This window comes from Zingiber officinale, chromosome 8A (assembly GCF_018446385.1).
Source record: "Zingiber officinale cultivar Zhangliang chromosome 8A, Zo_v1.1, whole genome shotgun sequence".
Taxonomy (NCBI): Eukaryota; Viridiplantae; Streptophyta; class Magnoliopsida; order Zingiberales; family Zingiberaceae; genus Zingiber; species Zingiber officinale.
This window is the reverse complement of record NC_056000.1, coordinates 111,789,582-111,861,670: the sequence shown is the minus strand read 5'-3', so window position 1 is coordinate 111,861,670 and position 72,089 is coordinate 111,789,582. Positions and strand designations below refer to the sequence as shown.

At 39.3% G+C, this 72,089-nt stretch overlaps 2 protein-coding genes across 2 annotated transcripts; one reads left to right on the top strand and one right to left on the bottom strand.

Annotated features, from left to right (window-relative positions):
- Nucleotides 1–40,319: 40,319 nt before the first annotated feature.
- On the bottom strand, nt 40,320–43,186 carry LOC122012474 (aquaporin SIP1-2-like). The gene is made up of 3 exons (XM_042569019.1): nt 42,777–43,186; nt 42,432–42,704; nt 40,320–40,843 (listed from the first exon to the last, which is right to left on the bottom strand). Exons 1-3 carry the CDS (start codon nt 43,068–43,070, stop codon nt 40,691–40,693), a joined length of 720 nt encoding a protein of 239 aa, XP_042424953.1. The 5' UTR covers nt 43,071–43,186; the 3' UTR covers nt 40,320–40,690.
- Nucleotides 43,187–47,623: 4,437 nt separating this feature from the next.
- Nucleotides 47,624–54,227, top strand: LOC122009965 (DEAD-box ATP-dependent RNA helicase 3, chloroplastic-like). The gene is made up of 10 exons (XM_042566287.1): nt 47,624–48,174; nt 48,317–48,453; nt 48,548–48,962; nt 49,061–49,159; nt 49,738–49,962; nt 50,112–50,489; nt 50,815–50,958; nt 52,158–52,253; nt 52,762–53,129; nt 53,666–54,227. The coding sequence occupies exons 1-10, from the start codon at nt 47,722–47,724 to the stop codon at nt 53,733–53,735; spliced, it is 2,385 nt and encodes a 794-aa protein (XP_042422221.1). The 5' UTR covers nt 47,624–47,721; the 3' UTR covers nt 53,736–54,227.
- Nucleotides 54,228–72,089: the final 17,862 nt, after the last annotated feature.

Genomic DNA, 72,089 nt, shown 5'->3' with positions numbered 1-72,089 from the left:
TTGGATTCTACAGTAATAGACACTGACTCTGAGCTTTCTGTTGCACCAGTTCTCTCGTGGGACCATATGGTATTATTAGGAAATACTTATTGTTTTCCTAATTTATGTATTTTCCTATTTTCACTTGTAATGGTATTTATATATACCATATGTTATCATTAATAATATGTGTGAATTCTATCATCAATAGTGATATCTTGTTAATATATCGTTAGACAATTTAGATTTGTTTTCTTGAAACCTGAGTGTTCATGATAGAAGGTGATCACCTCATTTTTGCAGTATCTCATTCTCGCCGGGGTGTGTGTTCGATCGGACGAACCACCTTCCCGGTTGGCATGAACACTAGCTGATCCGACACTTCGACAGCTCGGCCAAATACCGAGCTTCCGACTCATAAAAGCTCAAGCATGGAAGGACGAAGGTCGAGCGGCGGCCCCACTCAGATGAACAATGAACACAACCCCGACCAAGCAAGCACGACTCCCTCGCTCGGCAGGGCGAAGCCGGGCGGCAGATCAGGGGTCGAGCAGACGCTCGGCCCAATAGCAGACAAAAGGAGTAGCTGGCGATATCCTTCTGGGAACTCATGCTACTGGCAAATGGCATGGTCGGTGGCATGGTCAGATAAAAAATCATACGGTGGAAACTTCCATTGTCACGTCGGGGATATGCTCGGGCTGTTAAGGTATGGTGTCAAGTGCGCTTTTCTGACACATCCTTTCCAGGTATGCTCTGAGAAGCGTGTGTGCCTTGGGAAGAGTACATGCTCCTCTCGGGAGCCCTATATAAGGGCCCCTAGACTTCGACAGAGGTATGTTCACTACTGTAGCTACAGTTACGCTGCTGCTCCTTGTTGGTTGCTACTCGGAAAACCTAGAGGTTCCACTGTACAAAAATTTTGTACAAAGGTCTGAACCTTTTCCTAGCTACCATGTGTTCTTTTAAATTAAATTTTGGATCACCTGCGGAACTTAACACGTTTGATCCAAAACTTAATCTATTTGTTCTTTTAGGTTTTGACTTGGATCTCCTGCGGAACTTAACACGTTTGATCCAAATCACCTAAGTTATTAATTCCATTAAATATTAATTTCCAAAATTGGTTCCCAGTACTGACGTGGCGAGGCACATGGCCTTCTTGGATATGGGAGCAACCACCACCGACTAGACAAAACGTTTTAAGGAAAGCTAATATTTAATTTCCTAAAATAACTTTAGGTCAACCGAAAAGAACAATCAAATCACAAGGAAAAGAAAAACAAAAGAACACTATATCGAAAACAAATTCGAAACACTAGAATCGTATGCCTCTTGTATTTAGTATTATTTCCAAAAATAACTAGTATGATGCGGAAAGAAAAATTACTAGTTATATCTTTTAGAAAGACCTCTTGATCTTCTACCGTATTCCTCTTCTAACCTCGGACGTTGTGTGGGCAACGATCTTCCAAGATGAGAACCACCTAGGCACATTCTTTCTTCTTCCTTCAAGTTTCAGCCAAGCACAAGAACTTCCAAAGGATGAAGAATTTTCCACCAACCAAGCTCCAAGGGATGCATGCTTTCTCTCCTTCTCCTTCCTTGATTCGGCCACATCCTCCAAGCTCCAAGAGATGATAGATTTCGGCCACAACAAGAGGAGAGAAGAGAAAGGGAAGGGCCGGCCACCACACCAAGGAAAAGAGGGAGAAAATAGAATAGAGTCCTTAGCCTTGAAGCCTCATCTACCCCCTCTTTTATAATCCTTGGTCTTGGCAAATAAGGAAAATTTAATAAAAATTTCCTTAATTCTTTTGCCATTGAAAAGGAAAATTTATTTAATTAAAACAATTTTCTCTTTTCAAATTACAATGGCCGACCATAACAAATAAAATCTCCAAGTAAATAAAATTTTAAACATCAATTAAAACTTCCTTATTTGCTTCCGGAAATTTATAAAAAATTCTCCAATAATTTTTATCCCTTCATGATTGGTTTATAAAAAAGAAATTTAATAAATTAAAATCTTTCTTTTAAACATGTGGATAAAAAGAAAGTTATCTCTATAAATTAAAAACTCTTTTAATCTACAAATAAGGAAAAATATCAAATCTTTTTTTAATCTTTTGTAGAAACTTATAAAAGAGAATATTTAATTTTAAACTCTCTTTTAAATCATGAACATGCTTAAAAAGGAAAGTTTTCTTAAAATTTAAAATCCTCCTTTAATCAACAAATAAGGAAAGATTTCAAATTTTAAACTCTCTTTTAAACATGTAGATGATTTACAAATTAGAAAAGTTTTTACCAAAAATTAAAACCATCCTTTTAAACTACAAATAAGGAAAGAGATTAATCTCTTCTCTTAATCTTTTGTAGAAAGCTATAAAAGGAAATTTTTAATTTTTAAACTCTCTTTTAAAATCATGATATCCACATAAGAAATAATTTTAATAAAAATCCTTTTTAATATTCTAGTGACCGGCCACCTAAGCTTGGGACCCAAGCTTTGGCCGGCCACCTACATGGCTCATCCACTTGGTCTTGGCCGGCCCTAGCTTGGGTTCCAAGCTAGCTTGGCCGACCCCATTGGATGGGTAAGAAGGTGGGTATGCGGTGGGCATAAATCTCTATATACTAGAGGCTACGATAGGGACCGAGAGGAGGAATTGGTTTTGGTCTCCCGATGAAATTAAGCATCCCGTGTTCGCTCCGAACACACAACTTAATTTCAACAATAATAATTCATTCCACTAAAGAACTATTATTGAACTACCGCACCAATCCCAAATTACATTTTGGGCTGTTTCTTATTATGAGTGTGTCAGTCTCCTTGTGTTTAAGATAATAAATGTCCACTAATTAAGTAAGTTACTGACAACTCACTTAATTAATATCTAGCTCCAAGAGTAGTACCACTCAACTTCATCGTTATGTCAGACTAAGTCCACCTGCAGGGTTTAACATGACAATCCTTATGAGCTCCTCTTGGGGACATTCTCAACCTAGATTACTAGGACACAGTTTCCTTCTATAATCAACAACACACACTATAAATGATATCATTTCCCAACTTATCGGGCTTATTGATTTATCGAACTAAATCTCACTCATTGATAAATTAAAGAAATAAATATCAAATATATGTGCTTGTTATTATATTAGGATTAAGAGCACACGCTTCCATAATAACTGAGGTCTTTGTTTCTTTATAAAATCAGTATAAAAGAAACGACCTCTAATGGTTCTACTCAATACACTCTTAGTGTACTAGTGTAATTATATAGTTAAGATAAACTAACACCTAATTACACTACGACCTTCCAATGGTTTGTTCCTTTCCATCATGGTCGTGAGCTACTGTTTATAATTTATAAGGTATTGATAACATGATCTTCTGTGTGTGACACCACACACCATGTTATCTACAATATAAATTAATTGAACAACTACATTTATCACAAATGTAGACATTTGACCAATGTGATTCTTATTTGTAGATAAATGTTTTATACCAAAAGCTAGACTTTTAGTATACATCCTAACACTCCTTTCTCTACTTCACTCGCTTGCCGTCGGTAACTGACTTGAGCTTCGGAGGGCCATCGCTGGGGAACCCCTCCCTGGCTCGACACTAACGACTTGTGGTTGCAGGCTCAGCTCGTTAGAGGTTCACGTCATCTTCAGTCGACATCCCGTCAACGTGAGCACCATCTCCCCAGCGTTCGTCGACTCACTCTCGAACAGGATCAAATTTGGCGTCGTCTGTGGGAACACACTTGAATCCGAGCCGAGAAGATGGAAGAAGTTGGACATCTCCACACCATGACGCTCACTCCAGAGGAGCTTGACGCGCTCATTCAAGTACGAGCGGCAAAGATAGTTGAGCAATAGCAGCAAAAGGCGCTAGCCGATCGGCTAGCACAACAAGCGACATCGGCCTCGGGAGGCCAAGCAGCTCACGAAGACCGATCGAAATAGCTGTCCATCTGGGGACAGAATAAAGGGCCAACCGGCACTTATGGAGATGCTCCACCCGCGCCCATTCCATTTCACTAGGCATTATTTCAGACGCCCTCAAAGATCGCTCAGGCTAACTAGGAAAGGGGCTCTTCCTCAGATAAAGCCCCCGTCCGAGACTTAAGAAAGGGCAAAGCGCCCCGGGCTGATCTGTCTCCCGAGTGGATCAACCGCCAGTTCTCCGAGACTATTCTACAAGATTCATTGCCGAGGCACTACACTCCCTTGGTGGTCGAAGAGTATAACGGGTCGACTAACTCAGACGACTATCTCGGTAAGTTCGATAATGCTGCTACTCTCCATCAATATACTGACGGAGTCAAGTGCCGAGTCTTCCTCACTACACTATCCAACTCGGCACAACGTTGGTTTCGGAGGTTGCCGGACGGATCGATTCGAAGTTTCAAAGACTTCCGAACGGATTTCCTTGATCACTTCACGAGCAGCAGATGCTATCAAAAAACAAGCGTCAGCCTGTTCTCCATGAAGCAGGCCCAGAGGGAGACACTCTGAACTTACATCCAGTGACCAGCGCTTCAATCAAGTGGCAATGGATATTCCCTCAGTCTCATCTGAGACCATGATGAATGCCTTCACGCAGGGGCTCGTTGACGGGGACTTCTTCTGGTCGCTCGTCAGGAAGCCTCCCCACGATTACGACCACATGCTGAAGAAGGCCAACGAGTACATCAATGTAGAGGAAGCTCAGGTGGCAAGAAGGAAGGAGGCACCGTCCGAGCCGCCCTCTGCGACCAAACGAAGGTCGCCGATCAGCCATCAACCTCCAAGGGGAAGGTCACATGTCGTCCATCATGTTGCCGTTGAGCGACCGAGACCCAAGGGGAAGGTACGAACCCCTTTGTTTTGCTCATTCCATCAGTCTGCAACTCACAACACCTACGACTGTCGTGGATTCAACCTGGTCACCCAACCGGCGTCTAAGAGTTATCGTCATTGGTCCCCCTCTCCTGACTGGCGATACGAGCATCATCGTTCCGATCGGCAAGAGGAGACAAGAAGATCCCCGCAGCAACCTCATCGGAGAAGCGCCGATCCGACCAGAGTCGCACGCGACCGAAGTAGGTCGCCCGCTCAGGAGGAAGAAAATAGAAGTAACACCGCACGGGGTGAAATCAACATCATCGCTGGTGGGCTGACCAGCGGAGACTCCAACCGGGCCCGAAAGTCCTATGCTCGACGGTTGGAGATCCATGCTGTAGGCTACAACAGGGAAAAGGCGAGCGTACCAGAGATCAGCTTCGGCCCCAGGGATCTTAAAGGAGTTGAAGTGCCGCACGACAACACCCTCATTATCCGAGCGATAATCGCCAACTATACCATTCATCGTGTATTCATTAGCACTAGCAGCTCGGTCAACATCATCTTCAAAAAGGCGTTTGACCAACTCCAAATCGATCGCGGCGAGCTACTGCCGATGACAACCCCACTGTACGAGTTCACCGACAATGAGGTCCAACTGATCAACCAAATCAAGTTGACCATATCACTTGGGGAGGAGCCACTCAGAAGGATGAGGACCACGAACTTCATCGTGGTAAACACCCCCTCCGCCTACAATGTTATTCTGGGTTGACCGACCCTCAATGAATTTCGAGAGGTCGTCTCGACCTTCTTCCAGAAAATCAAGTTCCCGGTGGAGGATCGGGTCGGAGAAGTAAGAGGAGATCAGTTGGTCGCTCGGCGCTGCTACGTCGAAATGGTCAAAATGGAAGCAAAGTCCGCTCGGAAGACGCCCTGACTGGAGGTAAGTGCCATAACCGAGAAGCCTCCTACTTTAGTTTATGAAGAAAAAGAAGAAGTACAGATATATCCGAGCTGAGCAGAGGCGACGACCTTCGTAGTGTTTGACATGGAGGCCGAGCAGAAGGCTGACTTGATCAGATGCCTTCGGCAGAATCATGATGTCTTTGCATGGTCAACGTATGAGCTGCCCGGTATTTCCCCGAGCATCGCGCAGCATGAGCTCCACGTCCGACCGGACACTCGACCGATGAAGCAGAGGAAGAGAGACTTTATCGCTGAGCAGAATCTGATTATCCGGGCGAAGATTGAGAAGCTACTGGAGGCCGGCCTCATACGCGAGGTTCAGTTCCCGAGCTGACTCACCAATGTGGTGTTGGTCTCCAAACAGGGCAATAAATGGAGGGTCTGTATTGACTTCCGGGATCTTAACAAGGTGTGCCCAAAGGACTTATATCCTTTGCTTAGGATAGATCAAATAGTGGACTCCACGGTCGGGCATGTTGGAAGCATATTAGGGGTATCATCAAGTGTCGCTCGCCCGAGAAGACCAAGAGAAAGTCAGCTTCATCACTGTCGATGGTACGTATTGCTACAACGTAATGTCGTTCGGCCTGAAGAATGCAGGAGCCACCTACCAGAGGCTGATGGACAAAGTGTTCCAATGGCAGATCAACCGCAATATGGAGGTATATGTCGGCAACATATTAATTAAATCCCTCCGAGCCGCCGATCTCTGTGCAGATATCAAGGAGACCTGCCAGGCCCTCCGGGCATACGGAATCAAGTTAAATCCTCAGAAGTGTCTGTTTGGCGTGAAAAGTGGGTGCTTCCTAGTGTTGGTTGCTACTCGGAAAGCCTATAGGTTCCACTGTACAAAAATTTTGTACAAAGGTCTGAACCTTTTCCTAGCTACCATGTGTTCTTTTAAATTAAATTTTGGATCTCCTGCGGAACTTAACACGTTTGATCCAAAACTTAATCTATTTGTTCTTTTAGGTTTTGACTTGGATCTCCTGCGGAACTTAACATGTTCGACCCAAGTCTCCTTAAGTTATTAATTCCATTAAATATTAATTTCCATAAAAGGTTCCCAGTACTGACGTGGCGAGGCACATGGCCTTCTTGGATATGGGAGCAACCACCACCGACTAGACAAAACCTTTAATAGAAAGCTAATATTTAATTTCCTAAAATAACTTTAGGTTAACCAAAGAGAACAATCAAATCACAAGGAAAAGAAAGAAACAAAAGAACACAACTTCGAAAAACATATTCGAAATACTAGAACGTAAGCCTCTTGTATTTGGTATTATTTCCATAAATAACTAGCATGATGCGAAATAGAAATTACTAGTTATACCTTGTAGAAAAACCTCTTAATCTTCTACCGTATTCTCTTCTAACCTCGGACGTTGTGTGGGCAACGATCTTCCAAGATGAGAAACCACCAACCACCTTCTTCTCCTCCAAGCAAGGTTCGCCACAAAAGAAAAGCTTCACCAAGGAGAAAACCAAAATACTAACCAAGCTCCAAGAGATGCTAGCTTTCTCTCCTTCTTCTTCTTCTTCTCCGAGTAGTATCCGCTACCACAAGAGCTCCAATAGAAGGGTAGGGTTCGCCACCACAAGAGGAAGAGATGGAGAGGTTGGCCACACAAGGAACAAAAGAGGGAGAGGAATAATAGATGTTGTGTCTTGTGAAGGCACCCTCACCCCTTCTTTTATATTCCTTGGCCTAGGTAAATTAGGAAATTTAATTACAATAAATTTTCCTTAATTTCCTTGACATGATTTAATTGAGAGAAATAAAATAAAATTTCCCCAATTAATTTGTGATGGTCGGCCACATCATTGAAATACAAAAGAGGACAAGTTTTAATCAACAATTAAAACTTCCTAATTTGTTTCCGGAAATTTAAAAAAAAAATAAAATTTCTCTTTAAAATCTCTTCATGGTTAATAAAAGGAAATATCTATAATTTTAATTTTATTAACATGTGAATAATTTTAAAGAGAAAATAAAACATCTCTTCCAATCTACAAATAAGGAAAGAGATCAAATCTCTTTCTTTAATCTTTTGTAGATCTTTTACAAGATATTTTAATTTTAATTCTCTTTAAAATATATCTTCCACATAATAATAAAAATTAAAATTAAATTTCTTTTTAATTTTATTTGGCCGGCCCTACTAGCTTGGGTTCAAGCTAGGGCCGACCACCCAAAATCATACCTAGCTTGGCCGACCCCCAATTGGTGGGTATAGAAGGTGGGTATAGGTGGGTATAGTACTCTATAAATAAGAGGCTACGATAGGGACCGAGAGGAGGAATTGGTTTGGTCTCCCGATAAAATTAAGCATCCCGTGTTCCCGAACACACAACTTAATTTTATCAACGATAATTCATTCCACTAGAGAACTATCATTGAACTACCGCACCAATCCCAAATTACATTTTGGGCTCCTTCTTATTATGAGTGTGTTAGTCTCCTGTGTTTAAGATATCGAATGTCCACTAATTAAGTGAGTTATCGACAACTCATTTAATTAATATCTAAGTCCAAGAGTAGTACCACTCAACCTTATTGTCATGCTGGACTAAGTCCACCTGCAGGGTTTAACATGACAATCTTTATGAGCTCCTCTTGAGGACATTATCAACCTAGTATCTCTAGGACACAGTTCTTCTATAATCCACAACACACACTATAAGTGATAGCATTTCCCAACTTATCGGGCTTATTGATTCATCGAACTAAATCTCACCCATTGATAAATTAAAGAAATAAATATCAAATATATGTGCTTGTTATTATATTAGGATTAAGAGCACACACTTCCATAATAACCGAGGTCTTTGTTCCTTTATAAAGTCAGTATAAAAAAAACGACCTCAAATGGTCCTACTCAATACACTCTGAGTGTACTAGTGTAATTATATAGTCAAGATAAACTAATACCTAATTACACTATGACCTTCTAATGGTTTGTTCCTTTCCATTCTGGTCGTGAGCTACTGTTTATAATTTATAAGGTACTGATAACATCATCTTCTGTATGTGACACCACATACTATGTTATCTACAATATAAATTAAATGAACAACTACAAACAAATGTAGATAATTAGACCAAATGTGATTCTTTATTCATAATGAATGTTTACAAAGCTTAGGCTTTCAGTATACACTCCAACAATCTCCCACTTATACTAATGACTAAGCTGCCATATCTTCTACCATACATATGATTCCCATTCCCTCCACATACCGATCGAAAGCTTTCGCCGGAAGGGCCTTAGTGAAAGGATCTGCCAGGTTATCCGCTGATGCAATCTTGGCGATGACAACTTCTCCTCGCTTCACAATATCTCGTATCAGGTGGTACTTGCGCTCTATATGTTTACTCGCCTTATGAGCTCGTGGTTCCTTCGAGTTTGCAACTACACCGCTATTATCACAATAAATTGTGATGATCTTGGGCAAACCAGGAATCACATCTAAGTCCATTAGAAAGTTCCTGAGCCATACTGCTTCTTTAGGCGCCTCGGAGGTCACATACTCGCTTCCATGGTTGAGTCGATCGCATTGCTAACACTCCTCCGTATGAAATGGCTCCACCTCCTAAAGTAAACACATAGCCTGATGTAGACTTCATGTTATCTCTATCTGATTGGAATTGAATCCGTGTAACCCACGGAGAGCAAATCATCCGCTGTATACTAGCATATAATCCTAGTCCTTCTCGTGTACTTTAATATATGCTTTACCTTGATCAATGTCCTTGTCGGTTACTCGATATTCACGACCATGCCTACAAAAACAAATATCGGTCTCGTACATAGCATTGCATACATTAGGCTTCCTACACCAGAAGGAACCGCTTTCATGTCCTCTATCTCTTTGATGTCTTTGGAGACATCTCTTTAGATAAAGCTACTCCATGTCTAAAAGGTAAGAAACCTTTCTTGGAATCCTGCATGCTAAAACGAGCAAGGATTGTATCTATATATGAAGCTTGGGATAGACACAACATTCTTTTCTTACGATCCCTTATAACTTTGATCCCAAGAATGTGTGCACATTCTCCTAAGTCCTTCATATCAAATTGTTTGGACAACCATACCCTTCGTCCGATAATACTTTGACATTGTTGCCAATTAACAAAATATCATCTACGTATAGTACAAGAAATACCACCACGTTCCGTTACACTTCTTATATACACAAGACTCATCCGGACTTTGAATAAATCCATATGATGGATTACTTCATTAAACCGGATGTTCCAAGACTTGAAGCTTGCTTCATCCATAAATGGACCGATTGAGCTTGCACACTAGATGCTCTTTGCCTTTTCAATGAACCCTTCCGGTTGCTTCATATGGATGTTCTCTTCAAGACTTCTATTAAGGAAAGTCGTCTTGACATCCATTTGCCAAATCTCATAATCCATATGAACAATAGATAAGAGTATCCGGATAGACTTAAGCATGGCTACGGTGAAAAGGTCTCCTCATAATCGATTCCCTCTTTACGAGTGTATCCTTTCGCAACAAGCCTAGCTTTGAAGGTTTCTACCTTCCGTCATCCCTCTTTTCCTTTTGTAGATCCACTTGCATCCAACGCTTTTACACCATCGGTGGTTCTACAAGCTCGACTTTATTAGAGTACATAGACTCTATTTCAATTCATTGCCTTTTGCCAAGATCTTTGCATCTATATCTTGGAGTGCTTAGTCATATGTTCGTGGATCAGGTTCATGTTTACAGGACCAAGTCCGAAGACTCTCCCAAAACATGAATCTTTCGTCGCCTTACAACCCTCCCACTACGACGATGTCCGTGGTTGTGTATCATGTGTGACACGTGTTGCAGGTCTCTTGTGGTACTTCATCTTGTCTTGTTGGTACTAGTAGACATGTCCTCTCTAAGTTCTTCTAAAACAACTTTACTATCGGGCTTGTGATCCATTATATAGTCTTCTTCTAAAAGCGGGCATTGGTGCTAACAATGACCTTCCGGTCTTAGGACTATAAAATAAACCACCTTCGTTCCTTTGGGATATCCTACAAACACGCGAACTTCTGACGAGATTCTAACTTATCAAGATCTGGTTTCAGACATGTGCTGGACTACCCCATATCCGAATATGTCTTAGACCGGGTTTCGCCCATTCCACAATTCTATGGGAGTAGAAGAAACTGATTTAGAAGGTACTAAGTTCGGAACGATACACTGCTGTTTCCAGAGCATATCCCCAAAACGAATTTGGTAATTCTGAATAACTCATCATTGATCTAACCATCTCCATAAGAGTCCTATTCCTTCGCTCTACCACACCATTCTGTTGGGGTGTTCCAGTGACAATTGGGATTGAATCCCACCTCGATAAGTAATTCCTAAACTCTCCTAAGAGGTATTTGCCACCACGATCAGATCATAGTGTCTTGATACTTTTACCTAATCGTTTCTCCACATCACCTTGTATTCTTTGAACTTATCAAAGCACTCTGACTGGTGCATTAGGTAAATATATCCGTATCTTGAATAATCGTCATGAAAGAGACAAAATATTCAAAACCTCCTCTTGCACGGACAGACATAGGACACAAATCAGAGTGAACCAACTCTAACACTTCTTTGGCTCTATACCCTTGGCCTTGAACGGCCTCTTGGTCATTTTACCTTCTAAGAAGATTCACAAGTTGGAAAATTTTCCAACTCTAATGAACTCAAAAGTCCATCGGCTATAAGCCTCTGAATCCTACTTAAATTAATATGACCAAGTCTTAGATGCCAAAGATATGCTTGGTTCATTTCTGAAGGTTCTTTTCTCTTATTAGAATTAGAAGATGAGTTATAAATTTCCATGTTTTGCTTTGTGGAAGAAATTGGATTTAAAGTATACAAATTGCCAACTAATGCACCAGAACAGATAATCACTTTATTTCTTTTAATAACTACATCGTTACTGAAAGAAACTAAATATCCATCTAAAAACAGTTTAGAAACTGAAATTAAATTCTTTCTAAAACTGGGTACATAAAGACAATTTCTTAAAACCAAATTTCTATTTCTATTAAAAGACAAGTAGACGTCTCCCACTGCAACAGCTGCCACCTTAGTAGCATTGCCCATGTAGACAGTAATCTCCCCTTCAGATAGTCGTCGGGTTTCCTGGAACCCCTGCAAGGATTTGCAGACATGATCAGTGGCTCCCGTATCTACACACCAGGTGCTGGTAGATAACACCGCTAAACATGTTTCAACAACTAGAGCATGAGATTTACCTTTGTTTTGGTTCCTACGAGGACAGTCCGCCTTCCAATGTCCTGCCTGCTTGCAGATGAAGCATTTGCCCTTCGGCTTCTTCACTCCAGCTTTAAATCCCGTACTCTGAGATTTATTCACTTTCTTTGCTGAACCAGCTTGTTTCTTCTTCTTCTTTCCTTTCGGTTTAGAAGTAGAACCATTTTCAGCATAGTGAATTTGAGCATTGTGACGAAATAATCCTTCTGCTGCTTGAAGTTCTGTCAGTAGTTCCGCTAATGAATAAACCCTCTTATTCATATTATAGTTCAGGCGAAACTGCTCAAAACTTCTAGGTAGCGTTTAGAGGATCATATCGATCTGGGTTTCCCCATCAATTTCTCCTCCAAGGATCTGTATCTCGTTCAGATAAGCCATCATCTTTAGGATATGATCCCTTACAGGAGTACCCTCTTGCATGGTGGCTGTCATTATCTTTCTCATGGCTTCTTGCCTAGAAGCCCTATCCTGATGACCAAAGAGTTCGTTGAGATTGTTCATAATATCATAGGCTGTTGGTAAATCTTGATGTTGATGTTGCAATACATTTGACATTGAAGCCAAAATGTAACACCGCGCCATCTCATCTGCTTTTACCCATTTCCTATGATATTCAATCTCCTCTTGGGTAGATTCACCAGTAGGTGCATCAGGGCACTGCTCAGTCAGTACATATTTATAGCTTTCAGCAGTAAGAACAATGTCCAGGTTTCTTTTCCAATCTATGTAGTTTGGTCCAGTAAGTCTATTCTGTTGAAGTATGATGGACAGTGGGTTGAAAGACATCCTAAGAATCACAAATAACTTTTGGTCAGAACTCTAAATTTAGAATAATATTGATTCCTCAAACAATACTATTTTAAATTAACCAACACCTCATAACACCGTGAATTTTGTATGCCACGTTAGTGTGGACGTATACAAATTCAACATTTGTAAAAGGAGGGTTTTAACCCATTAATTTTATTATCTTGTCAACCTAACTTTTTGACAAATAAAAATAATAGTTGGTATCATTTGGTCACACAAATAATAGCAGTGACTCCGTTGGGGAGGATACTATTAGATGTGTCTAAGTGTATACCATTACTTGACACTAAGTCCATTAATAAGATTATGCCCCTTCCGTTGGGGAAGATCACACGCTCTTAATTAATTTCCTATAGTCATCCAAAAATGGAAGTTTGTTCTAGTGATCCATAAACAAGCTCATCCGTTATGGAGGAAGGCACTCAGAGCCAACGCGCAAGCTTGTTTGCATCACTTACAAACCAGTAATGGAGACCATGGGATTTATTTAAAAATCCCTCTCCCACTTAGTTATTTATAAATGAGGAATTTTAACTATGCTAGCCTACTAAACTTGTAAACTAACATACACACACAGCACAATATAAAAGCAATAAATAGAAAATTTAATTTTCAACTATTATGGCTTTTATCTCTAATTGTCCTCCGTGTGTTGTCATCCCAAGCTGCTGCCATATTTGGCCACCGCCACCGGGTCTAGCTGTCGCATCCATCTTGCTCCTAGTTCCGCCGCGCCTCCCGTCCTTAGAAGGTTCCTCGCTTTGCAAGATTCGATCCATGACATTAATAGAATTTTACATTTTGATCCTATATTCCATAAAAGGAATGTACATGTATCTAGATCAAAAATAAAATCCTAATAAAACTAAATACAGCCCTCTATTTTAATACAATCATGCACACACATTAAATGCCCTTGACATGTCCAAGGGTCCAATCACACACATAATAACTAAAAGCCATAATAGTTGGATCCTGCGTTCCACAAAGTTAGCACATCCTACTATTATCCCGCCTAAATTATGTATGACATGTGCATAATTAAACTAAATACCAAATACACGGAGGCAAAACCCTAGCTCGATACCAATTGTTGGTTGCTACTCGGAAAGCCTATAGGTTCCACTGCATAAAAATTTTGTACAAAGGTCCGAACCTTTACCTAGCTACCATGTGTTCTTTTAAATTAAATTTTGGATCTCTTGCGGAACTTAACACGTTTGATCCAAAACTTAATCGATTTGTTCTTTAGGTTTTGACTTGGATCTCTGCGGAACTTAACACGCTCGACCCAAGTCTCCTTAAGTTATTAATTCCATTAAATATTAATTTCCATAAAAGGTTCCCAGTGACGTGGCGAGGCACATGGCCTTCTTGGATATGGGAGCAACCACCACCGACTAGACAAAACCTTTAATAGAAAGCTAATATTTAATTTCCTAAAATAACTTTAGGTTAACCAAAGAGAACAATCAAATCACAAGGAAAAGAAAGAAACAAAAGAACACAACTTCGAAAAAACATATTCGAAATACTAGAACGTAAGCCTCTTGTATTTGGTATTATTTCCATAAATAACTAGCATGATGCGGAAATAGAAATTACTAGTTATACCTTGTAGAAAAACCTCTTGATCTTCTACCGTATTCCTCTTCTAACCTTGGACGTTGTGTGGGCAACGATCTTCCAAGATGAGAAACCACCAACCACCTTCTTCTTCTCCAAGCAAGGTTCGGCCACAAAAGAAAAGCTTCACCAAGGAGAAAAACCAAAATACTAACCAAGCTCCAAGAGATGCTAGCTTTCTCTCCTTCTTCTTCTTCTTCTCCGAGTAGTATCCGGCTACCACAAGAGCTCCAATGAAGGGTGAGAGGTTCGGCCACCACAAGAGGAAGAGATGGAGAGGTTGGCCGGCCACACCAAGGAACAAAAGAGGGAGAGGAATAATAGATGTTGTGTCTTGTGAAGGCACCCTCACCCCTTCTTTTATATTCCTTGGCCTAGGTAAATTAGGAAATTTAATTACAATAAATTTTCCTTAATTTCCTTGACATGATTTAATTGAGAGAAATAAAATAAAATTTCCCAATTAATTTGTGGCCGGCCACATCATTGGAATACAAAAGAGGACAAGTTTTAATCAACAATTAAAACTTCCTAATTTGTTTCCGGAAATTTTAAAAAATAAAATTTCTCTTTAAAATCTCTTCATGGTTAATAAAAGGAAATATCTATAATTTTAATTTTATTAACATGTGAATAATTTTAAAGAGAAAATAAAACATCTCTTCCAATCTACAAATAAGGAAAGAGATCTAATCTCTTTCTTTAATCTTTTGTAGATCTTTTACAAGAGAGATATTTTAATTTTAATTCTCTTTAAAATATATCTTCCACATAATAATAAAAATTAAAATTAAATTTCTTTTTAATTTTATTTGGCCGGCCCTACTAGCTTGGGTTCAAGATAGGGCCGGCCACCCAATATACCTAGGCCGGCTTGATTCTCAAGCTAGCTTGGCCGGCCCCCTTTGGGTGGGTATAGAAGGTGGGTATAGGTGGGTATAGTACTCTATAAATAAGAGGCTACGATAGGGACCGAGAGGAGGAATTGGTTTTGGTCTCCCGATAAAATTAAGCATCCCGTGTTCGCCCCGAACACACAACTTAATTTTATCAACGATAATTCATTCCACTAGAGAACTATCATTGAACTACCGCACCAATCCCAAATTACATTTTTGGGCTCCTTCTTATTATGAGTGTGTTAGTCTCCCTGTGTTTAAGATATCGAATGTCCACTAATTAAGTGAGTTACTGACAACTCATTTAATTAATATCTAAGTCCAAGAGTAGTACCACTCAACCTTATTGTCATGTCGGACTAAGTCCACCTGCAGGGTTTAACATGACAATCTTTATGAGCTCCTCTTGAGGACATTATCAACCTAGTATCTCTAGGACATAGTTTCCTTCTATAATCAACAACACACACTATAAGTGATAGCATTTCCCAACTTATCGGGTTTATTGATTCATCGAACTAAATCTCACCCATTGATAAATTAAAGAAATAAATATCAAATATATGTGCTTGTTATTATATTAGGATTAAGAGCACACACTTCCATAATAACTGAGGTCTTTGTTCCTTTATAAAGTCAGTATAAAAGGAACGACCTCGAATGGTCCTACTCAATACACTCTGAGTGTACTAGTGTAATTATATAGTCAAGATAAACTAATACCTAATTACACTACGACCTTCTAATGGTTTGTTCCTTTCCATTCTGGTCGTGAGCTACTGTTTATAATTTATAAGGTACTGATAACATCATCTTCTGTATGTGACACCACATACTATGTTATCTACAATATAAATTAAATGAACAACTACAAACAAATGTAGATAATTAGACCAAATGTGATTCTTTATTCATAATGAATGTTTACAAAGCTTAGGCTTTCAGTATACACTCCAACACCTAGGATATATTGTCACCAAGCGGGGCATTGAGGCAAACCCCGGCAAGGTAAAGGCACTCCAACATATGCCACCGGCAAGAAACTTGAAGGAAGCTCAGCGCCTCACCGGTCGGATAACAGCATTATTACGGTTCATCTCCAAGTCGTCCGACCGGAGCCTCCCTTTCTTCAAGATTCTGTGCCGAGCCACCAAGTTTCAGTGGGACGAGGAGTGTGACCAGGCCTTCGAGGAACTCAAGACGTATCTGAACTCACTACCTGTACTAGCTAAGCCTACTGTCGGTGAACCACTTCGGATCTATCTGTCTTTGACCAAGCAAGTCGGCTCGGCGCTGGTTCGGCAGAACGGAGAGGAACAACCAGTGTACTTCTTGAGTCATATATTAAAGGATGTTGAATCTCACTACATCAGTCTTGAGAAGCTCGCATTTGCATTAGTACTCGACGCTCGGAGGCTCCGTCATTATTTCCTCGCTCACACTGTCATTGTGATGACCAACAACCCTCTGGGAAGAGTCCTGCTTAACCCAGAGGCGTCCGACCGTTTGATCAAATGGACAACGGAACCAGTGAGTTCGATATCCAATATCAGCCCCGAATGGTCGTCAAGGCGCAGTCCTTGGCAGATTTTGTCACGGAGGTACAAAACCTTGAACCCGACTCGATCTGGAAAGTATATGTGAATGGGTCGTCCACCCGGTAGGGTAATGGGATTGGGATATTGCTTATCTCCCCACAGGAAGATCGAGTGCAGTTGTCCGTTCGGCTAGAATATCGGGCAACTAACAACGAAGCTAAGTATGAGACGCTTATAACCGGCCTACAAGCCGCTCGGCACATCGACGCCAGCAAGGTTCTTATCCACTCTAATTCTCAATTAGGCGCTCAGTAGCTGATTGGAGCATTCGAGATCAGTAATACGCGGCTCAAGTTATACGCCGAAGCCTTCGAAAAGATGAAGGCAAACTTTCAGGAGGTAATCATCAAGAAGATCCCCCAAGCAGAGAACCAAGCGACAAACGAGCTAGCCAAATTAGCAAGCTCACTCTCGTCGATTGTCATTACGCAATCGATTAAGTAAGTATCTTAGGTGGCACACGTCGATCGGATGGAGAGGCTCGCTTTCCCTAGCGATTGGAGAACGACCATAGCAGAGTTTCTACGATTGAGAGCTACGTCATCCGATCGGAAGGAAGCTCGCTTATTGAGAAGAAGAGTTGGTCGTTTCACCCTAGTCGAGGACCAGCTCTACAAGAAGGCATTCTCCAAGCCATTGCTTAAATGTGTCGGATCGGGGGACGCCGGCTATATACTGCGAGAAGTACATCAAGCCTCCTGTGGAGGGCATTCGGGCGGCTGGTCGCTAGCAAGGAAGATTCTGTTGGCCAGGTACTTCTGGCCGACTTTACAGGAGGATGCCGCTCGAACAGTAGATACCTGTCTGTCCTACCAGAAGTACCACCACCTCTCCCACTGGCCGATCGAAGAGATGAAGGCTTCCACTGTGTCATGCCTATTCGACCAATGGGACATGAATATTATGGGACCTTTCCCCATGGCGACCGGGCAGCGAAAGTTTTTGCTCTTCGCAGTAGACTACTTCTCCAAGTGGGTTGAAGCCGAGCCGCTGGCGAGAATAACCGAGCAGATGGTCCAAAAATTCATCTGGCAGAATATCATCTATCGGTTCGGCATCCCTCGCCGGCTTGTCTCAGATAATGGTAGATAGTTCGCCAGTCAAAAGCTCAAGGAGTGGTGTGAGGGGTACGACATCCAGCAGGCCTTCACCTCAGTGGTATACCCCCAAAGGAACGGGCAAGCTGAGGTCGCCAATCGGGAGATCCTGTATATATTGCGAGCTCGGCTCGACCATGTTGGAGAAAGCTGGGTCGATGAGCTCCCCAATGTACTATGGGTGATCTGCACAACCCTTAAAGAGGGAACTGGAGCAACCCCGTTCCACCTAGTGTACGGTGGTGAAGCGGTTGTCCCAGTCAAGGTCGAAGTTGAATCCGATCGAATACAACACTACAACGAAGACATCGCCGAGCGGAGGCTTCTAGAGCTACACTTTGTGGATGAGACGCACGACAAAGCAGCCATTCAGCTGATGGCTTATAGGCAGAGGATGAGACAGAACTACAATCGACGAGTGATCCCGAGGTCATTCCAGGTCGACGACCTCGTGTGGAAGAAGGTGAAGTCGGTCGGTGACATCACTAAGCTAGAAGCTCCGTGGGTCGGGCCATTCAGAGTCGTGGAGAAGCTCCGCTCGGGCGCTTATTATCTAGAGGGCGACGGGCGACGATTAGAGCGCCCATGGAACGCGAACCATCTCCAGCCATACCGAGCCAGATGAGATGTGCGCTGATGTAATTCATGTCAAGTATATTCTATATCTCTGCGCCCTTTAAAGTGCAGGATCGAAATCAAAAGACGGATTGCTATGTTTCCTGCCGAATGGCAAGTCAAATCCAAGCCTTCGTCAAATCGTCGAGCGGCGACATTAAACTCAGGTCTCCACTGACGGTCGAGCGGCGACCTTAAACCCCGGTCTACACCAAATCGTCGAGCAGCGATATTAAACCCAAGTCTCCACCGACGGTCGAGCGACGACCTTAAACCCCGGTCTGCACCAAATTGTTGAGCGGCGACGTTAAATCCAGGTCTCCACCGACGGTCAAGCGGCGACCTTAAACCCGGGTTTACACCAAATCATCGAGCGGCAACGTTAAACCTAGGTCTCCACCGATGGTTGAGCGGTGACCTTAAAACCCGGTCTGCACCAAATCGTCGAGCGGCAACGTTAAACCTAGGTCCCCACCGACGGTTGAGCGACGACCTTAAACCCCGGTCTGCACCAAATCATCAAGCAGCGACGTTAAACATAGGTCTCCACTGACGGTCAAGAGGCGACCTTAAACCTTGCCTAGAAGACCGTCAAGCGGCAACGTTAAACTCTAGAGTCGAGCGGCGACTATAAAACCTAGAGTCGAGCGACGACTATAATCCCCCAAGGTCGAGCGGAGACCTTAAACCCTACCTAGAAGACCATCGAGCGGCAATGTTAAACCCTAGAGTCGAGCGGCGACTATAAAACCTAGAGTCAAGCGACAACTATAATCCCCCAAGGTCGAGCAGAGACCTTAAACCCAAGAGGTATGCCCCTAGCGAATTTGCTAATGAGAATGTGGTCGTAGCACCCTTTCGGGACTATACAGTCAGATACTTGTGAAAAGACAAGCAAACATATGAAGAAAAACCATAAAGGGACTTCATTGATAACAAGTCAAACACTGCCGAATGACAGGGATACATTCCAGAATTCAAAAATTCTCTACAAACTCCTCGCTCACTCAATATAGTTAAAAGCTTCATCATGTATGGAGTCGAGGAGCCGGACGCGATCGACGGCGTTAGCAAGCAAGGCTTCAGGGAGATGGTCGTTCGCCTTCAGATGGGTGATCGTCGTGTAGATGGCCAATTCAAACGACTGGATGATCTGTACGGTTGCCTTCGTGAGGAACTGGTCCAAGCGGAGGTATCCCTGCTTCATGGTCGCAAAATGACTCGGCTCGGCATCCTGGTAAGTCTTTAGGGTCGCGCGGGAGGCCTCCAAAGCCTCTTCAAGGCGCTTCACCTGACCTTGAAGCTCAGCCTCCCTAGCCGAACGACTATCCCGCTCGACGCTCAACAAGCCCTCAGTCTCTTTAAGCTTCTAGTCAAGGGCCCGAGCCTCCAGGTTCTTCAACTCGAGGTCTGAAATGGCTCGGTTCTTCCTGTTGGTGGCCAGCTCTATCTTCTGGTCATAGGACTTGACCTACGTCTCGAGCCGGCCCAGCATAATCGCCTGATCGGCGGACTTCTTCCGCTCGATGTCCAACTGTTAGAGTGTATAATAAAAGCCTAGCTTTTGTAAACATTTATTTATGAAATAAAAGAATCACATTGGTCAAATGTCTATATTTATTTGCTAAGTGTAGTTGTTCAATTAATTTATATTATAGATAACATGGTGTGTAGTGTCACACACAGAAGATCATGTTATCAGTTCTTTATAAATTATAAACAGTTGCTCATGACTAAGATGGAAAGGAACAAACCGTTGGAATAGTCGTAGTATAATTAAGTATTAGTTTATCTTGACTAATAAATTACACTAGTATACTCTGAGTGTATTGAGGAGGACCATTTAAGGTAAGTTCTTTTTATACTGACTTAATAAAAGAACGAGACCTTAGTTATTATGGAAGTGTATGCTCTTAATCCTAATATAATAACAAGCACATATATTTAGTATTTATTTCTTTAACTTATCAAAGGGTGAGATTTAGCTCGATAAATCAATAGGCCCGATAAGTTAAGAAATGATATTACTTATAGTGTGTGTTGTTGATTATAGAAGGAAACTGTGTCCTAGTAATCTAAGTTGAGAATGCCCCCAAGAGGAGCTCATAAGGATTGTCATGTTAAACCCTGCAGGTGGACTTAGTCCGACATGACGATGAAGTTGAGGGGTACTACTCTTGGACTAAGATATTAATTAAAGCGAGTTGTCAGTAACTCAATTAAATTAATGGGCATTCAATATCTTAAACACAGGGAGACTAACACATTCATGATAAGAAGGAACTCATAATATAATTTAGGATTGGTGTGGTAGTGCGATAATAACTCTCTAGTGGAATGAGTTATTATTGATGAACTTGAGTTGTGTGTTCGGGGCGAACACGGGATACTCGAGTTCATCGGAAGGCCAAAACCAATTTCTCCTCTAGGTCCCTATCGTAGCCTCATTAATGCCTCAAATCCACTCATGAAAAGCTCATATTAGTGTCCAAGAGGAGGTCGGCCCATAACTTGGTGACCAAGCCATAGGGGTCGGCCACTTCCTTCTCAAAGGGGTCGGTCCTATGCTTGGTGCCCAAGCAAGTAGGGGTCAGCCACCATAATTCAAATTAAGAAGGATGTTTTAAATTTTTAAAATCTTCTCTTTCTAGATATCTACAAGTTTTAAAAGAGAGATTTTAAATTATAAAACTTTCCTTATTTGAATTAGGCCACATGGTTTAAAAGAAAATTTACAAGTTTTAAAACTTTTCTTTTTTAACCATCCTCATGGTTTTTATAAAGGGAGTTTTAAATTTGAAACTTTCCTTTTTTGTCACTGTGTTAAAAAAAGGAAATTTTAAATGAGAAGTTTTAAATTTTAAAACTTGGTTTTAATTTTTAAAACTTTCCTTTTTTAAACATCCACATTAGGAAATTAAAAGAGAGCTTATAAAATTTTATAAGAGCTTTCTTTCTTTGCTTATAAAATTTTTACAAAATATTTCCTTCCTCTTTTAAGGGCCGGCCACCCTTGCTTGGTGTCGAAGCAAGGGGGCCGACAATACTATCAATTAAAAGGAGAAAAGGAAAATTAAAAGGAGAAAAGGAAAAACAAAAGGAAGATTTTAATTTTTGTAAAAATCATTCCTTATTTGCCTTGGGCAAGTATTATAAAAGAATGGGAGGAGAAGCCTCATGAGACATCAATAATTATTCTATTGCTTGTGCTCTCTCTTGTGGTCGGCCCCTCTCTTTTCCTTTCCCCTTGCTCTCTTTTTCTTTGGTGGTCGTGGTGGCCAGTTTTTAGAGAAAGAGGAAGAAGCTTTTGGGTGGTGTTCATCTTGGAGGATCGTCGCCCACACAACGTCCAAGAGGAGGCAAGGAATATGACAGAATATCTCGAGGTTATTAGCATGCAAAGAAGAGGTATAACTAATAATTATTTTTCGTATCATGCTAGTTTTTCTTTGTATAAATTTCAAACACAAGAGGCATATGATTCTAGAGTTTCGAATTTGTGATTCGAGTTTGTGTTTTTTTATTATTTTTCAAATTTGTGATTCGATTGTTCTTTTTGGTTAGACTTAATGTTATTTTAGGAAATTAAATATTTAATTTCGTTAAGAGGTTTTGTCGAGGAAGTGGTGGATGCTCCTATACCCAAGAAGTCCATGTGCCTCGCCATGTTTGTCCTGGGAACCGATTTCTGAAATAGACATTTAATTGAATTTGTAACATAGATTGATTTGGATCAATAGTGTTAAGTTCTGCTTGCGATCCAAATCTAAACCGTTAAGAACAGATAAGTTAAATCTGGAATCAATAATATTAAGTTCTATTTGTGATTCCTAATTTAATTTCTAAATAACACAATAGGTTGTTTAGGAAAGGTTCGACACTTGTACAAAAATGGAACTGGTATGATCTTCCTAGGACCAACCAACAATTGGTATCAGAGCTAGGGTTTGCCTCTGTGTGTTTGGTTTTCAGATAGATTATGCACATGTCATACAGAATTTAGGCAAGATAATAGTAGGATGTGCTAACTTTGTGGTTGCAGGCTCCGACTATTATGGCATATAGATATTGTGTGTGATTGGACCCTTGGACATGTCAAGGGCATTTTATTGTGTGTGCATGATTGTAATATTAAATACAGCAGGAGCTGTATTAGTTATTAGGATTTTACAATTTTGTTTCGATCTAGATTACATGCACATTCCTTTATGGAATATAGGATCGATATATGTAAAATTCTATTTTTGTCGCGGATCGTATCCTTGCGAGGCGTGGTGCTATTGGAGGACCAGAGGTGCAGCGGAAAAGGAAGCTCGATGGACCTGACAGCATGATCCCTAGGGATGGCAGCACGCGAAGGACAGTGATGGAAGAAGCCATAATAGTTGAAAAATTAATTTCCATATTTATTACTTTTATTTACTGTGATGTGTGTGTGCATGTGATGTATGCTAGCATAGGTTAAAATTCCTCACCTTAAATAACTAAGTGGGAGAGGGATTTTTAATTAAATTTCATGGTCTCCATTGCTGGTTTGTAAGTGATGCAACAAGCTTGCGTGTTGGCTCTGAGTGCTTCCCTCCACAACGGATGGGTTTGTTGCGGATCACTAGATCAAACTTCCTTTATGGATGGTTATAGGAAATTATTTAGGAGCGTGTGATCTTCTCCAACTGAAGGGGCATAATCCTATTTAATGGAGTAAGTATCAAGTAATGGTATACACTTAGACGCATTCAATAGTATCCTCCCCAACGGAGTCACTACTATTATCTTGTGTGACCAAAGGAAAACCAACTATTAATTTTATTTGTCATAAAGTTAGGATGACAAGATAATAAAATTAATGGGTAAAGTCCTCCTCTTACAAATGTTGAATTTGTATACGCCCACACTAACATGCCATGCAAAATTCACGATGTTTTGAGGTGTTGGTAAATTTAAATAGTATTGTTTGAGGAATCAATATTATTCTAAATTTAGAGTCTTGACCAAAGTTTATTTTGTGATTCTTAGGATGACTTTCAACCCACTGGCCATTATACCGAAAGAGAACAAACTTACTAATCCCAACTATATAGATTGGAAAAGAAACCTAGACATTGTCCTAACTGCTGAGGGCTATAAGTTTGTACTGTCAGAGGAGTGCCCTAATGTTCTAATGGTGAATCTACCCAAGAGGAGATTGAGTATCATAGGAAATGGGTAAAGGCAGATGAGATGGCACGGTGTTACATTTTGGCTTCAATATCAAATGTGCTGCAACATCAGTATCAGGATTTACCAACAGCTTATGATATAATGAACAATCTCAAGGATCTCTTTGGTCACCAGGATCGGGCCACTAGGCAAGAAGCTATGAGGAAATTAATGATAGCCACCATGACAGAGGGTACTCCTGTGAGGGACCATATCCTAAAGATGATGGCTTATTTGAATGAAATATAAATATTTGGAGGAGAAATTAATGAGGAACCCCAGATCGATATGATTCTCCAAATGCTACCCAGAAGTTTTGAGCATTTCCGCCTGAACTATAATATGAATAAAAGGATGTATTCATTGGCGGAACTACTGACAGAACTTCAGGCAATATAAGGGCTATTTCGTCATAATTCTCAGATTCACTATGCTGAAAATGGTTCTACTTCTAAGTCGAAAGGCAAGAAGAAGAAGAAACAGGCTGCATCAGCAAAGAAGATGAATAAACCTCAAGGTACAGGACATAAAGCTGGAATGAAGAAGCCGAAGGGCAAGTGCTTCATCTGCAAGCAGTCAGGACATTGGAAGGTAGACTGTGCTCATAAGAAAGAGAACAATAAAGGTATATCTCATTCTCTAGTAGTTGAAACATGTTTAGCGGTGTTATCTACCGGCACCTGGTGTGTAGATACGGGAGCCATTGATCATGTCTGCAACTCTTTGCAAGGGTTCTAGGAAATCCGACGACTATTTGAAGGAGAGATAACCGTCTACATGGGCAATGCTACTAAGTTGGCGGCTATTGCAGTGGAAGATGTCTACTTATCTTTTGATGGGAATAGAAGTTTGGTTTTAAGAAATTGTCTTTATGTACCCAGTTTTAGAAAGAATTTAATTTCAATTTCTAAACTGTATTTGGATGGATATTCTGTTTTTTTTAGTAACAATGTGGTTATAAAGAGAAATAGGGTTATTATTTGTTCTGGTGCATTGGTTAGCAATTTATATACTTTAAATCCAATATCTCCCATAAAGCAACAAATGGAAATTAATAACACATCTTCTAATTCTAATAAGAGAAAGGAACCTTCTAAAATGAACCAAATATATCTTTGGCATCTAAGGTTTGGTCATATTAACTTAAGTAGGATTCAAAGGCTTTTAGTTGATGGACTCTTGGGTTCATTAGAGTTGAAAAACTTTCCAACCTGTGAATCTTGCTTGGAAGGTAAAATAACCAAGAGACCTTTTAAGGCCAAGGGGTATAGAGCCAAAGATGTGTTAGAATTGGTTCATTCTGATTTGTGTGGTCCTATGTCAATCCAGGCAAGAGGTGGTTATGAATACTTTGTCTCTTTTATAGACGATTATTCAAGATACGGATACATTTACTTGATGCGCCGCAAGTCTGAATGCTTTGATAAATTCAAAGAATATATGGGTGATGTGGAGAAACATCTTGGTAAAAGTATCAAGACACTACGGTCTGACCGTGGTGGTGAATACCTCTTTGGAGAGTTTAGGAATTACTTATCAGAAGTCGGGATTCAATCCCAATTGTCTGCACTTGGTACACCCCCAACAGAATGGTGTGGTAGAACGAAGGAATAGGACTCTTATGGAAATGGTTAGATCGATGATGAGTTATTCAGAATTACCAAATTCGTTTTGGAGATATGCTCTGGAAATAGAAGTGTGCATTCTGAATATAGTACCTTCTAAAACAGTTCCTTCTACTCCCATGGAATTATGGAATGAGCGTAAGCCTAGTCTGAATCATATCCGGATATGGGATAGTCCAGCACATGTGCTGAAGGGAGATACTGACAAGTTGGAATCACGTACAGAAGTATGTCTGTTTGTGGGATATCCTAAGGGAACGAAGGGTGGTTTGTTTTATAATCCTAAAAATCAGAAGATCATTGTTAGCACCAATGCTCAATTTTTAGAAGAAGATTATGTAATGAACCATAAGCCCATGAATAAAATTGTTCTAGAAGAAATAATAGAGGGCACGTCTACTTTAGTACCAACAATACAAGATGAAGTACCACAAGAAACTGCAACACGTGTCACACATAATACATAATCAGAGACAGTGCCTCATCGTAGTGGGAGGGTTGTAAGGCAACCTGAGAGATTCATGTTTTTGGGAGAGTCATCGGACTTGATCCTGGGTAAACATGAACCTAATCCCCGGACATATAACGAAGCACTCTAAGATAAAGATACAGTATCTTGGCAAAAGGCAATGAATTTTGAAATAGAGTCTATGTATTCTAATAAATTCTGGGAGTTTGTAGAACCACCAGATGGTGTAAAAGCCGTTGGATACAAGTGGATCTACAAAAGTAAAAGAGGGACAGACGGGAAGATGAAAACCTTCAAAGCAAGACTTGTTGCGAAAGGATATACTCAAAAAGAGGGAATCGATTATGAGGAGACTTTTTTGTCGGTAGCTATGCTAAAATCTATCCGGATACTCTTATCCATTGCTGCTCATATGGATTATGAGGTTTGGCAAATAGATGTCAAGACAGCTTTCCTTAACGGAAGTCTTGAAGAAAACATTCATATGAAGCAACCAGAGAGATTCATTGAAAAGGGCAAAGAGCATCTAGTGTGCAAGCTGAATCGGTCCATTTACGGACTGAAGCAAGCTTCAAGATCTTGGAGCATCTGGTTTAACGAAGTAATCCAGTCATATGGATTTATTCAGTGTCTGGATGAGTCTTGTGTATACAAGAAGTGTAACGGAAACGTAGTGGTATTTCTTGTACTATATGTAGATGACATTTTGTTAATTGGCAACAATGTCAAAGTGTTATCGAATGTAAGGGTATGGTTATCCAAATAATTCGATATGAAGGACTTAGGAGAATGTGCACACATTCTTGGGATCAAAGGCATAAGGGATCGCAAGAAAAGGATGTTGTGTCTATCTCAAGCTTCATATATAGATACAATCCTTGCTCGTTTTAGCATGCAGAACTCCAAGAAAGGTTTATTACCTTTTAGACATGGAGTAGCTTTATCTAAAGAGATGTCTCCGAAGACATCAAAGGAGATAGAGGACATGAAGGCAGTTCCTTATGCTTCGGCTGTGGGAAGCCTAATGTATGCAATGCTGTGTACGAGACCTGATATCTGTTTTATCGTGGGCATGGTTAGCAGATATCAAAGTAACCCTGGACAAGGACATTGGACTGCTATAAAGCATATTTTGAAGTACCTGAGAAGGACTAGAGATTATATGCTAGTTTACCAAGTAGACGATTTGCTCCCTGTGGGTTACACGGATTCTGACTTCCAATCAGATAGAGACAATAGTAAGTCTACATCGGGCTATGTGTTTACTCTAGGAGGTGGAGCCATTACATGGAGGAATGTTAAGCAGAAATACGTTTCAGACTCAACCATGGAAGCTGAGTATGTGGCAGCCTCTGAGGCAACCAAAGAAGTTGTATGGCTCAGGAACTTCCTAATGGACTTAGATGTGATTCATGGTTTGCCCAAAATCATCACAATTTATTGTGATAATAGCAGTGCAGTTGCAAACTCGAAGGAACCACGAGCTCATAAGGCGAGTAAGTATATAGAGCGCAAGTACCACCTGATATGAGACATCGTCAAGCGAGGAGAAGTTGTCATCGCCAAGATTGCATCAGCAGATAACCTGGCAAATCCTTTCACTAAGGCCCTTCCAGCGAAAGCTTTTGATCGGCATGTGGAGGGGATGGGAATCAGATGTATGGCAACAGATATGGCAGCTTAGTCTTTTAGTATAAGTGGGAGATTGTTAGAGTATATACTAAAAGCCTACCTTTTGTAAACATTTATTTTTGAAATAAAAGAATCATATTGGTCAAATATCTATATTTATTTGCTAAGTGTAGTTGTTCAATTAATTTATATTGTAGATAACATGGTGTGTGGTGTCACATACAGAAGATCATGTTATCAGTTCTTTATAAATTATAAACAGTTGCTCATGACTAAGATGGAAAGGAACAAACCGTTGGAATAGTCGTAGTGTAATTAAGTATTAGTTTATCTTGACTAATAAATTATACTAGTAAACTCTGAGTGTATTGAGTAGGACTATTTAAGGTAAGTTCTTTTTATACTGACTTAATAAAAAACGAGACCTTAGTTATTATGGAAGTATGTGCTCTTAATCTTAATATAATAACAAGCACATATATTTAGTATTTATTTCTTTAACTTATCAAAGGGTGAGATTTAGCTCGATAAATCAATAGGCCCGATAAGTTGAGAAATGATATTACTTATAGTGTGTGTTGTTGATTATAGAAGGAAACTGTGTCCTAGTAATCTAGGTTGAGAATGTCCCCAAGAGGAGCTCATAAAGATTGTCATGTTAAACTTTGCAGGTGGACTTAGTCCGACATGACGATGAAGTTGAGTGGTACTACTCTTGGACTAAGATATTAATTAAAGTGAGTTATCAGTAACTCAATTAAATTAATGGGCATTCAATATCTTAAACACATGGAGACTAACACACTCATGATAAGAAAGAGTCCATAATGTAATTTGGGATTGGTGTGGTAGTACGATAATAACTCTCTAGTAGAATGAGTTATTATTGATGAACTTGAGTTGTGTGTTCGGGGCGAACACGGGATACTCGAGTTCATCGGAAGGCCAAAACCAATTTCTCCTCTAGGTCCCTGTCGTAGCCTCATTAATGCCTCAAATCCACTCATGAAAAGCCCATCTTGGTGTCCAAGAGGAGGTTGGCCCATGGTTTGGTGACCAAGCCATAGGGGCCGGCCAATTCCTTCTCAAAGGGGTCGGCCCTATGCTTGGTGCCCAAGCAAGTAGGGGTCGGCCACCATAATTCAAATTAAGAAGGATGTTTTAAATTTTTCAAATCTTCTCTTTGTAGATATTTACAAGTTTTAAAAGAGAGATTTTAAATTATAAAACTTTCCTTATTTGAATTAGGCCACATGGTTTAAAAGAAAGTTTAAAAGTTTTAAAACTTTCCTTTTTTAACCATCCTCAATGATTTTTATAAAGGGAGTTTTAAATTTGAAACTTTCCTTTTTTGTCACCGTGTTAAAAAAGGAAATTTTAAATGAGAAGTTTTAAATTTTAAAACTTGGTTTTAATTTTAAAACTTGTCTTTTTTTAACATCCACATTAGGAAATTAAAAGAGAGCTTGTAAAATTTTATAAAAGCTTTCTTTCTTTGCTTATAAAATTTTTACAAAATATTTCCTTCCTCTTTTAAGGGCCGGCCACCCTTGCTTGGTGCCCAAGCAAGGGGGCCGACCATACTATCAATTAAAAGGAGAATAGGAAAATTAAAAGGAGAAAAGGAAAAACAAGAGGAAGAGTTTAATTTTTGTAAAAATCATTCCTTATTTGCCTTGGGCAAGTATTATAAAAGAATAGGAGGAGAAGCCTCATGAGATATCAATAATTATTCTATTGCTTGTGCTCTCTCTTGTGGTCGGCCCCTCTCTTTTCCTTTCCCCTTGCTCTCTTTTTCCTTGGTGGTGGTGGCGGTCGGTTTTTAGAGAAGGAGAAAGAAGTTTTTGGGTGGTGTTCATCTTGGAGGATCGTCGCCCACACGACATCCAAGAGGAGGCAAGGAATACGACAGAAGATCTCGAGGTTATTAGCATACAAAGAAGAGGTATAACTAGTAATTATTTTCCGCATCATGCTAGTTTTTCTTTATATGAATTCCAAACACAAGAGGCATATGATTCTAGAGTTTCAAATTTGTGATTCGAGTTTGTGTTTTTTATTATTTTTTGAATTTGTGATTCGATTGTTCTTTTTGGTTAAACCTAATGTTATTTTAGGAAATTAAATATTTAATTTCGTTAAGAGGTTTTGTCGAGGAAGTGGTGGATGCTCCCATACCCAAGAAGGTCATATGCCTCGCCATGTTTGTCCTAGGAACCAATTTTCGAAATAGATATTTAATTGAATTTGTAACATAGGTTAATTTGGATCAATAGTGTTAAGTTCTGCTTGCGATCCAAATCTAAACCATTAAGAACAGATAAGTTAAATCTGGAATCAATAATGTTAAGTTCCGTTTGCGATCCCTAATTTAATTTCTAAAGAACACAATAGGTTGTTTAGGAAAGGTTCGACACTTGTACAAAATTTTTATACAGTGGAACCGGTATGATCTTCCTAGGACCAACCAACACCAACAACTTGTTGGCCTTGGCCAGGTCAGCCTGTAAGCTGGCGATCGACGGTCCGGAGGAGGAGGAAGCACCTCCAGAGATCTTGAGCTTTTTCAGCTCATCCTCCACTTGAGCCAACCGCTGACACATGGCAATGTTCTCCACCAAGTACTACAAGCAAGCATTAGTGCCAATAGGAGGTAACTTATGAATTGCTAATTGAGAATACTAATCCCGATGGTCATTTCTAGATGACTATCGGTGAGCGCGCCCAAGGGCTTCATCGCTGCTCGCGCCCTCGCTTCCTCCCAGATACAAGCGAGCCAACCGCGAATATAGACATGATGCTGGGGAGAGCTGGGTTGGTCGCTCAGCGCAAGAAGGTCCTCTGACAGTAGGCGGAGTGTGGCAGTGATGGATCGTCGCCCGCCCGGCGCCAATTGAGAAGAAGCCGCCGGGCCGGAAGTTTGGGCAGAAGGGACTAGAAGAATGGCGGATCGTGTTATCCTCCGCCTAGCTGGAGGCAAGGAAGTGATAGGTTGAACAGTGAACAGCTCTGGTGGCAGCTCATCCAAAGAAGGAGTTCGGTCGGAGGAAATGACTTCAACTATTTCAAGAGCGGTCGAAGATGAAGTGCCTCCTCACTCAGAAGCTTGCAAAGCCGAAGTGGTGGAGTGAGAAGGCGCGTCCGTTCGGCGCCTCTTACGGGTAAGCAACACCTCATCACCCGAAGACCCCAAGCCCTCAGTATGGACAGCGGGTGGCACTTCTGAGATCGAGCGCGGGTCAGTCACCCCTTCTACACTGGGAGTCCGTTTGGCGGTCCCCTTGCCCATAGTTGGGGTATCCCTAAGTGTACCTTCCTGTGAGCCGACCGGAGTCAAGCCGAGCCTATCCATCTCCTTTGCTGTAGCTGTTTCGATCTCAGCTTGCCTGACCTTCATAATACCGGCCGCTCGGGAGCGCATCATGATGTCGGTTGCAAAAGAAGGAAAGAATCAGTTAGACTCAAGAGGAAAAGGTCGAGAAATCTCTTACCTAAGTGCTCGGGAGCTTCGTTTGGATCGGACTCAGCCCGAGCATGTACCCAACATCTTCCGGCAACAACTTATGGATGTCGAACTTCAGGCCGACCAACGTGTTGGTAGCATGGAGGTAGTCCGGTCGGGTCTTGTACTTCTTCAAATCTGGTTGAGAGGGAAGCCCGACCTGCCATTTGGTCCGAAGCTTGGCCGCTCAAGGAGTCTCAGAAAGAAGAAGTACTCCTTCCAGTGTTTGTTGGAAGTGGGCATTTTGTCAAAAAAGACCAGACTGACCCAAGATTGGAACAGGTAAGTGCCCAGCTCGGGTTGTTTGAGATAATAGAAGTAGTGGAAGACCTGAGGGGTCAGTGGAATGTTGTGCACTCAGAACAACACTACCACGCCGCACAGCAGGCGGAATGAGTTAGGAACAAGCTGAGCGAGCGGGATGCGGAAATAATTGCAGGCTTAGGTTATGAAGGGATGGATTGGGAAGCGCAGGCCGGCCACGAATTGGTCGCAGAAAAAATAGATAGTGTGATTGGCGGGTCATTGGGTCGATCGAACGGGGAGGCCAGGACTTTTCATGATCAAGAGGAAGGTCAAAGGTGTTTATGAGGCTCGCCATGTCACCCTTGTCGAACCGGGTTTCCATAGCGGTATACCAAGGTCCGAGCGCAGGGTCAGGCGGCTGAGAAGGGTTTGCCATTGCCATAAAACAAAAAAGCAGAAGGTTCAACGGGAAAGATGGCCGGAAAACACAGAAAACTGGAAGCTACAGAAGCAGAAAGGACAACAAAAGATCAGATAAGAAGGAGAAGCTTACAGGAGGGGTGAATGCAGTCGCCGCTGAAGGAACCTAATGATCGACGGAGCACGGATCGCCTAAGAGATCGCCGACAACAAGAGGGTAAGAAACAGCAAAGTGAGCGAGGAGGAGGAAACGGTGGCTTTATAAAGAATGGCTCGGCCGACCGGAGTCGTCCGATCTAGGGCACAAGAAGCGGAGCGCACATCCAGCCGTTGAATTAAACCGTCAAACATCACATCTACAGTTGTCACCTCAGGCGTGCGGCGGTTGCGGCGACGACACGTGGCACAGGGCAGCATTAAATGGGTGTGGGTGTGTGCTCAACCTTAATGGAGGTGATTTGCATAAATTCCATGAGATTCAGGTGATGTCAGCATTGACCATGCGAGTTGCATCCATTCTAGACGTCGAAGGAGAAATTTCCCAAGTATAAGTCCGCAATAGGCTGAACAGCCTTGGAGATCAGCCCTACGTGGGCCGATCGGGACGCAACCAGCCCATCGACCGATCGGCCAATCGGTCACCAGACTACTTGTCCAGTCAGTCGGACTTACAGCCTCCTTCAACTAGACTTGAGGGGGAAGCACGTGATCCGATGGTAAGGATGTGGCCCGCTTGATAGAAGGTCATCGCCACGTGGAGGATCATAGTCAAAGTGGTCAACATCCTGGGCAAGTGTCCGATCGGACGAACCACCTTCCCGATTGGCATGAAGACTAGTCGATCCGACACTTCGACAGCTCGGCCAAATACCGAGCTTCCAACGCTCATAAAAGCTCAAGCATGGAAGGACGAAGGCCGAGTGGCCGCCTCACTCGAATAAACAGTGGGCACAGCCCTGACCAAGCAAGCACGGCTCCCTCGCTCTGCAGGGCGGGGCTGGGCAGTAATCAGGGGCCGAACGGATGCTTGACCCAGCCATGTTATCACCCGGATGGCAGACTGGCTAAGCAGCCCTCCTGCTCGGCCCAATAGCGGACAAAAGGAGTAGCTGGTGATATCCTTCTGGGAACTCGTGCTACTGGCAAACGGCGTGGTCGGTGGCATGGTCAGACAGAGAATCGTACGGTGGAAGCTTCCATTGTCACGTCGGGGATATACTCGACATGTTAAGGTATGGCGTCAGACATGCTTTTCTAACACATCCTTTCCAGGTATGCTTTGAGAAGCGTGCACGCCTTGGGAAGCATGCACGCACCTCTCGGGAGCCCTATATAAGGACCCCCTGACTTCGACGGAGATATGTTCACTACTGTAGCTACACTTACGCTACTACTCCTTCCTCTACTTCACTCGCTTGCCGTCGGTAACTGACTTGAGTGTCGGAGGAACATCGTCAGGGAACCCCTCCCTAGCTCGACACTAACGACTTTTGGTTGCAGGCTCAACTCGTTGGAGGTCCACGTCATCTTCAGTTGACATCCAGTCAACGTGAGCGTCATCTCCCTAGCGTTCGTCGACTCACTCTCGGACAGAATCACTGGGGTCACATCAACCTAAATTATTAGAGTACCCATGGTCTAAATCATGAAAGCAACATCGGCAATTTCAATATGCATTATTTAAAAAAATTTCGTGGTTAGATAATGTAGGAGAATCTAAATATCTTTTATATTATTTTTAGTAATTTTTAAATTTTTTGATATTTAAGATATTTTTAGTATTTAGGGTAATTTTTATATTATGTATTTTTAAATTTTGAGTCTGTTTAGAAATTTTAGGATTATAAGTCTATTAAAAAATATATGTTAGGATTTCTTTCCTTTTTTTACAAGTTAGAATTTTGGGTATATATAAGCGTCGTGTTAGTTTATGTTTAGGGTGAAGTTTTTTTATTTAATAATATTTTTGGTAGTACTGTTTAGTATTGCTCTTTGAATCAACAGGTTGTAGAAGATCTTTTTAGTATTCATGCCCGAATCAACGGATTCAATAGCCCACGGGATAATCACTATCTAACTCGGCGTCATTAGAGTATTCTCCTTCCAAGGACACAGTATTTTATTTTCATTTTATCTTTTTGAATTAAGTTAAGCACAATAATTTACATTTACAATTGAAGAGTTTAGAAGTTAGAAATACGTTAATGATGGAACCAAGTGTGTCTTTTTTGTCTCACATGAAAAGTTCTAACTTGAAAAGGGGAGCCTTGGCATAATGGTAAAGTTGTTGCTATGTGACCAAAAAGTCATGGGTTCGAATCTTGGAAACAACCTCTTGCAAAAAGTAAGATAAGGCTACATATAATGGATCCTTCCCTGAAATCTCACATGGCGGAAGTTTCGTGCACCGAGCTGACATTTTTATGAAAAGTTCTAACTTGACACACTATTGTTGATTTGATTAATACAACTCTACATATAGATAAAGTTATAAATCAAGGATTTTTTGTAAGGCTTATAACAACAATTGACAATGTATGTTGGCTAAGTTTACAAGCATGTGGATTGAGAGGTCATATGAATTTTCAAATTCCCAAAATCATGGTAATTTCATTGAAATGTTTTTTTTTTTGGAAAATTGAATGATATGCTAGTATTGGCAATATTGTCTTAGAGAAAGCTTTGGAAAATACAAAGAATATCTCACTATAAATTCAAAAATAAATTTTGCATATTATTGGTAATAGGGTCAGAAATAAATTCCATGATGAAATTAAAAATTCTAAGTTTTATATTACAATGAATGAATCAAAGGATGTATCTAACAAAGAATACTTGATTATAATTTTAAGATTTATTGATATCCATGGTTTTTTGTAAGAGCATTATTTCCAAATTATGCATGTTCATGACACTATACCGACAACATTTAAGAAAGAAATATATGATTTCCTCGCTAGATATAATCCAAAAATTCATAATATCTGAGGTTAAAGGTATGATGGTGCTAACAACATGTGTGGTGTTTTTAATGGATTGCAAGCTTTATTTCTTAAAGATAATATTTGCATTGATTTGCCCATTGCCTCTAGCTAGCATTAGTTGTAGCTACTAAAAAGGAAATCTCTACATAACTTTTCTTTTCGAATATGACGATTATTATCAATCATGTTACATCTTCTTCTAAACACAATACCGAGTTATAATCTGCTCAAGTTAATGAAATTGCTCGTTTTATTACTGTTGAATTTGAAATTGGGCGAGGAGCAAATTAGATTAGTACTTTGCATCGAGCAAGAACTACTCATTAGAGCTCCCATTTTGATTCTATTTGCAACTTAATAGATATGTATGGTGCAACTATCAATGTGCTTAAAAGATGGTTCCTTTACTTCGATGCATGGGGAAGCTAATGATTCTTTAATAGTGATAAAGTCTTTTGATTTTATTTTTATTTTACATTTGATGCATAAAATTATGGAGATCACAAATTTACTTTAGTGTGTCTTGCAATAAAAATATCTTGATATCATAAATGCAATGAATTTAGTCTCTATGACTAAAGTACTTCTCCTGCATTGAGAAATAATGATTTTGATATTCTTTTTTTGCATTTTAAATTATTTTGCATAAGATTGGATGTTGATATACCAGAAATGAGCACTCATCATAAGCATTCTAATCATTCATGCCGACAAAAGATATCATCATGTTGAGCATCACTTTCATTATAATATATTTAATGTTACAATAGATTTTCAATTGGAAGAGTTAAACTCTAGATTTAGTGATGAGACATTACAACTTCTTATATTTAGCTCTGCTTTGGACCCAAAAGATAATTTTAAATGGTTTGATTTTGATAAAAGTTATATTTTTGCTGAGAAATATTATCCTAAGGACTTCACTTTCATTATGATATATTTAATGCTACAATAGATTTTCAATTGGAATAGTTAAACTCTAGATTCAGTGATGAGATATTAAAACTTCTTATATTTAGCTCTTCTTTAGACCAAAAGATAATTTTAAATGATTTGATTTTGATAAAAGTTATATTTTTGCTGAGAAGTATTATCCCAAGGACTTCACTAAATACTGGGGCAGACCATGGATATTGATTTAGTGTAGGCAACAAAATAAAAAGGACAATCTAGTGCACGAAGCTCTCGCTAATGCGAAGTCTTGGGAAGAGTCTATTGTACACAACTCTACTTTGCTTTACAAGATGTTGTTTTTGATACTTAAACTCATGATCCCCAACTCACACGACAATAATTTTACCATTGCACCAAACTCTCCTTTAGTAGGCAATAATATAATATAATTAATAAAGTAAAAAATATATAAAATCTTATAATCATAAAGCACCATAAAATAATTACCTTATAATTGTTCTTTTAGAGTTTTTATATTTTGAAACCTTTGTACAATAATTTCATTATCAATGGTTAGAAATATATTTTTCTCTACATAGATAATAAGACTATCATTCATCTAATCATTACTCATTCGCTTGCTTAACCTGTCTTTACCATTCTCATGGTAGAAAACACTCTCTCTATAGTTGTAGGTACAACTAGTAGAATTAATATCAATGTCAACATCTTATAAACGAACAGGTTCATCATAGTTTTCTTTAACATAACTAACTTCTCTTTAAGATCACGAAGACCTTTTTGTCCTTGAAATACTTTGTTAGAGCGCATATCACATATATAACTTTCAAGCTGATCATCAAGTACGAGTAAATCAAATCTTGAGAAATCTTATGGATAAAATTCAACTAGTTGCATCCAATTTTTCTTGTTAAAAGTCAAAAATAAGTTTTGTGGACACAAATAGCATACACAAAGGAGTAACTTTATATCTGCTCATAGAATAAATCAACAAGTTAGTGATACAAATTTATCACTTCTGATGGATTACAATAGCAGACAGCCACGTAGTACCCAATGTATAAACATATCATTCATTTTGAGAACATTAATGTAAAGTTGCTCATAAAAATAGTGAACATTTTCTAAAATTGAATCCCAATCACCGTCTCTCATACTTTGGAGTCGATGTTTGCATACTTATACCAAATTCATAGTATTCACAATATTTAGATCTTTCTTTTACAATGTCATCAACAATTCACTTAAAATCCCTAAGATATATTTCATCAAGTGTAAATTGAATGCAAAATCAAATAAAAGTATTGACTCCAATAAATTAAATGCCTCAGCTTTTTATCAGGAGAATTGGAATAATCTTCTGAAATCATTTCAAACACATCAATTATAGTAAATAGTATAAAAATCAGGTTGATCAAATAATTATAATGTGACCCTCAACGTGTATTCCCAGCACATTAAAGGGTAGTTTCATGATTAAGTTCTCGACCACTTGAAATATCAACCCTCTCCAATGCCTTAACAACACAATATGGATGTTTCTCCCATCTCTAGGATGATTAAATAGCATTTACCATATCACCAACAACACGAAAGAAATTAAAAATCATAAGATTTTTTCTTAGCCACAACTATAAGAGCTAGTTGAAACTGATAGACAAAATAATGTATATAAAATGCATATGAGTTCTCTTTTAAAATGAGTGCATTTAGACCATTAAATTTATCATGCATATTACTTGCTCCATCAAAACCCTATATTCTTAACTTAGACATGTTTAAATTATATTTATAGAATATCTTATCAATGACAACTTTAAATGAAAGTATTATAGTACTTATAACATGTCAATTTGATAAAGTACTCATTTACATATCCACTACTATCCACATAACACAAAACAACTGACATTTACTCTTTTGTTACACATCACAAGATTCATCGACTAAAATGAGAATAATGAATCGCTAATATTTCTGATAATAATATTAATTGTTTTAGTTGCGCAAGTACTCACTATATCCTTTTGAATATCAGATGATATTAACTTACAATTTTTAGAAGCAATTTTCAATATCACATCATTAATCTCTTTACTATGCAGCTGAACGAGTCACTCTCATTGAGACTCAACTTCTCACTCCTCAGTGTCAAGATACGCAGAATAAACTTGGTCAGCCTAAGAGCCAATTGGACTTACAAGGCATAGCTCCACACCCCTCAATGTTAAGGCATTCAGTATATAATCGATCGACCCAAGAGTCGATCGGACTTACAAAGTGTAGCTCCACACCCCTCAGCGCTAAGGCATTTAGTATATAGTCGGTTGGGCCAAGAGCTGGTTGGGCATACGGGACACAGCTCCTCGCTTCTACAATATAACTCTCAGTATATGGTTAGTCGACCTAATGTGTCGGGCAAACCTATGGGGCTAAGTTCTTTACTTCTCATGTGTCAGTCTCCCATCATACAGTTGATTGGCTACTAGGTCAGTCGGACTGCCTCCAGACCGGTCGGGTTGCCTTCAGGAGAACATTACCAGAGAATCACAACAACCTATCAAAGAATAACAACTACTCGTTAGAAAATATTCCACTACCATAGCATATACATGCGAGGGAACCTTCCTCTGAGGGTATTTATATAGTTTCCATTGTCTAGCGTTACTTGGCATATTCTAACATCAAGCATTTTAGCCGCCTCATTAATATAAAGGTTACAAAAGACAGCTTATGTGCATTAAACGAAACCTTTTTCGAAGGGTGGTCGTACATATTTCATTATTCGACATATTCTGATATCAGATATTCTCTGACACCTCGCGATTATAGAGGTTCGGAGGATCAATATAAAAAGGGGTCCTCTCCGTTGACTAAGTATGCTCTATAATGTTATAGCATGCATGTATCTACTATTCATCTTCCTCTCCACTATTCGCTTGGCTATTGTACTGACTTGATTGTCGGAGTGTCTGCGCTAGGAACCCCCTACTTAGTTCTTGCTCTAACGCTCCCCTTTGCTATCTTTGTGGTGTGTGTAGGAATGAGTGTCAGGTGTCATCCTTTCTCCATCTCAGAGTCTTCTCCCAATCAACGATAAAGCCATCAAACCAACGCGTCATCTCCCCCGGTTTTAGACATGATCAATTATCAATGTAAAATATGCAATATGAATCAAAATTCATATAACCTAATGTTAAAATTGAATCAAATGACAAAAAAAATTATTTGTGAATTGTAATTTTAATTCAAATAGATTCATACGACTTAATAATAAAACTATCAAATTATATTATATTTCTTAATCCTTGTGTATAAATTATGAAAATTAATTTGACATTTTTATTATCTCTATATATATATATATATATATATATATTAAAAATTTAGATCAAATTTAATATATTACACATGATCAATTACAAATGTCTTGATTTTCTGTGATTAGAATACTTTACTACTCTCCAACCGTGAAAATAATCACAAGACATTAAGTTAGTTGTTTGAAATTATAGATTAATACAACAATCAATAACTAGGGGTGTAATCGAGCCAAGTCGAGTCGAACTCTTGAATGTTTGAGCTTGGCTCGTTTATAATCGAACCGAGCTCGAGCTTTATTTAACGAATATATTCATGGCTCACAAGCTTATTCGAGATTTTATCGAGCATAAACGAGCTTAATAAATATAAATTATAAATTTAAATATTCATTAAAAACTAAATTATATATTTAGAGAAAATTATAATATTATTATTAAAATTTATAATTTTATTCTAATAAATAAATTTAATATATTTGTCTATATTTTTCATAAGTAGAGTGTAAAATCTATAAATTCAATATCAAAACTATTATTTTTTTATTTAAAAGTTTTATTTTTTTATTTAAAAGTTACTTAATGAGCTTAACGAACGTGTTCACGAGCTACCAAGCCGAATATTACGAAACCTGAGCTTGATTTGTTTATCTTAACGAGCCTCATTAAACGAGCTCAAACGAGCTTTTATCGAATCGAGTTTCGAATAGCTCGCGAGCGGCTTGGCTCAAACGCTCCCCTAAACCCTATCAATAACCATTTATTTTATTACTTGCATAAATAATTTTAATGGACTAAATAATTGATTTTTAATTATTTAAGCAATAAAATAATATGACATCATCCTCATTGTTATTTTTAAAATTTACAAATTAAAATTTTAATTAAGAGATATTTGCTATGATCATAAATAAATTTAAAAAAAAAAAAAAGACAATCCGATGCACGAAGCTCCCACTATGCGAAGTATCGGAGAAGGATCTATTGTACGCATATTTGCTATGATCATGCTAGACATTTAATATTTCAAATTATATAAATGTATGTATACTTTTTTTAAATCAAATGAATTTATTAAATATCTTCAAGTTCAAAATTTTTGAAGAAAACTTTAATTTAAATATTATATGTTTTATTGTAAAAAGTTATAAATAAAATTTAATTAAAATATATCAAGACAGACTAATAAAATGGCATTCATGTATTTGGTTTTCTTAAAGATATGAAAAATATAATTTGGATCTACAACACCTTAACAAATCATTAACAAATCAAATATGATAGTGTATTTTTAATAAAATATTAGGCATAGAGATCCAAAATACCATATATCTTTATATACACATTTCCATAAAATGTGTAACATATGACTGAGAGGCTACAAATGGCTTATCAAAGAATCAGTCACGATTCCAAATTTAATTAACAGACCATCCAATTATTGACCATATTTTGAAATGGTTTTGAGAATTAATTCTCAAAATCTTTCAAGAAAGGCATAATGGTATTGAAATCAATAAATTCGACCCAGTTTGGCCAATCTATTCACCTCCATCCTTATCCCATTCTAGCTGTCCAAACATTGGCAGAATCACTAACCAACTTATCATTTTAACAAAGTTATTCCAATCTAAATCAATCCAAAATAACTTGACCTCGTCATGCCTTTTTAGCCTTTACTGGTGGGCGAGGGGGAAAGACGACTCTGAATAACCAACCTGCAGAAATAGCACCAATGAAGGGGCAGATCCAGTAGACATAGAATTGCTCCCAATTATTGTGACGATTGTTGAGATAAGCCCAGCCATATGCCTGTAAATTAGAAGAACCTCATCAGTATATGATTAGGCATTATCCCATCAAATTATATGATAAAGCAGCATCTGCTAGTAAACTAGCATGACGGCTAATTATATGATCCAGCAATCATTTTACTTCAACAAGTAAAAATATCAAGATATTATAATGGAATCCTTGAAATAACATTGTGTTACTGAGATTTATTGGCTGGTTTAGCATCCCTTAATTGTGATACATGAGTAAAATAACAGCCCTGAACCTCAGATTCTATAAGTGTTGAAAGTTCTATACATATATGTTTAACATCGTCTTGTGGTCTGGGAGGACATAACTCCAACATCAATGCTATTTTATGACCAATCAGTAATTTAACTACATCTAGACACTAACACAGAATGAGAGGAGTCAACAAATAATGCACATCTAATGGACGAATGGTAGAGGTAGCCTGAAGGTGTGATGATGACGCCTCAGGACTCAATGAACTTACAAACATTATCAAAATAGAAGTGTTATTTGGAAGGATGAGTATGTTGTCACTGGATCAATTACATTAGAATATATCTAGATCATAGAATTTTAAATGAAATTGATGATTCACAAACCAAGTTTACTCAAACTAAGAATTCAGATATATAACTAAGATTATTTTTCTTGATATATATTAATTAGAAAATTAAATTATCATATTGATTTGAGATTGAATACTTGGTTCCAATTTAAACTCAATCCTAACCCACTGAAGCTGAGATGTTCATTGTTTGAATAAGGAAATAGTCTACTGGTTTTGTTTACATTTTCTGATTTTTCATCTCTTAACATTTTCCATTATTTCCTTTTGGGGAAACATCAAGCATCTTCAGTGCCAAAAAAAAAAACATGGTGTCAGAAAACAAATAAATTTTAAATTATATTTTCTGGAAGCAGTAAACTAAAAACAAAAAGAACCCAATACTTTGAGAAAACAACCATAAAGTCGAGAGTACATGTCATTGAAACTCCTTCAAGTACCTAATTGAGCTTTATGTTAACAAAAACAGTATGATCTTTGATGATTGTGCAATTGTGAAACTACTTGGTCTTATATTTGCCATCCACAGAATCATTATGATTTCCCCCTCATGTTAACAATATTTTAAAGAACAATAATAATAGTCGGAGAAATATTTGGGTAAAAAATCAAAAGACGAGTTGGAGTACTAAGAAGCACAACAGCAAATCGATAACCTACTATGTAAGTTTTCTGAAAGCATAAGAAGATAAGTTGCGCATTCATAAAAACCTAAAGATTCTACTTTTTTTCCAAGTGCTGCAAAGGTCACACTTTATGAGGGAAGCCACTTGATAGAAGATGCCTTCCCTCACCTTCTGTCTAAATAATACTATCACACTATCCGTATGACTGCTTTGTTAAAATGTACAAGATATTCCATCACATATCCCTCTGGATTCAATGTCCTATTCTATGTAACTTAATTAACAAAATAATAGAAAGAAAAATCAGTTAACATAGATTTAAGAGAGATTCGGTGAGAAAATTATATACAGGTTACGGCATAAGAAGGAAGGTAATTAACACAGTGAAGAAAGTAGTGCTTACATTTGCAGGATTCATGGACGGTCCAGTGTAACTATCGCCAGCAGTAATGACCCCAAGTGTGCAGATGGTGATCATCAATGCCTTGACTAACGGACTCGGAGGCCCCTTGAAGATAATCCAAAGCACGGCCGTGGTGATGACGAATGTAAGGGCACCCTCGGCGATGGCCCCCGTGTGCAAATCTACCTTCAACGAAGGCCCGACCAATAAGTGCTTGTAATCCGGCGGCATAACCTCATAGAGGGCTAAGAGCCCACCGACTGCGCCGGCCGCCTGCGAGAAACCGCAAAATTCATCAATCGATCCATCAGCGAGAACGAGAAGGAAAGAAAGGTCGATCGCTACCTGCGCAGGGAAGCGGAGGGCCATCGAGATGAGAGTGTCTTCTCCGAATCCCGCAGCGTAGAAGGCAGCGTTGCCGGTGGGGTTAAAGCTGGCGCCGCCCATCGCGTCGGCGATGACGTTGAAGGTGAAAACAATGACGAAGATGAGGGAGGCGGTGACGAGGAGGGAGAAATGGGCGCCTTGGATTTCGAGAGCTGCCGTGATGAGGAAGGTGGCGAACCCCAGGCCGGAGATGCAGAACATCCAAACGAACGTGATAAGGGCGTCCCCAACGGCAGCCTTTACCGCACCCATCGCCTCCGCTCCGTCTGAGATCGAAACCTTACACAAGAAGCCGTGGATCGATCCTTCTCCTCTGCTTCAAATCCAGCACTTCACAGAGGAGGGGAAGAAGAAGAAGCAGAAGAAGAAGACGCAAGGAGTGAATTTAGGGGTTGATGGATATCTAAGTTTCCTTTTGCACCCATCTTCCTACCGAATATGGTGTATAATGATCCAATGGACGAAAATGATCTAGCGGAATGGAACGCATCAGAAAGTCTGTACTATCCGTCCGATTAAAACGGAAAAGGTGGTATAGAGTCTCCGAGGCGTGACTGGAAGGAAAGGAATTAAAAGTGGAAAAAAAAAAGGAAAAAAAATATTATAATTGCTTGCATTTTAACATGCTGGTGTATTTTAACAAATCAAGTAGTTTAGGCTCATAAATACGAGGGCTTTTATGTAAATAAATGATTGCGTATTGTTTATTCAGTATAATATGTATAAATTGTTTATGAATAAAATATTATTGTAAATCATTTAATGCCTTATAGTTGAGAATGAGTATAAGAATTTTTCCATTAATATATAGTTATTAAGGGATGCTTAGTTGGATGAAATGGCTGAATGAGAATAAGAATTAGAAATAGGAAAAGAATGAAAAGTTAGTATTTAATTTGCGGGAATTGATGGTGGATTCTATAAATTCAATCCTCAAAATATAAGAATGACTCATTACTTAGCCCATTGAAGATAGAAAATCTTTTCATTTTTATTTTTCATTTCTATCATTTTCATTCTTATTTTCATTCAAAAATTAAGTGCACCCCAATTGTTTAATATAGGTATTATGGATTCCATTTTAGGTAAGTATAGCTTTTTAATATAATTAAACTTATTGGGTGTAGGACCCTATGGCATCTTAGTTGTATCTACAGCTAAGAAATAGTTTAGTGAAAAATTGGAAGGATAAACAATTTGATTACATGACTAATATTGGAATGATTAAGACATACAATAGTTGGAAATTTAATGTGAATGAGAAATTAAATATTGATCGTTAGATTAAGATTGATAAATCTTATTCATTTAACTTAAAAGGTTTAAGTTTTCTTTGGATGACTAAATCTTATTCATTAATTTCCAAAGGATAACATTTAATGAAGAGGTACTGTGTCTATTAGCAAAAGATGCAATCTACATCATCCAATTCAAAATAGATGGATAAGATCTAATTGAACCAAGAGATTCTTATATCCCTTCATTTAGTATAAATAAGATCTCTCATATCCTCATTTCACTCACTCAATTACTTCCAAGCAAAGCAAGCATTTCATTTCATACTTGCATTGGAGAGTTCGAGAAGCTTCTTCAGTTCAAAGGTTTTGCGATTTGCAGTGCTATAATTGCAAGATAAAGTCATTGTATCTTGGGAGACGATTGTCATATTTCATGAGTACTATGTGCGGAGCAAATTCATCTTAAAGAGATAGAGTGTAACTCTAGCCTCAACTTCGTCAAAACGGTGATATACCGTCATTCTGTCCGCGTTCAGATTGTACCTCAATACAAAATCCCAACATATAGTAGGGTGTTTAAGCAAAACCCTAGCTACACTTGGGTATATAAAAGCATAAGGAAAAGAAAAGGAGTATCAAAGATGTTACGATGCAAAATGTCTTAGGAATTAAAACAACAATTCACAATTTACGTGTTTGTCTCCTCTATTACGGAAGGTTCAAAGCCACAAGCTACATCTCTTGATGCAATAATTTTTCAATTGAACTCTCCTTATGTGATACATGCATGTATTAACTTTTATTTATATGGGGGATTGTTGAAAATTTAATGTAAATGAGAAATTAAATCTTGATCATTGGATCAATATTGACAAATCTTGTTCATTCAACTTGAAAGGTTTAAATGCTCTTTGGATGACTAAATCTCATTCATTGATTTCCAAATGGTGGCATCTAATGAAGAGGTAGTGTGTCTCTTAGGAAAAGATGCGATCAACATCATCCAATTCAAAATGGATGGATGAGATCTAATTGAGCCAAGAGGTTCTTATACCCTTTCATCTAGTATAAATAAGGTGCCTCACATCCTCATTTCACTCACTTAATTACTTTCAAGCAAAATAAGCATTCCATTTCATACTTGCATTGGAGAGTTTGAGAAGCTTCTTTAGTTTAGAGGTTTTGCGATTTGTAGTGCTGCTATCACAAGATAAAGTCGTTGTATCTTGGGAGATGATTGCCATGTTCCGTGAGCACCGTGTGCGGACCAAATTAGTCTTAAAGAGAGAGTCTAACTCTAACTTTGACTTCGTCAAAACGGTGATATATCGTCATTCTAATCATGCTCAGATTGCACCTCACTACAAAATCCCAACATATAGTAGGGTGTTTAAGCAAAACCCTAGCTACACTTGGGTATACAAAAGCATAAGGAAAAGAAAAGGAGTATAAAAGATGTTACGATGCAAAATGTCTTAGGAACTAAAGCAACAATTCACAATTTACATGTTTTTATGCATTTTATACCTTAGATAATTTTTAGGTGTGGCAACACTAAGAATCTTTTTAAAGATTTTCCTTGATACTAATTGAGGATTCACTAGGTTAGACAATAGGAAAAAACAATCAAATTCATTTAGGTTTGCCAGTGACACTCCTTGAGAAACAAAGCTTAAGCAAGCATAGTCTTAGGCATTTTAAAAGCTTTTCGACGCTTGTTGAATTTGTGAGTGATGTCTTCTTGAGAGACTGCAATGTCAAGCTCACTAGCAAAGTTTAATGGAATCAACATCAATTCAATATCAATAGATAAAACCTCTATAAATAAGAATAAATCTATATGAATGTGACTTTGACTCACTAATGAGATTTCACTAACATGACAAACTTTCCTCTAATCGATATGATCTAGACCCATCACTCAGATGAATATGAAAGAATAAAGAAAATGAGTAAATTAACAAGCTCTTAGATCATTTTTGGGTGCTTAATTATTTGAGCAATAAGTAAATAGTAAATTGATAGAGAATTAAGAGTGTTAATTGCAATACCTGAAATATCAAATAATGAAAAGGGAAGGGAAGGGAAGGAGGAGGGAAGGGAAAAGGTCCCTCTCCCCTCCTTCTCTCCTTTCCTCCTTCCTTTACCTCTTTCCCAAACAAGGGTAAATGTTACTTTCCCTTTGTTTACCTTTCTCTCATCCTCTCCCAAACAGACCGTAAGCCTCTATTTGGATGAGATGATGAAATGTTCATTAATAGAAGGGGAAGGGAGGGGAAGTAATGGTCAATTTACTTGGGAGAGCTGAAAATAAAATTAAGGAAAAGTTTTTGCCATTTACGTTATTAAAATTTTCAAAGGGAAGAAAAGTGTAATCCATCAGCGGATAGTTCTGGAGTCAAAATTGACGATTTTAAAATCGGACGAAAAACAATGGATAGAAAAAAATTTGATGCATATACCCTTTTTTATTCACAAAATTACATCATATACTAAAAAATGACGCATATACTATTTTTAACTTATAAAATTATATCATGTACCATGTTTATTTATAAAATTACGTCGCATGTATCCACCTTCCTCTATCAAAATAAACAAACATACAAAGGAAGGGTTTTTTTTTTCATCATTTCTCTTCTCTTCCTCTGACGATAATTTTCCACCATAGATTACTTTTCCTTCCTAATCCATACTTTGGAGTAAATAGAGCATAAAGAATTTATTTTACCCTTGTTTGGGAGGAAGGAAATGAAGATTAAATATATAAAATTATAAAAATATCCTCTTTTAAAAAAATAAATCTGTATGCGAAAAAAATAAGGATAAAATTAGAATAATTTCTACATTCCTCTCCTTCCTCTTCATTACATCCCAAATTAGGGTGTAAGAAATTTCACTGATTCCCAAGTATGCAAGAGTAAGCTTTGTTTAATTGGCAGATCAGAAAACAAAACAAAGGAAAAATTTTCATAGTGAAAATAAAATTTTCAGAGGGAAAAAAAACACAATCCATCAACAGATAGTTTTAGAGCTAAAATTGATTACCTCAAAATCAGACAGAAAATAACAAATGGAAAAAAAATAACGTATGCACCCTTTTTCATTTACAAAGTTACACCATATACAAAAAATAATGCATGCACCCTTTTTAACTTATAAAATTACGCTATATATTAAAAAAAATGATGCATGTACCCTTTGTTAGTTATAAAAATTACACTGCATATACTCATCTTTCTCAATCAAGGTAAACAAGTATGTAAAAGAAGAGATTTCCTTTCATTTCTATTCTCTTCCCATAACCCTAGATTTATTTTATCCATCTATCATCCACTCCTTTAAATAAATAAAACATTACCCTTCTCTCCCCTTCCCCTTCGTAATTCACTCCCTCCTAAACTAGGAGAAAAATTTTACTACCCCTATTTACCCACTCCCTTTCACTCACCTCCTCCCAAAGAGGGTAAGTGGATCGAGTTGATGTGGGCTTTGGGCTATCTCCTCATTTCTTCTTGATCCACCCAATGATCTGTTTGTCTCCTCTCCTTCTATAAGTCGAAGCAGGCGACAGGGCACGAGGTGCAGTCTCGCAAGGCCATTCGCTACCGCCCTTACCAAAAACCCTTGCCATTGCCACCTTATCCCTCCTCCTCCACTCCACCATGGCTGCCGCCGCCTTCAGTTTCACCATCGGCGTATCGTCCCTCTACTGCTCCTCTTCCCTTAACCGCTCTTCACCCTCGGGCGCCGGCGGCCTCCTTAAGCTCCCTGCTTCCGCCGCCAGGGGCTTCGCTTTCCCCTGGTTCTCTACCACTCCAAGAGCTCCTCGCGCTCTCCCCCTCTTCGTCCCCTCCTCTGTCGCCTCTCCCAACTCCGTTCTCAGCGAGGAGGCCTTCAGGGGCTTCCGTGGCCTCCCCGAGTCTCCGCTCGAGGAGAGCGACGAGGAGGAGGAATACGCCTCTGACTCTTACAACTCTGAGGAGGGAGAAGAGGGCGAAGAGGGCTCCACTGCCGGCGTGGACCAGGATGAGCTCGCCATTGCCAGATTAGGCCTGTCACAGCAGCTAGTTAGTACCCTCGAGAAGCGAGGGATTACCCATCTTTTCCCCATTCAGGTGAAGCCAAAACAGTGATTTTTTTCTCCCTTCCGCGAGTTCGTAACTCTTGTTTGAACTGTTCGATTCACTGCCAACTTGATTTTGATATGAACTGCTTTTATATCTGGCATTTTAACATGCTTAATTTGCCTTTCTATAGAGGGCCGTTTTGGTTCCTGTTCTTGAAGGTCGAGACCTTATTGCACGTGCTAAGACTGGTACCGGAAAGACATTGGCGTTTGGAATTCCCATAATCAAACGGCTGAGTGAGGATGATGAGGCAGAAGGGAGGAAGAGGTCAAGATGCCTACTTTTCAAAAAATCTCATTGTCATGCTTAGTTGTGTGCTTGAAATAGCTCATTTTTCATTTTCATTCCTTGGTTGGTTTAGGCTGTCAGGTCGTCTTCCCCGGGTTCTGGTTCTTGCCCCTACCAGAGAATTGGCCAAACAGGTGGAGAAGGAAATCAATGAATCTGCATCTAATCTGAGTACTGTCTGTGTTTATGGAGGAGTTTCTTACAATATTCAGAAAATTTCACTTTCTCGTGGTGTTGACGTAGTTGTGGGAACTCCTGGCCGAATAATTGACCTTATCAATGATGATAGCCTTCGGCTTGGAGAGATTCAGTATTTGGTTCTGGATGAAGCTGATCAAATGCTAGCTGTTGGATTTGAAGAAGATGTGGAAGTAATATTGCAGAAACTTCCACCTCAACGTCAAAATATGTTGTTTTCTGCAACAATGCCTGATTGGGTTAAGAAATTGTCCAGGAGATACCTAAACAACCCTCTGACAATTGACTTGGTATGCAACTTGTTAATTTTTTTATTTTATTTTTTTGTGGAATCAAGTATATGATTATGCCTCTTGCAAATTGTATTTTTAATATGCTTATGACCTAGGTTGGTGATCGAGATGAGAAGCTGGCAGAAGGAATTAAAATTTATGCCATATCAGCAACTGCAACTTCAAAGCGCACTGTTCTGAGTGACTTAATTACGGTACGCTTAGGATATTTTTATTGTAGAGACTTGTTGTCCTGTTACTCCTTTTTTGTTACTCTCTTGGTTTGCAAAGCCCAATTGCCATGTGCAGCATATTTTGCCTTTCATGCTTTAAAATATCTAGCACATGTTGTTTAGCATCTGATGCTGAGCTTTTCTAGATTTCATAAGATGATGTCATTTTAATGAGCAAAGTGTGGAGACATTGCAAAACTTGTAAAATTTAGTAAGCAAAATTGTAAAGATAGATTTTTTTTGTTTTTGCATTCTAATCTTTTACATGCCTATCCTTTTCAAGAAAGCCATTTAAAGATTGCCAATTGATTCTCCCTGCAGTCGGCACTAGTTAATTATTTAAAAGGAGTCAAATAGTTTTCCAAAATAAATCTTCGTTGGATTACTTATCTGTCAATATACTGTCTGTGCAAATTTTTTGCTTAACATTTTATCTATAAAATATTTTCCTTGCAAACTATTGCAAATGGTATTTTGATGCTTTTTGGACCTAAAAGTGCATGCTCTTATGATGTTTCCATGTGCTTAAACATATCATAATTAACCACTCTCTTGTGCAGGTATATGCTAAGGGTGGGAAAACCATTGTTTTTACTCAGACAAAGCGGGACGCTGATGAAGTATCCATGGCCTTGAGTAATAGTATTGCATCTGAGGCACTGCATGGGGATATATCACAACATCAGCGAGAAAGAACCTTGAATGGGTTTCGTCAAGGGAAATTCACTGTGTTAGTTGCAACTGATGTTGCTGCTCGGGGCCTAGATATACCAAATGTTGATCTGGTATTTTGTTATGTTTTTGTTTTGATATTGTTTGTCACTGTCTGTTCTATCAGTTAATAAGCTTCATGTTGATCTGCACATAGTTTTCTGCAATATGTTTTCATGAGCTTATAGAATTATAATCATTGTCTTTCTTTTCTCTTTTGTAGATTATTCATTATGAACTACCAAATGATCCAGAGACATTTGTACATCGATCTGGTCGTACTGGACGTGCTGGAAAAGAAGGCACTGCAATCTTGATGTTTACTAGTAGCCAGCGGAGAACAGTTAAATCTCTTGAACATGATGTGGGATGCAGGTTTGAGTTTATAAGCCCACCTTCAATGCAAGAGGTATTGGAATCATCAGCTGAGCAAGTAGTTGCCACTCTTCAAGGTGTTCACCAAGATTCAATCCAGTATTTCCTTCCAACTGCTCAAAAATTGACCAATGAACAAGGAACACAAGCTCTTGCTTCTGCTTTGGCACATTTAAGTGGATTTTCTCAACCACTTTCATCTCGTTCTCTTATCAGCCATGAACAGGTGAAAATGGGATCTCATCTTGCACATTTTGGCTTGCAGTTTCTGTGTTTGCTTATGGAATTCTGGATTATATTGTTATCCTTAGTTTGAGAAAGCAAGACCATATCTGATCTAGTTAGCAAAATAGTTTCTCTCTATCTATTTGTTTATTTTCTGCCCCTTGCATAGAGATAATGCCAAGTTTCCATCTTTACAAGAATACTCTCCAGCATAATTGCTTAAATGCTGGATAGGTTCTTTACCTTTTGGAAACCTGTGCACTCCTTTAGCTTCTGTTAGATGCCTCTCGGTTATATTTTGAACTTCAGTTATCTGTCATGAATAGGGATGGGTGACATTACAATTAACACGTGATCCTGAATATTCAAGAGGGTACTTGTCTGCAAGATCTGTTACTGGATTTCTTTCCGACGTATATCCTAATGCCGCTGATGAAGTGGGCAAAATATACATGATTGCAGATCAAAGGGTTTGTACTTTATGAAGCCACATGCATTTCCCCTTTCAAATATGTTCATGATTGGTGCTTTTTGTTACTGTTTAAGTTTCTATCTTGGATTTATTTTATGCAACATTTGCAATGTCCTGATAGAACAATCATTTATTTTCATGTCATTCCCTTTTTCTTTGTTCTCGTAGCTTTCCTTTTTAATTTTGTGTTGTTTATTGCTTGTACATTTCAATAGTCTTTTTTCACTTTCAAATTTTAATCTCCTGATTTCATATATCAATGCGGCTACTTATTCATGTTATATTTAGTTTTTCTCAGTCATTAGTTGAATGAAAAAGGTGGTGGGTTCCAATACGTGTGATGAGTTATTTTCTTGCTTTTGTAGTTGTGATATGTATTTGGTGAAAAGAGCTTCATAGATTGTATTAATATGAATGTTGTGGAATAGATATGTAAACGGCCTGATTTCATGCATTTGAATTAGCTTCTCTTTTTCCTTTCGGCCAAAATAGACACCTGGCACACAAATGGCATCTAGTTGTGCGTAAGGGTGAGGAAACTAGAGTGCTAAATAATGTCTGACTACTACACACTATGTGCATACTACATGACGTAATCTTGCATATGCATCATCTATTGACTAAAGTAGTGAAAAATTGTAATTGGTTTTGAATTCAGTGTTTACACGCGGGTAATGATTTTATCTTGGATTCAGTGGAAATGCTTGTTTTGAAGCAGTCACATTAAGCGTGAAGGGGAAAACTGTATAAATAGTTGATTTTGAGATTCACATCACTTCATTAGATGTAAAATAATTCTTGTTCAGGGCAAGAGCGACAAGCTTAAACCCTCTCAATAGTGCTGTTATGCAAATTTGAACCCCCAACCTTTGGCCGAAAGGTTTTCAAATCTAGCTCACTTATTACTAGACCAAGCCACTGTTGGTAGATTTACATCGCTTTCTAAAAGTTGAACTATGTAGCAACTTTCAGCCATAAGTTTAATATGTATCAACTATACAGGTATCACAATTGAAAACAGTGAAATTGTCCAGACACTTTGCTATTTTTTGACATTAAACACAAATCACTACATTTGCCATGTTCTTTTAGGTTTAAGGTGCTGTTTGATTTACCTGAAGGGTTTGCAAAAGATTCCTAAATAAACATTGGCCTAAAATATCCATCATAATAATAGCTATTGCCAATTCTTTGCAGGTTCAAGGTGCTGTATTTGATATACCTGAAGAGATTGCTAAAGAATTGTTAACTAAGCAATTGCCTCCCGGAAATTCTATAGTCAAGATCACCAAGGTAGTCCTCTTCTTCGTATTCTCATCTAATTTTTTCTTTAATCTCATTCAACTTCTAAAATGAAGGCTACTCTTCGATTTCGTGAAACTAAGTTGATCTTTGTATAGAGCCTGATTTTGGATGTGGGTGTTTTTAGAGTGTTCATGGAATGACAACGATCCTTTAGATTTCTGGCATAGTTTTTTCCTTTGGATTCACATGATTTGTATATTACTTAGATTTTACTGGCAGCTTTGCTGTTGTTTTGCCACTGGATGGTCTAGCTACTGTATTTGTAGATGTTTAGGAGAACTTAAGCTTCAATCATTATATATAGTATGCTGCTTAAGATTTGATGCTCAATTTCCTTTTACTTTTTGACCTAATCTATACAAGCCCCAAGTAGATGATCTTAATTGCTATTTGCCTGTCCTCCTGGCATATCTAGTTGTAATCTTTAATCCACTCAATACGTTTTATTAAAATGACTCTGTAACTATGTCTTTTTTTGTGTGTTGTGCCTTTTTAGCTCCCTATCCTGCAAGATGATGGTCCTGCCACTGACTTTTATGGAAAGTTTTCAAACCGGGAGTGGAGTTCTAGAGGTGGTGGTTCTTCGGAGCGAAGTCAGAGGGTTTCAAGAAATTGGGGTGGACGAAAATATGATAGTGATGTTAGCCATGGACAAGGTGGTGGTTCTGAACGGAGTCAGAGGGTTTCAAGAACTTGGGGTGGACAAAAATATGACAGTGATAATAGCTATGGACGAGGTGGCCGGACCTCCAGAACTGACAGTAGCTGGTCTCGGACCTCTAGATCACAAAGAGATAGTGAAGAGGATTGGCTAATTGGTGGAAGAAGATCTAGTCGTACACCCTCATTTGGCAACCAAGAAAGGTATTGTCCATCCATTACATGGCCATCAGATTTGGAGGGAATTTATTGCTGATATGGTCAACTAAAATATTGAATTTGCAACCACTGCATGATAAGATTTTTGATTTTGAGAAATTTGTCTAAATTTTGATCTAAGCTGCTTTTTGGTATTTTTGTTTCTTTTCCTCCTATACCTCATTTCTTCCATGTTGTAATCTGACCCTTAGCAACAGGAAGTTTATGTTCCATCTAAGTAGTAATCGAACCCTTATCAACATGAAGTTTCTGTCTCTAATCAAATGGTTTCTCGTCGATTTATTTTGAAGTTCACAGGTCTGTTAAATAGCTTAGCTAATTGCATTGGTAACTTATCTTAGAATCCATTGTTGTAAAATATATTAATTTCTTCGATTCTTCCTAGTAAATTGTTTCACAGTAATTCCTACAAATTCCAGCCAACCTTTTTTCTTTAAAAGGAACAGTAATCCTTCAAACAATGAATTACAAGATTTGTTATTTGTACAAAATCCTAATATTTCTGTTTGCATTCTTCTCAGAGGATTTGCAGGGGCTTGCTTTAACTGTGGCCAGTCTGGTCATCGTGCATCAGACTGCCCAAACAAGTAGCAACGGCTGCAGATAGTATGGCTGAATTCCATCCTCGAGCTCCCATGCCTTCAAGATCCAATGGTGACCATGTGGAAAAGTAACTAGCATCATCATGTGCCGTTTCTTCATCCCATTGCAGCTAACAACACCATGCAGAGGTGGGCGTGTGGGAAACTCAAATTGTGGTGTTAGTGAGATTTGGCCGATACTGAAGTGAATGAAGTTCTTGATCCAAGGGAGACTTTGGCTGATCTTAGATTGCTTCCATACTGTTTATTTCTTCCTCGATCATATAATTTGAGGACCTTCGAAGAATTGGTTATGCCTTTTTAGCTGAATTTGTGATCAATCTAAACAACTGTGATAGTGCTTAGGAGCGTGCTCTGGTTATTCTTATTGAATGTATAATTTTGGAGACTATCTGCTTATAGCAGAGCAGCTCTTTATTTTGTCATTTTTATTGGATTTTGGACTTTATTCTTGCTCGTGGCTTAATGTGTTTTTAATCCATCGCTGCGAGCATCGAACGTGTTGGAATGCCATGTATGAATTAAGAACTAGGCCACAATGTACCAGATGAAACGGTTGTCTTGATTTTTCATATTTCATCAGATGGATTAGGATGTGTTTTTTTTTGGTATTCGAATATATAACTATTGGTGATTGGATTAATTTTGGAGGTGATTGCTCTGGTTATGTTGAATTTTTTCATAGATTTAGTAAATTTTAAAAACGTAGATGGTAAGATCACAAGCCTATGAGTTGTCCTACGTAAGTTAGTACTGTGCCTTGCCGGGGACAAGTGTTCATAATGGAACTAATATTTTAGAACTTGCTTTTTGAGTGTGCAACTTAGAATTATATGTATTTCAATAATGTATAATATATATGTTAAAAGACATTACACATAATAAAATTATTATTTTATATCTTGTGTTTTGAATAAAAATAAAGAAGACACCTATTTTTATTAGAGTCCCCTATAGAATTTATTTATTATTAAAATGATGTTTATTTTTAAAAAAGAATTTTATTTTTAATTTCATTATAGACATTGGAGGCGTGACTCGAGAAATACAAATTCAACCACGTGTCCGACAGAGAGTAGATCTTTCAAAAACAGTGGAGGTATCATTTATAATTATGATTAGATCCTAATTCAGCTGTAATTAATTATGATCTTATTTATGAATATATAATTTATAATTATAATTAAATCATAATTCAACTGTAATTAATTATGATTATGATCTTTCTAGATTTACCATCCCTCTTCGAATTATAATTTAGGTAAATGATCCACTAATTCATTTTTATTTTTTTTATGGAGATCTGGGCCCGCCGGACAGCAGCCTCACGCCAGAAAAGGGAAACGTGGCCCCCACCCGCATTGTCGCCTCGCTGATGCCGCATTGACAAGAATGCTCCCTCGCCATCTCCTTGGACGGCTTTAACCACCTCCGACGCACCTGTCTCCCGAGCCATCACAGGTCAGCGACAGACACCGACTGGATCTCATTCGGAGGTAACTCCTGGTTAGGAACAGGATCGAAGCGCCTGCGGCTCCTCCCCTCTCCGCTGTTCCCCCTCGCCGCGATCGCCAACGCCTCCGGTCACCACATTCGACGCACATTGTGTTAAATAAGTGTGAATGGAGAAGAGATGAAAACTTCTTTGTGAATGAGACTTTAATCCTATATGAAGAATTTCATGACATATTGATTGACTTATATTGATTCACATGTATTGAAGACATAAAAAAAATATGAAGGAGAAGTTTTTTCTCACACGTGGGTGCGTCTAAATCATGTTAACTCATATGCGGATATGACTTGTGCACGGCGAATATCGAATCAGTTGGAATAAAATTTGTCCAAGTGGAACACTGATGCATTAAAATCAAGATTAATACAGAATTAAAACGATTAACACAACAAACAGAAACTCTCCACATTCATTCCCTCATCTCCCACCGTTATGTTGGACGTTGCAAATAAGATAAAGAGGTGTCCATTTACTTTCATCTTCCTCCATTATGTGCCGGTTATCGTTACAAGATCATTGCATTCTCCTTTAAAAAGAGTCCAAGAGCAATCGGAAACGGGCAACGGATTGGAATGATTGCAGCAATCGACAAACGAGAAATCCAGCGAGTGGGATTTGATTTGTAGAAAAAGGTGAAGTTCCTGCATGTTGATCTTCTCCGGAACAATAGCATTTTATTCGCGGTGATCATCATCAGAATACAGCTGTGATATTCTCCGGTCAGCGAATTCCTCTTCTCCGTGCATATTGTAAGTTCAATTCGTTTCATACGAACTTGTTTATTACAAGAAACAATGGTATCATAGCCCATTGCTCCGGAGAGGAGAAAATCCCTCCGGCGATCGGCGATCGGCGATCGATCAGATCGTGGCCTTTGCAGCGTAGTTGCGTTGAAAAAAAAAGGGGCGACTGAGTCGTTTTCTCTCCGTCGCCGGGATTGACGCAAGCGCCGGCGCCTGGGCTAGTGACCTGTGAACGTGCTGGCGATCGCTTAGAAATGCTGGCAATTACCAGCAGAGCGAGGCGTTCGTCGCAGTTCGTCGCGATATGAACAATATCTGTTACCGTCAAACATTGTTTAAGAATTTTTTTAATTTTTATTAAATCATAAAGCAAAAAATAAATTCACTCAAGTTTAGTAAACACGTGTCAAAGTTCTTTTTTCATATTTTAATCTATTAATCAAATTCATTAAATTGAATGATTGAATAAAATAAAAAAAATATAAAATATGTGTCATGCGAAAAAAAACAAAATTAAACAGAATGTTAATTTTGTGTTTTTAGTTTTTTAATTAATTATGTTTGGATTTAGATTTACATGACTATTACTGGTCCAATCTGAACCGGTCTAGATGATCTAGACCATATTAGATTAGGAAGGTCTAAGCAAATTCTAATCTGGTTCAAATCATTAGTTGATTTAATTAAATAAATAAAGATGGTTTAATTAAATAAACTTATATTAAAAAAAAATAACTGAACATCTCAATTGGATTAGTTCCAATAAAGATAAGGATTTAGGATCAAGTTGCTTGATTGATCAATTAGTGTGTCAGTCAACTAGAACATCTCAAGTATAAGAAAATTTGTTTTTCTTATTTGTTTATGTATTCTATATGTATATTGTTTCATACATATGTGAGAATTGAATTTGACCGATTTTGTTACTGTTTGTCGATTTTACTGATATTATTATTTTAAATTTCAGATACCACGGACAATATACACGATGACTAGTCACTATGAACGATAACATGAGCTTTGAAAGCAAATCAAGGAGCTTGATTATGACCCGATTCATCAATCGGCTTGATCGGATATTCTAGCAACTCGAACGAGAAGAGTTTCTAGTTTTGGACAAAGATAGAAGATGAGCTCTGGTCCAGTCACTGCCGGAACATCTCAGTGATATAGCACACTAACTATGAGATTGTTCTGAAGGGTGCATCTCATATTCAGAGATGTGTAGGGAGTTACTTCAATTAGCATGAGATCCTAAAGAATCAGAAAAGGATCTAGATCCCGAAAAAATATATCACGCAGAATCTGAGGGGATCTAGAAATGGATCCCGTAAAATCTGAGGAGAATCTAGAGACGGATCTTGAAGAATCAGAGGAGGATCTGGAAGAGTATGTGGAATATCCAGAAATAGATATGATGGATGATTCTGAGGCTGATCTTGCTTTTATTGAGTCCGGGATGAACGAGATCGGATTGCCCATTGCACTAGTATTTTTCCTAGTGGAAGTGGTGCTAGCTTATCTTGCAAAGTAGATTTCAGTTGTTTTCATTGTCACTATGTGTGGACAGCATTAAACTCATATTAATAAAATAATGTAATACAAACTATTATTACGAGCTTAACGCTTATATTATTAAGCTCAAGTACAAACAATGCTATTTTAATGTTTTTTTTTCATATGAGCTTAATGTTGTCCACACATAGTGATCGACCGAACTCTACTTTACAAGATATGTTAGCACCACACCTACTAGGAAAAATACTAGTGCAGTGGGTAATGTTATCCTGTTCATCCCGGACTCGATGAAGGCATGATCAGCTTCAGAATCATCCATCAAATCCATATTCAGATTTATTTCTGGATCTTCTACACACTCTTCCGGATCCTCCTCTGATTCTTCATGATCCATTTCTAGATCCTCCTCAAATTTTGTGGGATCCATTTCTAGATCCTCCTCAAATTCTACGGGATCTATTTCTTCGGGATATGGATCCTCTTCTGATTTTTTAGGATCCCATGCTAATTGAAGTAACTCCATGCCCATATTTGAATATGAGATGCGTCCTTCAGAACGATCCCATAGTTGGTGTGCTATATCACTAAAATGTTCTGGCAATGACTAAACCAAAGCCCATCTTCTATCTTTTTCCAGGACTGAAAACTCTTCAATGTTAAGCTCATATTAATAAAATCATGTAATAGAAATTATTGTAATGTACAAATAGTGCTATTTTAATGAAAAGTTATGTTACGCGTTAACAAACTTGGAAAAAGAATGTTATGCGTTAACAGTTATAACATAATGATTAGTTTATTTAATGATACGTTCATTGCATGATTAGTTTATTTAATAATTAGTTCATTTGATGGGATGTGTAATATAACTGATCAATGTTGATTGGATTGGAACATACAAATGATGAGTGGAAATATAGTTACCACTTGATTTTGTAAACTAATTCTAATTTACACTGAGTCAATAATTAATTACATATATATGAATTATACTGAAATAATAAATAATGTATTTATTTATTGTAGATTACGGTAACTAAGAACATCATAGTTGAACTTAATAAGGGAGAAAAATTATATAGTGATAAATGTTGGAGCAATCCAAATGGTTTGTGTGACCATGTGTTTTGGTGTTTGGGCAAAGAGTTTAAGTTAGGTTCACCCTTATATTTGATATGTGTATGTGAGTGTGCAGATTTACAGGATACATATATGACTCAGTTTGATGGTTTCGGGGTCGGTGAAGGATGGAGTATCCGAGGGACCGTGGATAAGGCAACAAGGACAAGGGAAGCGACATTGAGGCATACTCGAAAGATGACATTGGGGACAAGCCGCAGGCTTGGATGCATCTGAGGGACGAGAGCTAAAGGAAGTAGGCTTGAAGGCAAGAGGTCAAGGCTGTAATAAAGAAGAGTCAAGTGAGTCACAAGGGTGAGAGTCCGAGTGCTGAGAGACTGTACTCGGGGTACCAGTCGAGTGATGGAAATGACAGCCGACTGGTATAGTTGACTGGGCACTCGACTGGGAGCGACCAGAATGCTTCTGTTCGCTCGGCCAGTGTGGAGCAGTCGATTGGTACTTTCACCAGTCGACTGGTATCGAGCCGTTGGGTTGTAACGGTCGAATCTCTATAGAGGACAGTCGACTGACACTTTCACTAGTCGACTGGTAGGCGGAGTTTTCCAACCCGTGGCCTATATAACCAAGGCTTGAAAGCTTGGTTAAGGTTGATGAAATTAGTGGTAGTTAACCTTAATTAGTAGTCAACAAATGCTCAAGAGTTCTTTGTAATCCAAGAGGTCTTGGTAAGTGTTGTGGTGAAGTTTCTCCACCCACAAGGAGGCTTGAGTTAGCCAGAGTTTGTCGGGGACTAATCCACTGACGGATTGAGGGATTGTCCACCTTACGGACAACCGTGGAGTAGAAGCAAGTTATCTCTGAACCACGTTACATCGGTGTGTCAGTTTGTTTGCTTGTTCTTTCTTGTCTTTAGCTTTCTTTGTATTCATATTAGTTTATATTTCCGCTGCGTAAACTAACAAGTGTAGGAAGCTATCGATTTGGAGGCACCGACTATTCAACCACCCTTCTAGCCGACCACATACAAGATCCCCAACAAGTGGTATCAGAGCCAAGGTCGTACTTCACCGGACTAACCGTCGAGAAGAGCAACTACAAGAAGATGACCGACTTGATAAAACCGTCGAAGTATGAAGGAGGAAGCTTATGGGACATCACCCTTTGGATGGTGAAAATGAAGAACTTCTTTGAGACGGATTGGGACACCATGTAGGTTGTCGAGGAACCATTTGAAGTCCCAAAAGATAAGAAAGGGAAGAAACTCCGACCGTAATATTGGACGGAAGAGCAAATGTCACGGGCAAAGGCAAATTCAAAGGTAATATCGATTTTAATTGATATTTTGCCACCAAACGCGATAAGTGATGTTGGTGAATACGAGAATGCCCATGATTTGTGGAGTAAAGTAAAGAAAGTTCTAGGAAAAGAACTTATGTCTACACAAGAAGAAGAAGAGCCCAAGGAAATGGGTTCAATTGCTTAAGGAGAGGAGGTGGAGCAACCGGAAGTTGAGCCATGCTCAACATCCGAGGAGAAGAAGGAGGATGAGGAAGCATCATCAACATCCTCAAGGGTTGAAGAAGAATCCAAGATGGATGAAGAAGAGGTCTTGGAGGTCAACCTAGTGAGCACCTCCACTGAAGCAAAGTCAAAGGACCACATTGTGTGCTTCGGGTGCAATGAGAAGGGACACTACAAGAGTAGGTGTCCATTGGGTAAGAAAGAGGTAACTCCTAAACAAAATTCAATTCTTTTAAAATCTAATTTGAGTTGTTGGAAGAAGAATGAGAAGAAACACATTAGATACTTCAAGTCTGGTGAGATGAGACACTACCACACAAGATGTCCAAGGAAGGGAGAGCTCAAGAAGTTAGAGCATCTAAAGATATGGGAGAAGAAGAAAAGCTCAAGTCAAGGGGGAGCTTCAAGGATAAGGGAGGTATACCCTAATTTGAAGTGTAATTCAAATTTAAATTCTTATACTCCCATGCATGCTAGGAATAATTTTCATTATTATCCTATGCAAAATGTTGGATTTAAATATCATGATAGAAATATGGTTAATGTAGATCAAAATCCTAGAAAATTTATGCATGATAAACCTAGACATGTTAGATTCTCATTACCTAAGGAAAAGAAGGTAATGGAGAACCTAGGCAAAAATCCCAAGAAGGGAAGACATATGCCTAGAAAAATGGATAGGTCTAGGAATGTCCATGGTGGACATGTTGACTCTAGGTTTAGGAACCTTGAAAGAGAGAATCAAGCTTTGAAGACAAAGCTTGATAGTTTGGAGAAAACTCTAGCTAGATTCACGGTTGGATCTAGAGGGTTAAGTATGATGTTGGGTAGCTAAAGACCCAATAATGATATATCGAGTTTAGGAACCGATCTAATGTCTTCAAGACTAAGGGAAAGTCTTATGCTAGGGTTTCATATGACTATAGTAAGGAGAAGTTAATAAATGTCAGGGGAAATCCATTTAATGGTAAGAATAAATTAACCAAGGACAAGGCGTCCAAGGTTAAAAAGATTAGGTTTGTAGGCCAAGTGTCACCGGAGGTGCACTGATGTGACCTAGCAATTGTGGACGAGTCACCTAAGGAGGTGGCTAAGGCTAAGAGCTCAAGGGGGAGCTCAAAGAGTCAATTTGGAGCCCATGATCAATAGATCTCAAGTGAGTTTTACTTGGGAGTCTACAGGAGTCATGTAGTGTGTAACATGGTTTCGAGACGAACTTGAGTGTCAAATCTAGGGAATTGTCACACACAGGTTGTGTTTCATTTAAGGAAATATGACATTGGGGGCATATTACATTATAATTGGTTTTGGATGTATAGATGCCATATAAACCAATGCTAGGGATACATTGTGGTTTAGTATGAGCAAATACATCAAGAGGAAGTCGAAACTAGGACTTTAGGTCAAGGTTCAATTGAACTATTTAGCTAGTTTTAAATTTTGTGTCAATCTTGGGATTGGTGATAGATATATTTTTGAATATATTTTTTCCAAGTAGACATGGGTAAAACAGACATCTCCATAAAATTTGAGGATTTTTGGATGTCTGTGAAATTTCTGGTGCATTTCTGAAATTGAGTTCAGAATGTTGTTTAGGCTGGAATTAGGGTACCAATCGACTAATAACAGTGCATATCGAACACAGAATGCTTCTGTGTTATTTTGATAAGGGCAGCCGACTGGTGCTTTTGTTAGTCGACTGATACCAGTCTGAAATTATTTTCAGCACTCGGTTAGTGACCAGGTCAACTCGTTTAGATGTATGAGATTCATGGGGGATAAATACATAAGTTTATTATCAGTTTGGTGATCAAGTTTTCGACAATTGGGACATTGTTGGAGCTTTTTGATATTAGGCAAAGGGGGAGAAGTAAGGTTTAGTTGGGAAAATCTTAAATGCCTTTGCATACAATTCCTAGTTCAATGGGGAGCATAGGTGTAGGGAGAGCCTTGTGATAGGTTCTTAAATAACCCTATGGTAAAATTCCTAACTCAATGGGGAGCCTTGGGATAGATTCCAATGCATGTTGCATATTGTTTCGGCGGTGTAAATGCAAGTGTGTAGCCTTGGCAACGTAAGTCCATTCAGCGGTGTAAGTCCAAATGTGTATCCTTGGTAATGTAAGTTCATTCGGCGGTGTATGTCCAAGTGTATAGCCTTGGCAACGTAAGTCCATTATTTTTAACATATTATTTTTCTATTATGTTTTCTCTAACTTAAACGTATTGCCAAATATCAAAAAGGAGGAGATTGTTGGAGCAATCCCAATGGTCTGTGCGACCATGTGTTTTGATGTTTTGGCAAAGGGTTTAAATTAGATTTACCCTTGTATTTTATATGTGTATGTGAGTGTGCAGGTTTACAGGATACACATATAACTCAGCTTGATGGCTTCGGGTCCGGTGAAGGATGGAGCATCCGAGGGACCGTGGACAAGGCAGTAAGGACAAGGACCGAGGGAAGCGACTTCGAGGCATACACGAAGGATGACTTAGATGCATCCGAGGGACGAGAGCTAAAGGAAGTAAGCTTGAAGGCAAGAGGTCAAGGCTACAATGAAGAAAAGTCAAGTGAGTCGTAAGGGTGAGGGTCCGAGTGCTGAGGGACTATAATCGGGGTACCAGTCGAGTGATGAAAATGACAGTCGACTGGTATAGTCAACTGGGCAGTCGATTAGGATCGAACAGAATGACTCTGTTCGCTCGCAGTGTGGAGCAATCGACTGGTACTTTCGCCAGTTGACTGGTATCGAACCGTTGGGTTGTAACGGTCGAATCTCCATAGAGGCCAGTCGATTGACACTTTTACCAGTCGACCAGTAAGCGGAGTTTTTCAACCCGTGGCCTATATAACCAAGGCTTGGAAGTTTGGTTAAAGTTGACAAAATTAGTGGTGGTTAACCTTAATTAGTAGTCAACAAGTGCTCAAGAGTTCTTTGTAATTCAAGAGATCTTGGTGAGTGTTGTGGTGAGGTTTCTCCACCCACAAGGAGGCTTGAGCTAGCCAGAGTTTGTCGGGAACTAATTCACCGACGGATTGAGGGACATCTACCTTACGGACAACCGTGGAGTAGGAGCAAGTTATCTCCGAACCACGTTACATCGGCGTGTCAGTTTATTTGCTTGCTCTTTCTTGTCTTTAGCTTTCTTTGTATTCATATTAGTTTGTATTTCCACTGCGCAAACTAACAAGTGTAGGAAACTATTAATTTGGGGGCATCGACTATTTAACTCCCTTCTAACCGACCACATACAAGATCCCCAACAATAACTACAAAATCTGACACCTCAAGATACAATATGTTCTTGAGGAGCAAGAAGTTCTAGAGGTTGTAAATCAGTTAATGGAAGAACCAGCTAATGTTTCTACAACAAAGAATATATGTGACCTTGATGCCTATAAGGCATGGAAAAGGAAGGACTCCACTGCTAAGAGAATATTGATTAGTTCAATGGTGGATGACTTGGTATTCGAGTATGAGCTATTACCATTAACTCATACTGTCTGGGAAACCCTTAGAGAAAAGTACAGTAAAGTAAGTTTAAGTAAGCTTTGTCAGCTAACAATTAAGTTTGACAACTATAAAAAGTGCTCGAATGTTATCATAACCCAACATATGAGGGAAATAGGTAATATAATACGAGAGCTTAAGACTGCTGGTCATGAGTTGACTGATGAATAAGTTCAAGCACTTATCCGTTCCCTTCCTAATTCTTAGGAAATGGTGAAACAGAATCTAACTTATAGTGAAAATATCAAGACTTTCACTGATGTCTCACGCTATGTTGAACTGGAGGCGGAGACGATTGAATCCGCAAGGATTTTTTGTCTGACTTTTGTAGCTAAAGGTTATGGTTTCAAGAATAAGAAAAGATGACTTAAGAAAGGAAAGGGAAAAGGAAAGGAAGCTGGTATTATTGTTGTCCAAAACTAAATCAAGAAGAAAGGAAAGAAATAATGACAAAAACCTAGAGCAAGGTGACTTGCTACAACTATGGCAAGAAGGTGTTGGTGCAACCTTAGGTCAAGGTTGACCTGGTTGACCCGACTCGAGGTGACTTGACTCGAGTTGTATTTTGATGTTTGACTTGGTGCAACCTTAGGTCAAGGTTGACCTAGTTGAGTTGCATGTTGATGTTTGACACTTGTGAGAGAGTTCTATTCTTGATGTGAGACAAGAATAGATGGTTGGGAGATTATTGGTGCAACCGTAAGTCAAGGTTGACTTGGTTGACCTGATTCGGGAAAAAATCCAAGTATGGAGACTTGGCACTGGAGAAGTCCAAGCAGGGAGCTTGGCACGAGGGAAAGTCCTAACTGGGATGTTAGGCAGTTGGAAAGTCCTGGTGAGTGAAGCCAGGCAGTGGAAAGTCCTAACTGGGATGTTAGGCAGTTGGAAAGTCTGTGAGTAAAGCCGAGGGAAAGTCCTAAGCAGGATGTTAGGCGGTTGGAATGTCCTAGTGAGTGAAGCCAGGCGGAAAGTCCTAACTGGATGTTAGGCGAGGAGTCCTCTGGAGTGAAGGCAGGATGGAAAGTCCTAACTGGATGTTAGGCGATTGGAAAGTCCTGAGTAAAGCCAGGGAAAGTCCTAACGGGATGTTAGGCAGGGAAAGTCCACGATCTGAGGCAAGGAGAAAGTCCTAACTGGGATGTTAGGCGGTGTGGAAAGTCCCGGTAAGTGAAGCGGGCAGGTAAAATCCGGATGGATCAAGGGTGATCGGACATCCGGTGGGAAAAGTCTAAGTGGGTCAAAGGATTGACCGGACACTTAGCGGGGAGTGCTAGCAGTCAAGGGAGTGACCAGATGCTAGGAATGATGTACCAACAGTCAAGGTTGACCGGATGTTGGTGTGGAAGCCTTAGGTTTAGGGTTGAGAAGTTTGGATCGGGCCGCAGACCGATCCAATGATATGGCTTCATCCGATCGGTGCGGTGACCGATCGATGCTATCGATGGTTATCTCGATCGGTCCGGAGACCGATCGGCAACTACTGATGAAGCCTGATCGGTCTACGGATCGATCGAAGGTTTCTGATCGATGCCGTGGACCGATCAGAGGTTTCTGATCGGTCCATGGGATCGGGGCCGAAACAAGCGAGCTTCTTTCGATCGTCCGCATCGATCAGATGTTACTCGATCGGTCCACAGACCGATCAGGGTTCTAGCCGTTGCGACGCAACGGCTAGTTTCTTCGCTGTTTCGCTGTTTCTTCTTCGCAGGTATAAAGGGGTCGAGGGCTGCTGCTGTATAGGTCTCTCTTCTTCTGCTACGAAGTGCTGTTGTGCTTGAGCTTTGTTGAGCTCCTCCTTGTCGAAGCTTCGCGTGAGCTTCATTCCACGACTGGATCAGCTGCTGCTGAGTTGCTTGTTACATCTGTCCGTGAACTTGCTACTTCATCTGGGACCCCAGTCGACGAGAAGGCAAGCTACTGTGTTTACATTCCTGTTGTATTTTGTTCTTGCTATTCTCTTGTACTCTTAGCTTGCTGTTGCAAGTGATTGTGGCGAGGTTTCTCCACCCACAAGGAGTTTGATTTAGCCGATTTTCCGGGGACTCATCCACCGACGGATTGATAGGCTTCGTCCACCTTACGGACACGCCGAGGAGTAGGAGTTTCATCTCCGAACCTCGTTACATCCTTGCGTAGAGGTTTGATTTCTTCTCCTGTTTTCTTTCTGCATTTAGTTTCCGCTGCGCTAACCCTAGTTTGTAGAAAGAAACGCGAGTAATTGGGGTCGGCTATTCACACCCCCCCTCTCTAGCCGTACAAAGGATCCCAACAAGTGGTATCAGAGCGAGGTCGCTCTTCATCGGATCAACACCCGTGGGAGCAAAGCTAGAGAATGGATCTCTATGGAGAAGACATCACCATTCCACCCTTCTACGAATGCGGCGACTTCGCGTATTGGAAGGTAAGGATGAAGTACTTTCTTATGGCTAACATAATGAATTGGTTTTGTGTACAAGAAGGTTTTACTCCTCCGGTGGATAAGGAAGGAAAACCACTTGAGAAGAAGGAGTGGACAAGAGAACAAATTCACAAATCCGAAATCAACGAAGAGGTAACGAGAATAATTGAATTTTCATTGCCTACTAACATCTTGTGTAAGATAGGTTACAACAATGCCAAGGAATTATGGGATAACTTGGCCAAGTTCATGAGGAAAGCTCAAATTCAAGCCATGAAGAGGAGCTAAGTGAGCCAAGTAGCTCACATCATGGAGGAGAAGATTTAGAAGTTGAGGGCCACTCAACATCTAAAGAAGAAGAGGAGGTGAGTTCTTCTTCAAGATCGGAGCACGAAGAAGAAGCTTCTACCTCCGGGAGGGATGAAGAAGAGAGCGTACATCCCACCTCAACCCTAGGTAACTCAAGCAACTCAAGTTCTAGTAAATTGCATATATTATGCTTTGAGTGTAGGGAATTTGGACATTACAAGAGTAAATGTCCAAAGAGGGTTAGAAAGACTCCACCGGCGCCCAAGATCAAGGAAGCCGGAGTCCCGATACGCAAGAACAAGGAACACGTGGTGTGCTTCCAATGCAAGCGAAGGGGACATTATCGGAGCCAATGTCCGAGGGGGAGGCAACCTCACAAGGACAAGAAGACGAGCACATCGATAGGGGGAGCTAAGGCAAACCCTAAGGTATTTTTTAAGGCTCATTCGTGCAATTCTAGTAGGATACATGCTAGTAATTTTATTGCATTAGTCAATAATGATAAGCATGTTAACACTAGAAATCAATACATGTGCTTAGGTGCTAAACATGTCAACCTAGATAGGGATACTACTAGGAATGCTAACCCTAGGATTAACACTTCTAAGGTTAAGGAAAACCTAGGTAGAAACCTAAATCAACTAGACACATGCCTAGGAACACCTCAAGAAAGAATGACAAATCAAAACTTGAGGTATTAGAGAAAGAAAATCAAGTCTTGAGGTCAAGACTTGACTCTCTAGAAAAGGCTCTTAAGGATTTGACTCTAGGGTTTAAGGGTCAAAAACCAATGTCCAAGGACAAGAAAGGTTTGGGTCACAAACCTAAGTCCCAAGTGGTCAAGCTCACTTATCATAATGTTCCATTCGATTATGGAACAAAAACTAGGGCTAGGAAGACCACCAAGGTCACAAGGGGAGTCACCCCTAGAGTTGATCTTGATGAGTCCCAAATGACCAAGGCTTCAAAGCCTAGGAGGGTCATTAGGAGGGTTGCTAGGGAAGTCATCCCTAGTGAATATTTAGTGAACCCAATGAGCTCACATAGATATTGGGTTCCTAGGAGCATCTTCTCTATCCCATAGATGGGTTAGAGAGTGTCAACTCTAATTAGAAGGGTAGTTAACCCAACTTTGAGGAAATTGACACTCAAGGAGCATTTTCAAGGTTTTGATAACCTTTGAAAATGAAAAAGAATTATTATTTACTCCTTGAAGAGTAAATTGTGCCATATTTGAGAAATATCGATTTTAATCTTATTTGGCACAATTTAAGAAAACCTAGAGAAATACCATAATTGGGATTTTGGTTTTCTTAGGGATATATGGGCAATCTAGGGTTAGATTTTAAGTTAGCTAAGGCTAAGGATACTTAGATAGGGAATTTAGGTATTTTATTTGTGCTAACTTGCCATGATTGGTTGACATATGCCATGCCATGACATCATATTTATCTTATTATCATTTGAAATGTCATGATAGTGCTTAGGCTAGTTTATATGTCATGCTTTATTTAAGTTCTCAAACTTTATGCCATGACATCATGACATTGGCACATGTTTTTACTTATGATATCATTATATGCCATGTCATCATCTCTTGCATTATAATCAATGAAATTGATTTGAGGACAAACATATAATTTGATATTGAGATCAAATTGGTGTTTAGAAAATGCATGAGAACTTAGCCTAAGTTGACCTTAACCCATATCTCACATCAAATTGACTTGAATGTGGTTTGATACACCTTAGATGTGTGTGAGATATTAGGATCATGAGTTAGGATCAAGGTGCATTGTCCTTGTACCTAGACCCTAATTCAAGAAATTAAGGATCATAGGGAAAGCTTGTGTACAAGTCATGTACATCTAGCCCTAAGATTATGGTCCTAAATTCAAATGGTTTTAAAAGCATTTTAAAATTGATTTGAAAAACCTTGATGAAGCTTTCCTAGTGAAAGCATTCATTATTGAACATAGTGATACAAAGTTTACTTAACTTTGAACTATTTCAAAGTCTTTTGAACTTTGTATCAAGATTGAAAAATGGAATCTATTTTCATAGAAAACTATTTTTCCTTGATAGTATATGTTATGAGGAATGTATCCTCAAAATTTCACAATTTTTGAAATTTTCTGGAATTTTCTAGGAGTTTCTGAATTTTTCCGGGGAGAAAAATCAGAAATCTCTGATTTCAGAGGCTGGATCGGTCACCGGACCGATCCAGGGAAGGCTGGATCGGTCTGGGGACCGATCCAGAGGGATCCTGATCGGTCCGGTGACCGATCAGGCGTGCTGGTTTTTCTGATTTTCAGCAGGTGTCTGAAATTTCAGTTTTTGGGAGTTGATTTTCGGATTTCTAAAGGTTTGAAACTCTCCAAGACATTGTTGGTGCAATGGTCAAGGGGGAGTTGACCTTTAGGGGGAGTCTTAACTAATTGTCAAGGGGGAGTTGACTTTTAGGGGGAGTTTTTACTCCTTAAGACTTTTGAGGATTAGTGATATGGGATTATCACTAAGTTGATTGTTGAGTTTAGTATCAAGGGGGAAATTAAGAGTTTCAATGAAAGGTATGGGACTTTCATTAGGAAGAAACTCTTGACCTTGATACCTTCTTTTTTTTGATGTGTGTCAAAAAGGGGAGAGTGTTCATTGGAGAATTATTGGAGAACCCAAGTTAGGTTATCGGGTTAACCTAAGCTAGGGGAAGAATGTCAAGGAATGTTCGAGGAAGAACATTGGAATTCTTTTTGATGTGTGTCAAAAAGGGGGAGAATTATTGGAGAACCCAAGTTAGGTTATCGGATTAACCTAAGGGGAGAATGTCCAGAGAATGTTCAAGGAAAGAACATTGGACATTGGAAGATGGTTGGAAAACCTAAGTTAGGTTATCGGGTTAACCTAACTTGAGTATGGGTTTTGTCAAACATCAAAAAGGGGGAGATTGTTGGTGCAACCTTAGGTCAAGGTTGACCTGGTTGACCCGACTCGAGGTGACTTGACTCGAGTTGTATTTTGATGTTTGACTTGGTGCAACCTTAGGTCAAGGTTGACCTAGTTGAGTTGCATGTTGATGTTTGACACTTGTGAGAGAGTTCTATTCTTGATGTGAGACAAGAATAGATGGTTGGGAGATTATTGGTGCAACCGTAAGTCAAGGTTGACTTGGTTGACCTGATTCGGGAAAAAATCCAAGTATGGAGACTTGGCATGAGAAGTCAAGCAGGGAGCTTGGCACGAGGAAAGTCCTAACTGGATGTTAGGCGTTGGGAAAGTCCTGAGTGAGGCAGTGATGGAAAGTCCTAACTGGATGTTAGGCGTTGGAAAGTCCTGAGTAAAGCAGGCAGAGGAAAGTCCTAACTGGGATGTTAGGCGGTTGGAAAGTCTGGTGAGTGAAGCTGGGAAAGTCCTAAGCGGGATGTTAGGCGCTTGGAAAGTCCGTGAGTAAAGCCGCAGGGAAAGTCCTAACCGGGATGTTAGGCGGTTGGAAAGTCCCGTGAGTGAAGCCAAGGAGAAAGTCCTAAGCGGGATGTTAGGCGGTGTGAAAGTCCCGTAAATGAAGCCGGGCAAGGCAAAATCCAGATGGATCAAGGGTGATCGGACATCTGGTGGGAAAAGTCTAAGTGGGTCAAAGGATTGACCAAACACTTAGCGGAGTGCTGGGTCAAGGGAGTGACCGATGCTAGGGATGATGTACCAACAGTCAAGGTTGACCGGATGTTGGTGTGGAAGCCTTAGGTTTAGGGTCGAGAAGTTTGGATCGGCAGACCGATCCAATGATACATGACTCATCCGACGGTGCGGTGACCGATCGGTGACCGATCGATATCGATGGTTATCCGATCGGTTTGGAGACCGATCGAAGAAGATCGGTGGCAACTAGCAGAAGCTGATCGGTCTACGGACCGATCGAGAGTTTGTATTCACCACTGATCCGGAGTTCTGATCGGTCCATGGACCGATCGGGGACGGAACAGAAGGCTTCTTTCCGATCGTCTGCAGACCGATCAGATGTTACTGATCGGTCCACGATCGATCAGGTTCTAACGCAACGCCAGTTTCTTCGTTTTTCTTCTTGCGGTATAAAGGGCCGAGGCTCATAGGTCTCTCTTCTTACGGCTTTCTGTCATGTGCTTGAGCTTTGTTGAGCTCCTCCTTGTCGAAGCTTCGCGTGAGCTTCATTCCACGAATGGATCAGCTGCTGCTGAGTTGCTTGTTGCATCTGTCCGTGAAGTTGCTACTTCATCTGGGACCCCAGTCGACGAGAAGGCAAGCTACTGTGTTTACATTCCTGTTGTATTTTGTTCTTGCTATTCTCTTGTACTCTTAGCTTGCTGTTGCAAGTGATTGTGGCGAGGTTTCTCCACCCACAAGGAGTTTGATTTAGCCGGTTTTCCGGGGACTCATCCACCGACGGATTGATAGGCTTCGTCCACCTTACGGACACGCCGAGGAGTAGGAGTTTCATCTCCGAACCTCGTTACATCCTTGCGTAGAGGTTTGATTTCTTCTCCTGTTTTCTTTCTGCATTTAGTTTCCGCTGCGCTAACCCTAGTTTGTAGAAAGAAACGCGAGCAATTGGGGTCGGCTATTCACACCCCCCCTCTCTAGCCGTACAAAGGATCCCAACAGAAGGGTCATTTTGTTCGAGATTATATTGAGTTGAAAAAGGTAGATCTATGTTTATCTTATTTCTTTGAATATTATATTGCAAGTTCAGTGTTGTTATATGATTCTTATCTTTTGTAGATTATAGATTCAGGAGCAATGAACTATATATCACATGATCGAGCTACATATATGGAGTATCATCGAGTACCTGCTAGCAACAATGTGGGAAACAATGCAAGAATTGAAGTAAAAGAAATTGACATTTGCAGACTCAACCTATCTAGTGAGTGTACTTTGTTTCTACATAATGTCCTATATGCTCATCAGATTCAACGGAATCTAGTTTTCTTGATTTAGGTTATTGTGTAAACTTTTAGAGTCACTCTGTGGAACTTCGGATTAACTCTGTGTTAGTTGAGAATGGTTTTGTATCAAATGATTTTATGGCTCTTGATGTAAAACCAAATAATAATTATGAAAATGATGGTTATTTTTCAAACATTACTCTTGCGAGTGATGCTGATATTAATGATGAAGTTTGACATACTAGACTATAATATATAGGACAAGAACAAATGAATAGATTAGCTAAAGAGAGCCTATTGTGAGCTCATGCTAAGATTAACTTGTCAATATGGGAGTATTGTCTCATTAGAAAAATAATTAGAAAACCATTTGGTAAGAATATTAGGGCTGAATCACCATTGCAATTAATTATTCAGATATCACAGTCTAATAAATGTGAATGCTAGAAATGGAAGTTCTTATTTTATTACATTTATTGATGACTTCATACATTTTGGTCATGTGTATTTGATTTTTTACAAATCTGAAGCATTAGATTGCTTCAATCGTTACTTGAATGAAATTGAGAATCAATTGGAACGTAAGGTTAAAACTTTATGCATTGACTGTAGAGGTGAATATTTGTTTGATCAGTTCCATACAATGTGTAATGAGAAAGGGATCAATAGACAGTTAACTATCCCTAGAAATCCACAACAAAAGGAGGTTGCTAAAAGAAGAAATAGGGCTCTTTTTGAAATAGTTAGGTCTATGATCGCGTAAGCTAAATTGCCAATCTCTTATTGGGGAGATGTATTATTAGTTTCAGCCTATATATTTAATAAAG

Bases quoted from the DNA above. Each gene is read 5' to 3' on its own strand.
- LOC122012474 (XM_042569019.1), bottom strand. From the start codon at position 43,070: ATGGGTGCGGTAAAGGCTGCCGTTGGGGACGCCCTTATCACGTTCGTT. The intron at 42,705-42,776 runs GTAGCGATCGAC...GGTTTCTCGCAG, and splicing joins CCCTCCGCTTCCCTGCGCAG to GCGGCCGGCGCAGTCGGTGG. The intron at 40,844-42,431 runs GTAAGCACTACT...TCTAATTTACAG, and splicing joins CGTCCATGAATCCTGCAAAT to GCATATGGCTGGGCTTATCT.
- LOC122009965 (XM_042566287.1), top strand. From the start codon at position 47,722: ATGGCTGCCGCCGCCTTCAGTTTCACCATCGGCGTATCGTCCCTCTAC. The intron at 48,175-48,316 runs GTGAAGCCAAAA...GCCTTTCTATAG, and splicing joins CCCATCTTTTCCCCATTCAG to AGGGCCGTTTTGGTTCCTGT. The intron at 48,963-49,060 runs GTATGCAACTTG...CTTATGACCTAG, and splicing joins ACCCTCTGACAATTGACTTG to GTTGGTGATCGAGATGAGAA.